Source organism: Desmodus rotundus, chromosome 7, assembly GCF_022682495.2.
Source record: "Desmodus rotundus isolate HL8 chromosome 7, HLdesRot8A.1, whole genome shotgun sequence".
Lineage (NCBI taxonomy): Eukaryota > Metazoa > Chordata > Mammalia > Chiroptera > Phyllostomidae > Desmodus > Desmodus rotundus.
This window is the reverse complement of record NC_071393.1, coordinates 45,823,690-45,895,778: the sequence shown is the minus strand read 5'-3', so window position 1 is coordinate 45,895,778 and position 72,089 is coordinate 45,823,690.

Sequence of the window (72,089 nt, the reverse complement as noted above, 5' to 3'; positions counted from 1 at the left end):
TAACTTCTGCAACTCTTACCTTAAAGTGGCAGGGATTCACTATTAACCGACAACTTCTCTAATCTTTGTCCCTGATTCCAATTTAAGACCAACCAGAGAAAGCCAAATATGTCTCCCGAGTCAATCATTTAGGATGTCCACTGCTAGTTAGCTTGCCCACAGCTTCCCCATGCCAGTTGCCTCCAGTCAGGACACACCTGAAGCTTTCTCTTTATTCCACTATAAATCTTTCTCACTCCTCTGCCTAATTTTGAATCTGTACCAAATGCAAGTGATATGGCTGAGTCTCTTGCTATAGCAAGCTCTGAATAAAAATAGCCTTTCCTTGTTCTAATTTGGTTGGCCTTTGTTAATTTCCACAGATAGTGGAAGACCCACTGTGATCCACCCAGTCTTTACGGCTCATTGCCCCAGACCGCAGCCTTTGACCAGATGCAGTACCCACAGAGGCAAGGGGCTGCTTGCAGACTGCATAGTCTGTGAAGATGTGGTCAGTTAACTGGACATCTGAACTCCGCTCTCTTTACCTTGAGTTCCTGAGCCTTTCTTTGGTTCCTGGGTTTTGTTATTAATTCTCATTTACTCAGCATCTTTATCCTTGGTAGAATCAAGCTATTCTTTTTCATTGTCCCTTGCTATCATTTCTGTTATAAGCAAAATACATTTACTGTAATAAAAAAGATGAAAAGCATTTATTCGAGCAGAAGGAATTGAAGCCCAGGAGACACAGTTACAGGCAGCAACCTAAATTGTGTTCTGCTGAGACAAAGGGGAAGCTGCCTTTTATAGCAAAATATTCCTGCTCAGGTTCCCAATTAGGTCTGTTTTATGTAAATGAGGTATCCAAATTTATACACATTTGATTGACCCGAATAGCACAGCCTTGATTGGTTGGCATTTTGCATTCTGTTTGGTCATTATGGAGCAGTTCCGACTGAATGAGGCAGGCCTTAGTCCATTGGCAGGAAAACGAAAACAGTGACTCCTTATAATCATTGACTCAGACAGTATAAACAAGCAGGGCATGGTGTAGGAAGCCAACAATTCAGTCTGAGGTTCTTCTAGTATGCAGACTATCAGAAGCCATGTCAGTCCTTGGTCTCTTATTATTTATAAAATTTGGACCATCTGTTTGACCATGGGGAATACATCTCTGTAGTTAACTTCCTTCTCCAGATTCACATCACATGAGTCTTCTTGGGGTCCACAGTATTAACTGTTTTGCCTTCTGCTTTCTAAATGTGTGGTTTGTTCCTAAGAAGGAGAATCACACTGTAGAACATATGTATAAGTTTTATATTCTTGTTTTTTAAGCCAGCCTCCCAGACAAGTGAGTTTGGTTTTTGTTTCCACAAATGCAAATTAATTCTGTTCTGGTTCAAGAAAGAATCCATTAACACTCATGTGTAATAAGTCAATTTTGCATTTCTGATTGCCTATAAATGTGTCTGTTCTGTGATTTCTCCTTTGAATCATTTTGTAAAACTTCTTATTGATTTTCTCAATAATTGGGTAGAATAAATTATTGATATATGCTTGTTTATATATGTTTGAGTCATGAATTTATTCTAAACTTATTTGGCACTGCATATAAATCATATGAATTAAAATTTATATAAAAGTATATATTTCTTAATTGTCTTTACTTATGTATACATTTTATGTTTGAACATATACATAGTGAGAAGTTTCATAAAGCTTTGAGTTCCTCTGAAAAAAACGAAGTGCCAGGGTCTTCTACTTGAAAAAAAAAACCACTAAGGAACAAAAAACAAAACTGCCTACTAAAACTATTTTACTTTACATTTGAACATATGCCTTTCAATGATTAATGAATTATGTATGAGAATGACAAGGTATATGTTTAATATGTTTAATATGCTGGATAATTTAATTCAGTTTGAAAAAATTTCATAAGACATAATGCTAATTTTCAAATGGATTTTCCTGGCATCATGTCCTTATTTGATCCACTTAAGTTGTTGGTTTAATATCTAATTGTTTCGTGCTTGATGGGAACATACCGACTACTTTCAGATGTTAATTCTTAGAAGTGCAGATGACTGACTTCATTATGGCAAATCACATTTTTCACAAACTCAGGAAATGCACACACATCCATACGCACACAATCTGATAGCATGAAGCAGGTAGACATTTGTTCCTTCTGTGTAGTCTGGCAAAGGCTAAGCAGGTCTTGTGTGGTTCTCTTTAGAGAAGTATGGAAATCAGAGCCTGTCTGTATAATCTCAAAACAAATTGTTGAAGACATAAAACTGAAGAGGTACACTAGGTATTTTCTCAATCACTTATTTTAAATGTATATTTTATATTTAATATTCTTATTATCATAGGTGCAAAGCTCAGTTCCTAAAAGAAAAGGAATATTACATGCTTCCTGGTAAAAGAGAAATATCATAGAATGGTAATAATTTGTTCTTCATAATAGGAAACATGACTATAGGTTGGATAATGAGGATAAATGAAGAAGAAGATTTTATCAGAAATTGATATGAGAAAATGTATTATGAGGTTGTCAATAGATTCGAGCAGAACTCAGGGCAGAAATTGTGGCACAGAAAGTCAAGTACTTGATGTGCAGGCCCAGTGCGAATCTGTGGCTGATGGAGGACATTGAAAAAAGGTGGATAAAAATCACAATGGAAGGCTGCCTATGGCCCCTAGGTATCGTTTACAAATTCTATTCTACAAATAATTTGTTGTTGTTCACTGAACTGTTTCAGCCTGTGAATAGCCCACACATTCTGTTCACTCCAAAACCAAAATGACAACCGAAGGCCTTTTGTCCATGTGCACATTTGGGGAATAGAGTACATTTCCCAGTGTTTGGACATTTTCTTTTTTTTACAAAAGACTTTGAAATGTATAAATAGTTTAAGCTTATGATGTCCTTGCTGTCTTTGCACTGTGCAATTTTGATTTTCTGTTCCATAATATGCTGGTTATGAGTTTAACTTGGCTCCTACTACTAGGATGCTATCATATATATTTTTCTTTGTTTTCTATCCCTGTGATATAATGATTTTTAAGTCCCTAGTGGTCAACATATGTTGTCAAACTCAAGAAATTATTAAAAACAATTTTAAATATTTTAATATAAAGAAAAATGAATAAAATAATAAAGAAAAGTACATCTTGGATCTGTTTAAAAAAACAAAAATTCAATCAAGTGAATTTGAAGATCTAATTGATTTCATTGAGTGATTCACAAATCAGGCAGTATCACAGCTAATAAATGGAAAGGTGCTCTGAAAAGTTGTATAAAATAGGAGATTTTTATAGGCAGAAACTGAGCAGGACAAGAAAGCTATTAGCAAAAGAAGAGAAAGGAATTGTAATAACTATGTATGTGTCAGAAGGGCACTAAACTTATTGGGGTGAGTACTTCAAAAATTAAATAAATGTTTTATCACTATTTTGTACAACTGAAACTAACATATTGTATGCCAACTGTAATAGGAAAAAATATTAGCAGGTAAAAAAAAAAAAGAGGAGAAAGGATTGCTTCAGGCAAGAGTACCTTTCTTTGGGGGAAGGGCAACAAGGGTCTTACCAGGCAGATTACTTCACTAGTATTGATCAGAAAATTACGGACTCATTGGTTTAAGAGTATATTCCTGGGAGAGGCTGAAACTGCAGTTACGTCAGACATTAAGCCTAGGTTTGGAGCTATGGGCTTTAGCACAAGTGACTCCATTTTAGGCCTGTGGTTTTCTCTTTAACAGAAGCTTCTTCAAACACCAACATTGTAAAGTCATGTGATTTTCTCCACTTAATCTTAGGTGAATGTTTTAAACTTTTTGAAATTAATATAGGAGAGGGACAGGAGAACTATATAAAGTAACTAAATTCAAATCAAGCTAAGTCCGGACCTGCTTTGTGTTGCCCGACACACAATTGAGCTGACATGAGCTAGAAGCAGACAGTGAGGAACCTCTGGAACAAAGACAATTCCTGCAAAGATTGATTAATAGCTACTCATCCATACCTTATTGTTTACCCATACATAAAAGGGAAGCACAAGGCCATAAAATATACCTTATAAAGGTTAAAGTTAATCCCAACTTTTTTTCCCCCTCTGTTTCCCCATACCAGCAATCTTCCATAGAAACTACAAGATAGTAACTCAACCTCTGGTTTTGGTTGGGGGGCTCTCTTACTTCTCTTGTGAGAAGAGTCTGCTAGTTTTGATAGGGGACCCAAGAGTTGGAAAATTTTAGTTTAAGGTAAAAAGTTGTAAGCCTAGCAAGTAATGTATATGTTAAAGCTTTTTGTTTCTGAAAAGGCCCCTCCTGGCTCCTGGGAAAACAGCTGACTTTCCTGGGGAACTGCTAAAGATTACCACCTGGGGACAAGTGGAGGCATCTGGGCCTTTGTGTTCCAGGAAGAGACAGATGCCAGAAGCCCCTGGAAACAGCTAACTGCCCAGGACAGGCATGTTGCAGCTTCTTTCACCTACTCCGCCCTGAATCTCAAAGCCCTCACTGCACCTTGTTTATTCCCTGGTATAAAAACTTTGGCCTGGAAAGAGAAGACAAGATGGTCTGTTAGGACATGAACCCACCATCTTCTCAGATCGCCGGCCATCTGAATAAAGCGCCCATAAAAATTCCGTCACTGTCATTGCTTATTGGGTTTGGTAGTGACAGGCAGCCCAAACACCGGTGTCTTTTCCAGTTTCAGTTTTTCTGTAGGAGTGGCTTTTATTGCTTGTCCCCTCTGCTCCATAAAACCAGCTTTCCCACTTTAATCTCCCTCTGGCTTGCGTCTTGAATTTTTTTTTCTTCAAAAAGCCAAGAACCATCTTGGCTTAGGTCTCGAGTTCCCACTAGGAGCTCACTCCTTCAGCATCAAAATTATAATATATTTGCACTATTTATTACTTTTCTTTTCCTAATATTATGATAATTAGTTATATTTTGGTATAATTTTCATAAAACTAATTTTAATGTCAATATTACATATTTTTAATAGACTCTGGAATATGAAAACTATTTCTCCCACAGGAACTTTACATTGGTTGTTTTTAACTTTCATCGTTAATACAGTTGAGCATGTATATGCATATTTTTTTGTCTATAATTTCGATTTAGGTGAAATTATCAAAGTTATTATACTTCTACTACTGATAAGGCACAGGGTTAGCCATCAGAAATAGGCAGATTGTTAGAGGAGGCAATAGTTAGATACTGTTAGCAAAAGAGGAACAGTCACAAGGGGAGTAACCAGCATCATGCTGCCAGATGAACAGGGAGAGGGATCAAATAAATAGCGAGGGGGGAATTGCTTTCACTGAGGCATGCTCAGTAGAAACCAAATAATGAAGCAGAACTATGGAGCACGCTCAATAGGAGCCAGAAAGGCAACTGTAAAAGGGGGGAAATAGGAGCCTGGGAAAGTCTGGGGAAAAGATTGGATAAGGTAAGGGCAAAAGCCCCTTGAACACCTAGGTAAGAGATTGAATAGTCTGAAACAAAACCTGCTCTTTCCTAAACCCAAAGAAACACATGGAAGCTTCGCAGGGCCCGCAAGGCAGCTGCTACCTGATAGCTTCCCTGCTCTCTGCTCTCAGAAAGTATTCTGGCACTTTTTGACCTAGTACATCTTGCCACTATCACTTAAAACTCCTCCTATGTGAGTGTCCCTGACATTATTTTCCCATGACACTGCTAAAGAACCTATCTCCTCTGGTAACAAGATGATTGATAATTGGCTCTCTTCCCAACAAGCTTATGCTCTATAGAGAGACTATTAAAATATATATGCACACAGGAAAAAATAGTGTCTGTTCTTAGTCCCACAATGTACAAAAACACCAAGATTAAGGATCTTAAAATGCGGAGAAAAAGAGATTAAAAAGCTAATGAAAATAATTTGGTATAATTTTATGTTATAAAACACCAAATAAAGTTGGTAATTACAAGGCCCATTAGGTAGTATTAATATATTAATTACTATCTATACCTGCAGCATTTGGCAGGAGTATGTCTCACAGGAAGTTCTCCCCTCCCAGGCATGGGTCCCTGAGCTGCTTGACTCAGCCAGCACTGTGGGAAGGTGAAGATTTTCCCTTAGGACGACTCCTCCAAGCATGTCCACCTCACAGCCTTCCTGGGCTACAAGGCTGGCACAGCCCATATCATGTGGCAGGTTGATAGTCTAGGGTACAAGGTGAGCAAGGATCCCTGCACAGCTCCCTCAGCTCTCTCCTTATACCCTTTCCTCCTGCACTGATGCTACTTCACTACAGTCCACATGCCTGCTGCCTTACTACACCAAGCCACAAGGTGAATCCTCAGGGGAGCGGACGTAGCTCCTCCCTCACTACAGGCAGCATGGATGAATCTCTCCTGGCTCACGCCTCCTTCCTCATAGCTACCTCCTCATTGTCCTCCTGGCTGACCTTCATGGCTGCCTCCTGCTACAGCCCACAGGGCTCTTATCTCACCACAGACCTCAGGGCCGACCAAAACCCCTTCTCTTTCAGACTGCCCTTATTTTAAATGCTGCCTCAGAACTTCCTACATGACCTCATATCCTGCCCCTCCTACAATGGGCTACTTTTGCCAGATGCCCCATATCTTTACCTTCATTTGGCTGCCATCTTTAGTCAGGGCAAGAGAGACTCAGAATGCAAGGGCCTCTGCCTTTCCTGGCTATGTCAAGAGTCAGGGTACATTCTGAAAGTCATAAACACCTTTTGCCCATGGCAATAGCACAGCTGTTATCTTGCCTTTTGTTTCGCAAAATATCTTAACCATCCTATCATCTCCTTCCCCCACCCCCCAATCATGGACTATGGGGACTCTGGGGATCCCTCACTCTGTACCCCATTAAGGACCACTTAAGAAAGACCAAAGGACTAAATTGCAAAGGAAGAAGGAGCCTCCTAATGTCAGGAACAGATTGTGTATATATATATACATATATATATTATATATATATGTATATATATACATATATATAATATATATATTTCTAGTTACAATATCTTGCTATTTTAAAATTAAAAGTTGCTTGCAAAACGTTTCTTCTTTTTTGCATTGAGATTATTTTTTTTAGATTCAAAAACTCTGTCCTATTATTCAAACTAATATTTAAACAAATCTTTGTCTACCAGAGAAGTTCTTAAGCCACGTTTTCAATTCAATTATTAATAATCAAATTAACAGAGACAGATTAACAGGAGAAAATGTCCAATGTTTATTATATGAACGTGCATTCCATGTTTCTGTAATGAGACCCAGAGAAGCATTAGGAAGTTGAGGTTTATACAGCATTCTGGAGCTAAGAAGAGGGACAGGGATCTGGGGTTTAGAAGGGGAAATAGACAATTCACAAGTAGCTGAGGAAAAGAGAAACACATGGCAAAAAGAATTCCTGTTGGGCAACCCAAAAATACAGGGACAGAGGGAGAATGTAGTAGAATGGTTTTATTTTACATGGATCCTTCCTTTCTGCTATACTTAATTCTAATTATGATAGGGGACCCAAGAGTTGGAAAATTTTAGTTTAAGGTAAAAAGTTATAAGCCTAGCAAGTAATGTATATGTTAAAGCTTTTGTTTCAGGAACTATAGATAAGGCCTGTCCTGGCTCCTGGGCAAACAGCCGACCTCCTAGGGCACTGATAAAGATTACCCCTTGGGGACCAGTGGAGGCATCCTGGCCTTTGTGTTCCAGGGAGACACAGATACCACCTGCCCCTGGGAAGAGCTAACTGCTCAGGACAGGAATGTTGCAGCTTCTTTCACCTAGTCCTCCCTGAATCTCAAAGCCCTCACTGTACCTTGTCTATATCCTGTTATAAAAAGTCTGACCGGGAAAGAGAAGAGAAGATGGTCTGTTAGGGTATGAACCCACCATCACAGGTGGGTTCATTTCTGGCCATCTGAACAAAGAGCCCATAAAGATTCAGTCTCTGTCATTGCTTATTGGGATTGGTAGTGATAGGCAGCCTGAGTGCTGGGGTGTTTTCCAGTTTCAATTCGGCTAAGATGAAAATCCTAAAGTGAATACGCTTAGGTGATTATGCCAAAGTTATCTTCCTGAAGCAGGATCTTCTATCGTAATTCCTTTGATCAGGAAAAAGGAAGGTCAAAGGTTTTTTCTTAGTCTTACTTCTTAATTACCAGCTTAAAATTAATATTTCAAAAGGCACATTTTCGGGTGGAAAAATTTGGCTCTCCTTCAATATACAATTTAATCTTAACTCCACCCATGACAATTTTATGCAATAACTTAATCTATTCAAAGAGGGTAAATCATTTTATCTTCACTTCTTTAGTGTCTCGCAGGTTTTAGCGCAGCTCCTTTATGAGAATTCTTCAAATAATTCGGGGGGTTGATTTTTCTCATCTGCTTTTTGTCTCTATTTCTGTTCCTGATTTGTCATCTAAGCTTTATGTCCTTTGATGTTCCAAAGTTCTAGATTTTTTCCCCCAATTATCTCCAACTTGAATTATTGGAAACAAAACCGTATATAGTCTCAAAGTCCATTGACGATGAAACATTAAAAGTCAAGTTAGGGACAATCAGTTGAGAAATTTAACATATTTCAGCCTAAGCAATAGGCATGGAATGACACTTAAAAGCTGAAAGAACTTGATACCATTAGAAAGCTGTAGGAATAGAAGCCTGCATTTTCGTTCATTGATTTAACATTGTGTGTACAAAAAAAAAGGCCTAAATATTTTACATTATTTTTATTTACTATTTCTTCTTATGCTATGGAATGAGTCAAATTAAATCTATTCAATATGCTATGGAATGAATCCAACCAATGGGTTACCAGCCTACTTAAACATTGCTATTGGCCACAGCAAAATACACTCAGGACAGTGAAACAAGGAAGGGATTAGCATAAAAGAAGCAACAGGAGAGTGTAGGCTGGACTGCTTTGGCTCACTGGCAAGTCAGAGGAAAGGGGGGGCCTTGGAGAGCGGTTCAGGCGGTTAGCCCAGGATGAGCTGCTGCTGTCCATTGTTCCCCTGGTTGCAAGTTGTACTGGGTCCCTTTGAGTTTAGGAGATGTGTGGCTGTGGGGAAAGAGAGAGGGAAAGGAATGGCACAGGCATGCTCCCCAGAGGGAGATTGTGCACTGGGTCCTATGCCTTGAGAGCTTTTACCTCTCCTTGTAGGCAGGATTCTTAGGGGAGGTCTCGTGCGAGGGTCTCATTGGAACAGTCATCAGTTTCCCAGGTGTGTTTTTTCAGGGTTGTGGTCTTTACTGATGGACTGGTGTCAGAGCAGAAGCTCATTAGTCACTGCAGTTGGTCCTGATGTCAGCCATGGTGTCACTTGTCTGATTTTGCTGCTTTTCTGGTCCTGGAGCTGAAATACAACTGAGGCCTACATGTTATTTTTAGAGAGGAAAGGTTAGGATGTCTAAACTGCACAATAAGCAGTATGCTAGGGGAGGAAAGGTTACCCTGGGGGTAAGATCCTTGTTTTCCCCGTTCTACCCATTGCTAGGGCCCTGGGGCTTTCAGTCCTGCTGACTTTCTGTACCTGGCCAGGGTGCTGGGTCAGGGCACTGGATGATGCCAGCTCAAGTCAAAAGGAAAGAAAGGAGAAAATATCGTATTAAAGAAATGAAGTTTCTGCACAGTTACACTAGCTTATTTACTTTGTCAAAGCAAAAATATGCACTATACAAAGTTATATAGGCAATGACAACTTTATTCAAGGTTGTGTCAATAGACAACAGAGACTTCAACTCAACTCTGCTAAATAAAAAATTTCTGGAGGATTTCTTAGCACTGGGATGAGCTAATGAAAAAGTACAGACATGTGCAACTCAATGACAGGGACACATTTTGAGAAGTGCATTGTTAGGCAATTTTGTCAGTGTACTAACATCACAGAGTATCCTTACACAAACCTAGAAGGTGTAGCCCACTACAGACCTGGGCTCTATGGTATAGCCTATTGCTCGTAGGCTACAAGCATGTACAGGTTCTTATAAAATGACACAAGATTAAATGAAGCACAAGAGAAAAATGATACAATCAAGAGATGTGATAAGCAGGGGATGTATGAGGCTGCTGCTTGATTAACACAGTACACCGTTTGACAGCTTTATAAGTAGAAAACGTACACGCTAAAATAACAATAAAAAGTATAGTATGCTAAATGCATAATCCCATAACACGATTGCTTGTTTTGGTTACCAAGTATCGAGTACTGCAGGTAATTACATATGTGCGATGCTTTGATATGACTGGCAGTGCAGTGTGTTTACACCAGCTTCACCACCAACACAAGAGTGGTAAGTTCTGCTTCCATGTTGCAATGGTTATGATGTCACTAGTGATAGATGTTTCTTAGCTCCATTATAATTTTATGGAACTGCCATCGTATATGGGGTCTGCCATTGACTGAAACATCATTATGCTGTAAATTACTGTAAGGAGGAGGACATTGCTGAGAAAGCGAATCAATGGGATATCACTTGGGAGTTAATGGGAGTTATTCCTGAATATATTTTTTTCTCTGTGATTAGGCCATTTGTATCGCTAATTGGTGTCCATTGGCTTCTATCCTCCAACAGAGACTGGGACACTGGGGTACTACATACTCTGATGTTTGCATTTCAAAGAGATAATCCTGAAGCCCTAGAGAAAGATATTCCCTGGGTCCTAAAACAGGCAAGAGCCTTCTAAGGAGGTTTATATGCATTTCAAAGAGGCAGATAATGAGTTTTTAGTTACATATTTTCTAAAGTAAATGCTCTGCTAAAAGGAACTCAGAGCTATGGCTGAGAAGAAACCTTCTTAAAGTTTAGTTCAGCTGAGAGAAACTTTAAGATCATCTCTCGGTCACTGCCTTGAGTTTCCTTGCCACGGAATAGGGATGGAGAAGCCACGCCTATGCCTAACAATGTTGAACTCTGTCTGATCCTTAATAAGGCGAGTGGGAAAATACAACAATCCAATCCAGACAGGACTACTAGTGGCCCAGATCAGTCGGGAATGAGCGTTTGGTTCACCTCCTAAGGTTAAGACCCACAAGCAACTGAGATGTTTGCTGATGGCAAAGGAAATACCAACTGAGAAGAAGGTAGTTAGAAAAGCCAAAAAAACAGTTACAAAAATGGGTGTAATCGTCATGAATATTTCTTCTTTCTTATTTTGTAGTGAATGTGTTTGTGCATGTGTATGTCAAATATCTTCATTTTCTTCTCTCCCTAATTCACTTATTATGTAACATAACATGTACTGACTTTATATCATAGTATTTAAGTGTTGTTAATTTTGATAGTATTTGTTATAGGATATCAAAGAGAAGAGTAAATATCATGCCAAGTCTGTACCTCCTTTTCTGGGGAAGGGGTTAGTAAGTTTTTGGTTATATGCAGAATAGATATTTCATTGGGCAGAATTATGACTTTGTGATTGTCTCTATTTGAAGACTAAGTATGGTTTAATGAGATGTGTGTGTGTGCAAAGTTACGGAGATGTGGACTTGTGCTGGCCAATTTTGTCAACTTGACTGAGCCATGGGCTGCCCAGATATTTGGTTCAATGTTATTTTGGGTGTGTCCATGAAGTTGTTTGATTTGAATCAGCAGACTGAGTAAAACAGATTGCCCTCTCCAAGGAGAGTGGGCCTCATCCAATCCATCGAAAGCCCAAATAGATAAAAAGAGTAATAGAGAATTCTCTCTTCAAGCTAGGATATCAGTTTTCTGCTTGGGGACTCAGACTTGGACTATAACTCATACCATCAGCTGTCCTTGTTATCAGGTCTTTGAACTTGAACTGGAACTGTATTATTAGCTCTTCTAAGACTCTAGTTTTCCAACTTCAGATCTGGGGACTTCTCAGCCTCTATAAACGCATGAACCAAATTCTTATAACAGATTATAAATATAATCTTTTGATTCTGTTTCTCTAAAGAACCCTAATACATGTAGTCATTTATTTAAAAATAAAATAAGCCATGCTCAAATTTAGAAAAAGAATATTTAAATATAACTGATATCAAAAGTTTAAAAGAAAGCCTCAATATATGAATATACTGTGGTATTTCATGGAAAAGTAATTGTAAAGTATTTAACAATACTTAGCTATGTTAGACTGTTAGATTATTTATGATAGTGCTAACAACATAAAACTATTCTATTTGGATAAAATCTATACAGTCTGCTTATGTCATGTCTGAGTTAATTATATCAATGGTTTTTAAATACGTAGAAGGAAAAACACAACTATTTGAAAATCAGCTAGTAAATGTTTGTGTCCAAGTATTTACCAGATAATGGAAGTAGACAAAGTTATGTACAAACAAGTCCAGTTAGCTTATTTTACAATAGGAAATTTAGACACTGAGTTTTATACACACACACAGACTTCTCCAGAAGAACAGAAACAAAAGGAGATATATAGATATATATGAGGAGATTTTCATAGGAGTAGGCTCATGTTATGGAAGCTGAGGAGTCCCGTGATTGTTAATGCAACAGTAAACTAAAGAATTAGCAAATCTGGTGTAATTTAGTCTGAGCCCAAAGGCCTGAAAATCTAAGTGTTGATGGTGTCAGTCCCTCTCTGAGGCTGAAACCCCAAAAGCCACAAGTGTCAATGTCTGAGGTCAGGAGAAGATGATGTCTCAGCTCTCTGGGCTACTCAAGTTAACACATGAAGTTAACCATCTCATGCATATATTATGAAATGCTTTGGAAAATTTAAAATCTCTTTAGCTAAAGAGTTTGGTGGAATGCCTCATGTAATATATGAGTTCTGTCTGGAAAAAATCCAGCCATTGTTAACATAATGAGAGCGGTTCGCATGACATTGTTATAACATGGCAACCAAGGCGAGTGAATTGGAATGCACTGTGCTAGTCAGTGGGGGCAGTAGACACTGTTGAGTGAGCTTGTGTACTGCGTGGCCGTCACATTCACAATAAATGAGTGAGTAGAGCAATGAATCTGCATCAAATTTTGCGTTAAGCTTGAATATTCCTCAGTGGAAACTACTCAGATGTTTCAGAAGGCTGCAGCTATGGGCAACTGGTGACTGGCACCTTCATCGTGACAACGTGCCCGCTCACGCATCATGTGTCATGCACAGTTTTTTTGAGAAACATCAAATCATACAGGTGACTCAGCCCCACCACAACCCAGATTTGGTGCTCCCAGGGCACCAAATCTGGGCTTCTCCCAAAACTAAAATCACATTTGAAAGGGAAGAGATTTCAGACCATCTATGAGATTCACAAAAAATATGACTGGGCAGCTGATGGTGATTGTGAGAATTATGTGAGGTTTCAAGGTGCCTGCTTTGAAGGAGACTGACGTACAATGTACATCATTGTACATCCTATGTACAATGCTTCTTATATCTTCTTCAATAAATATCTCTATTTGCCATAGTACAAGGCTGGATACTTGGACAGACCTTGTATACTTATGTTTTTATAAAATGGGTCTACTCAAAATAGAGATTAGAAAGAAATACAATAACACTGACATTAATTATGTCCAGATATTGAAACAATGGGCTAATATTTTGTTTCCTTGTTTCTCATATTATTCAACTATTTAAAAAATTAGCACACTATAAAATTTAAGTTCTGGTCTGAGTCCGAGTCTAAAGGCAGGAAAAGACCCATGTTCTAGCTTTGAGATAGTCAGGCAGAGGAAGTAAATTTTTTCTTACTCAGTCTTTTTGATTTATTCAGGCATTCAATGGATTACATGAGGCCTACCCATATAGGATAATCTGCTTTACTCAGACTACTGATTCAAATGTTAACCTCTTCTGGAAACACCCTCACAGATACACCCAGAATGATATTTAACTAAATATCTGAGCAACCCTTGGCCTAGTCAAAGTCACACATAAAATTAGCTATCATATTATATCATCTTTTATCGTTTCTTCTGAATGATTTATTACAGAAAAAAATTGTATTTTATTTAATTTAGTAAATTTTTATTTTACATGCTTTTGGAATGTTTAAAAATTTTATTATAATTCACAGGTTTAATTAAAAAAATTCTCTTTATCAGCTAGAGTGTAATCACTGTAAACTCCGAGAATTTAGCTGTAAGTTTATTTCCTAGGGCTTAATACTTATATGATGAATTTAATCTTCTGAAGTATAATCAAAAGTCAGTTTTTATTCAGTGTGCACATCTGAAGTAAAGACATCCATGAAGAAGTATATTTTCATATTGTAGGAGGAGGCACTGAGGGGAGGCTATTCACGGCAAGGTTATCTTCAAAAACGAATGGAAGAAGTCTTAAAAATGACTAAGTATTGGAGATAACTTTTCTTTAATGGAAATAGTTGTTGAAAATTCATTTTAGTTATGAGAAATGAAAACTAGTATTTTTAGTTGAATAGTCTGATGTTAATTGTGACTCTAAATTTGCTCCATGGTGACAGAAATTAAATGAAGTTTTTCTGAGTAACTAAAAATATGCAAAAGCCAGTTATACCACTAAGAGAAGCATGAGATGGAAACCAGTTGGAAGTTTAGGATGTAATATAAATTTAGATTGGCTAACTATTAAAAAGCTCACGTAAATGTTCTTTTTTTCTTTCCTGAAGAAAAACTGATGGGTAAATTATGTCCTTTTATTTTGTTTTTATTGCCTAAAATATTTCCTTTCGTGGAAATCCTATGTCTTAGTAATTATTCCTGCTTTGCCAGGAGATTGCTATGCAATCTTATTCCTTCCCGAAGTGGTGACTCGTACATCTTGGAGACTACCTGGACCTCTCTGTCACAAGAAAGGGAGTGGGCTGAGGCCAAGTCTGTTTTGGGCCAGCTGGTAGTATGTGGGTCCTTGACTCTGTGCAGGGAAGATTTCACAACATGAGTCCAGGTGGTTTTGAGGGTGGGTTTATTAAAGCTCTGGGCAGTGACACAAAGGAAGGGCTTAGGATAGAAGAAGCAACAGGAGAGAACCTATGTGGTGCTGTGCTTTGGCTCTCTAGAAATGTTATATGCAAATAGAGAGCCATGGCAGGGCTGCTTTAGCTCACTGAGAAGTCAGAGAAAAGAGGGCCTTGGAAACACATTCAGGGCATTAGCCGGAGTCCAGCTGCCACTGCCTGTTTCTCCCCTAGTTGCAAGTCTCGTGGGGACCCTTAGAGTTTAGGAGAGGAAAGTAAAGATGCACTCCTGAGAGGGAAGAAAGGAGTGGGCATGCTCTAGAGAGAGTTCACTTTGGGTCCTTGTCTTGAGGGTGCTTATCTGTTTTCTAAAGGTGGGAATTTAGGTGAGGTCTTAGGGGAGGATATGAATTTAATATTCAACAGCTTTATGCTGATGCTCCAAAATGAGATTTATTCCCCTGACTTTATCTGTCCCTGGGTGTGGTTGGCAAAAGTGGCACTAATAGGATTTGTTTCCTAGCTCCCTGGGTTGGGTCATTTAAGCTATTTACCCCTTGGTTGGGGAGGATAAGTATAAACCTCTGAAGTATATTTGGTTAGGGAAGATAGGGTTTTTCTGTTTACTAGATGGCTATAAATTGCTTAGACACTTAACTATCTGTCTTAGTTTCCCTATTCCACTTGTCCTGGCTTACTAACCTGTTTTTAGTAGGAGGTTCTAAATCAAGGTCACCTATAATTAGGTACTCCTGTGCCCTCCAGAAAATTCAAGATGTGGAAAGATAACAAGGAGTGTTTCCTATATTTATCATGATAGTGTCCCCCACCCCCATAAAATCTCCCTTACCATGCTTTAACAAGTGTCAGTGAATTTTTTTCTTTAACAATACATAATAAACAGAATTAATTTTTCAAAAAAGACTTTGTATGAAAGAATAAGTTGATATGTACTCTTTGAAAAGAAAAGTAAAAAGATAGGAAACTTCTGTTTAATTTTTAGTTATGGCCTTTAAGTACTAATGGGAAAGTAAAATTTAAATGGAAAATTAGAAATATGTGTGAGACAGCAGGAAGACTCAACAGTTCAAAGTTTTTCAGAGCACGAGAGGTCTGCCTAGGAGCTAGCCGATAATAAGCAGGGACTTGTGTTTTCTATTACAATGACTTCTGTTTCTCAGGAAAGCAGAGGAGATGGTGTGGTGGGTGCTGAAAATGGAGGAGGAAGGCTTAAAATCTGGGAGTTGTGAAAAATTTTTAAATTAACCATTGAAGTGTTAATCAAGAAAGAGGTTTAAGGTAAACAGAAATAAAAACCATTTATTTGGGGTCAGAGACAGCAACTGGGAGACACAGACTCAGGTAATAACTTAATTGTACTCCAGGGAGGGCAGAGAAAGGAAGGGCTCAGAAAGGCTCTGGCTGCAGGCACTGTAACCAGGTTGGTCCTCTTTACGTAAATGAAGTATTCTTCGAGGTGAAAAGGGATTGGTTTAATTCAATATGCAAACAAAGGATGCGGGCTGGTAAAAGGGAATGGCTCTTTTTAAAATAAGACACACAGATGGTCTGGTTGTCATGGTGAGGAAGGGATTAAAGTTCAGGCACAACTGAAAGGTTCAAAAGTTCATGAAGAAACATGCTGGTTGGAACCTGTGTGAGACGTGGCTTCCCGGCTGTATTTTAGTTCCCTCGATATAAATAACTCTGTCTTGGCAATCTTCATTCACAGAAATGACTTGAAGAGAAAGTTAGTTATGATATGTGATGAGTTGAGACAAAACAGAATTAGAATGTCTCCTGAATTGAAATACAAACAATATTACAATTCCCCTCAGATAGATATTAAGCTTAAATATCAACAAAAGGGCATGTATTAGAAGATAATGATATATCTTTTGTTTAATGTATATGATGCGGCGCTGAAGGGGTAAAAATGCAGTACCACTGATGTCTTGCATAAAGGGGTATTCCAAGATGCAGGTAATGCTCATATTCGCTTTACTCAAATAAAAGAAACAAAATCTATTTAACTATCTAGAAGAATCTTAAAAAATTATCTTTGACTAGTTTAAAGAGAAAGCATAAGAACTTGAAAGTCAAAGACCAAGATAATTCCAAGTCCTGCTTTCTATTCTAGAAGAATATTTGAGTCATTTAGTTAATAGGAATATCTCGTTACTAAATTCAGGCTGATGTACTTATATCAATTTATACTCTCATAAGTGTGGTATGAGAGTGCCTGTGCCACTTAATTCTTGCTAATCATATTAATATTTTTTAAGTTTTTGAAAGGTGATAAATAATACAAACAGAAAAATTGAGTTGTGTTCATTTGTTTTACTTCTTTGAATTTATATATTCTTTTGCTGTGTGCTTATCATGTTCTGAACATGTGTACACTATACATCCCATTTGTCTACTGAGATTTGGTTATCTTTCAATTGGTTTTCATGAGCTTTAATTATACTAAAGTGCTTCTCTTTTGTCAACACAAATAGACTGGTTAGTAGTATTGCTTTTTAACCATGATCCTAAAGAAGTTTGGGACAATTAGCACCAATATATTAGCATTGTTCTTTCTTTTAATCTTTTTTTAATTGCTATTCTATTACAGTAGTCCCAATTTTTCCTCCTCTGCCCTCCTCTGCCCATCTCATCCCCCATTCCCACAATCAATTCCCACAGTGTTGTCCATGTCTGTGGGTTATCCATACATGTTCTTGGTCTAGTCCCTTCCCCTTCTTTCCACCATTTTCCCCTCCCCCCTCCCCTCTGGTCACTTTCAGTCTGTTCCATGTTTCCATGCCTATGGGTCGATTTTGTTTGTTAGTTTATTTTGTTCATTAGATTCATCTTATAGGTGAGATCATATGGTATTTGTATTTCATTGGTTTGCTTATTTCACTTAGCATAATGCTCTCCAGTTCCATCCATGCTGTCACAAAAGGTAGGCATTCCTTCTTTCTTTCTGCTGTGTAGTATTCTATTATGTAAATGTACCATAGTTTTTTTATCCACTAATTTACTGAGTGGATGAGGGTTTGATCTCCAAAATATATAAAGCATTGCTTATTTATAACTGTGAAATTCATGAGCTTCATCTGGTTCTTATAAGGCCCCAGAGGACGTTGTTTTGGGAGCTGGTTACATGAAAACCATTTGCCTAGGTAACCAGCAGGGCATAAGCGATCCTATCCTGGTTCCAGCATGTCCTGTGCCCGTGTCAGTGGTTCCTGATGTGAGAGAAAAGAACATCTGGTACAGCGATTAGAGAATTGGGAATCAATCACACCAGCTCTGTTCAGACTCCTTGCTGTGAGTCAGCCCTTGACTGTGATTCATGGCCTTCCAATAATGCTGCTGCTATGGTGTATTTTTTTTCTCCAATAAACTGTGGGTTTGTAAACAATGTTATCTTGGGTTCTGTGAATCTTGATTGGCAGTTGAACCCTGTGTAACTGTCATAATTAGTGCAGGTTAATTTAAGAATTCAATTCTTTTATGTCAGAATGATTTATATTTTCGTTTGTGATTTCCTCCCTAGACATTAACCTGAGATCATTGGAAGAGCAACTCACTGTTACCATACACATACATTTAAAGTGTGAAGGCATTGACTGTGCTTAAGGATTATACATTGCTATTTTCAGGTGACTAATGCTGAGAAAATAGTACCTCTTCTAGGAATTTATTTAGCTGAAGGTACCTTATTTTGATTTCTTTGAACAGAAGTATAAAAATATGCCTTTGAGTAGATAAAATTTTAGGTATTAAAAATTAGATATTTCTAAAAGAGAGCTTATTTTTTTCTAAATTATGTCATAACCTGAGAGCTGGAAGGTAAGGCACAATACATTGAAATGTTTTCTCCAACTGCACAGAGTCAGAAACAAGGAATATGGAGCAGGTACATTTTTTTAATGGAAAATAATAACACTAACCTATGTATTCTGAGCTCACCTTGTCTGGACACTACACATGAACCATCTCAACTGGTACTTGCAGCTCACCAGCTCAGGTAGACAACCTGATTCCAGAAGCCTAACTTTTAAGTATTCCCTATTTAATATGTGCTTACTATGTTCTAAGTATTTGTCTAATGTCAGTGTAATTATTACATTGCAATGATTAGAAAAATCACTAATAGAATTTTCATAATAATCCTTTGAGGAAGGTGGCATTGTTATCCCATTTTATAGATAAGGTAACTTCACACTTTCAGAAAGTATATGAATTGGGTATTCAAATCTAGACTGCTCCAGAGTCTCACCTCTTGTTTTTTTATTTTTTAAAGATTTTAATTATTTTAAAAAAGAGAGGGGAAGGGAGGGAAAAAGAAAGGGAGAGAAATATCAATGCGTGAGAAAAACATTAATCGGTTGCCTCTTGCATGCCCCCAAGGGGAGGCCTGGGGACCTGGCCTACAACCCAGGCATGTGCCCTGACCAGGAGGGAAACTGGTGACTTTCCGTTCACAGGCCAGTGCTCTGTCCACTAAGAGCCACACCTGCCAGGGCTAGAGTCTCCCCTCTTACATACTGAGCTACGCTGCCTCCCATTGGCTCTACTGACCAGGAAATAATAATTCACCTTATTGAATTAAATACTTTATTGAATACTATACCAGGCACAATGTAAAAACTTTTATATCATATATTGAGAATGGTTAAAAAATTACTCTTTTTATTGATGGATTTTAAGGGAGGATACAGAAACAAAACTACAGTTAATGCTCATATATAATAATGTGTATTCCCTAATATTTTCCTACAACTGTTGTTATCTTCATGATTTGTTATGCTGAATGAAACAGAAATTTATAAGCATAATTATACTACATGCAAGAACATGATAAATGCTCAAAGATACTTAGGGAGGACAAAGGGAAAAATGATTAATTCAGTTTGTGAAGGGTAGGGAGCGAAAGTGCTACATAAACACTTCTCAGCTGGCCCTTGAAACAGAAGCAAGAGTTATCTTCGTATTGCCTGTGAGCAGGTGTCTTGATCCAAGGCATAGAGATCTGAAATTATAGCTAATGATGAGCAAGCTAGTGCAGTTGAACTTGTTCTGTTGAGCATTAATGTGTGAGAAGAAGGGGCAAGGATATAATAATAAGTTAAAGCAAAGAAACAAACATTTTAATAATTTGTCAGACTTGTAGGTGCTTTAAATAGTCTATCCAATTTATTTTGACAACTCTGTGAGGTAGGTGTTATGATTTGAACTTCACAGATGAAGAAACTGAACCGGACAGCAGTTACATTTTCTGCCCAACGTGACACATTTTTAAAGGACAGATTTAGGTTTCAAAGATAAGCCTGTCTGTTTCCAAAGCACATACACTTTTAACTTCAAAATAAAGCCCACTCTGATTATACAGAGCAGTTAAATAGTTTGAACCTCTGTGTGTGTATGTATGTGTGTGTATATATATATATATACACACACAGAGACCATACAGTTATTTGTATGGAAAATAATATAATAATTAATGATAATAGAAGGATAAACTGTGTTTTGCAGACTCATAACTGTAAACCTACTTTTGCCCCACCTTGTATATATATGAAGCAAGACATGATTTAAGACAGGAGTTTCTCATTTAATCATTAAGGAAAGAAAATAAATTGTTTCAAATTTTTAAGTAAAAAAATGAAACAATGGATAACTTTAAACAAATCATTGAAAACATTTATAGCGTGATCCATGTATGGCAACACCCTTCAAGTACAAATTCATGGTAGCAAGCAGTTTCATGAAAAATATAACATTTTCTAAATGCATGGACAAAAGCGTTCTCCTCAATTGGTGTTGTATAGTTACATTATGTTTCAATTTAACTATTCAACTGGTTACCATCTCGGGGCTTCTTTTTAACCAATGACAAACTTTCATGATGCTTGTTCACTGACAGAACAGCTCTTGGGAATAAGCATGTACCCACAAATAAAATAGAAGGCAACTTATATTTTACACTTTAAAGTCCTTTCTTTTTTGTAAAAGAAAAATTAGTGATTAAGTATCATCAGAGATAAAATTTTGTGTTCACATGGATGCATTTCAAAAGAAATACGAACAAATGTAAAGAATTTTTTTGTTACCTTTCTTTGGTCGGAAGCAGGAGAAAGGATAATGACAATTTTATTGTTTGGTTGACACTGTATTGCCTCCGCTTCCATTTGAATTTGATTTCTTTCCCTTTTCAATAACCAGTACTCATATCATATTGATCCATGTGGTTTTGAGTGGCGTCCACTCCACCTTTCTGGACCCTGAGGTGGGGGCATGGCGTAGACTTTCTCAGAGCCTCCCTTCAGCCTTGCTCTAGGATGTAAGTGCTCTATTTTTCTCTAATGAGACCTCTCCAGGACTTTTTTCTGCTGTCAACTGGAGAGACATATTCTGTCCATTTGAAATTCAGGTCATGACAGAACAATAGAGCTGTAGGCATATTTCTTAATGACTGTGTAGAAATGAAGTCAACATAGAGAAGGTCACCACCAAGAAAAAGGAAAAAAGACCTGAAACCATAGCTCTCCTAGAAAAAACCAAGGGGAAAACTCTTTGATATTGGTTCTGGCAATAATTTCTGGGTACGACACCAAAAGCACAAGGAACAAAAGCAAAGATACAAGTGGGACCCCATCTAACGTAAAAAGCTTCTGCACAGTGAAACCATCAATAAAGTGATAAGGCAACCTATGGAATGGGAGAAAATATTTGTAAACCATTATATCTGATAGGGAGTAATGTCCTAAATACATGAGGAACTCATACACCTTAACAGCAAAGTAAAGGTTTGATTAAAACATGGGCATAGGACTGAAAAAGACATGTTTCCAGAGAAGATATAAAAATGGCAAAATAAGTATATGAGAATATATTCAACATGACTAACCCTCAGAGAAATATAAATCAAAACCATAATGAGACATTATTGTGTTCCTGTAGAATGGCTGTCATCAAAAAGGCAAAAGGTAACAAACATTGGCAAAGATTTGTAGAAAAGGGAAGCCTGGTTCACAGTAGCTGGGCACGCGAACTGGTACAGCCACTACGGAAAACAGTACAGAGGTTTCTCATAGATAGGTAGGTAAACAGACCCAGATAATAAAGAGAATGTGATAGAGCATATTCAGAAGATAATGACTGGGAATTCACTGATGAATACCAATAAATAATTTAAAGGCAATTCACACTTTCATATGTAGTAGGAAATTGGAAAGACACTAAAATGGAAGGAAAAATCTGCCATAAATGGGGCCAGAAAAAAAAAATAAAGTTTTCCTATAAGTGAAACAAGGGTGAAAACTGACAAGTCATTAGCAAATTGATAGCCAGGTGAGATTGACAACATAAAAAAATATTAGGAATTGGCTTCTGAATACCTCTGATGTAATAAAATGACTCGATTGAAAATGTGCTAGATTTCTCTCAGTAAGTTTTGCTCTGTTGCTATTTCATTATTTATTCATTATTTATTTATTTATTTTTGCACTTTATTTTTTATTGTATTTTTTTACCTTTACCATCCGGTCCCCTTATATCCCCCTTCCCCTGCAATCACCAACCTGTTTGTTGTGCACGTCCATGAGTTGTTCTTTTTGCTCAATCCCTCCCCCCCACACCCCGCAATTAGCTGACATCTGCTCTCCATCCATGAGTCTGTTTCTATTTTGCTTCTTAGGTCAGTATGTTCATTGCATTACACATATGAGTGTAATCATATGGTATTTGTCTTCCTCTGGCTGGCTTATTTCACTTAGAATAATGTTCTCCAGGTCCATCCATACTGTCACAAAGGGTAAAATTTTCTTCTTTTTTATGGCCAAGTAGTATTGCATTGTGTAAACATACCATAGTTGTTGTACCCACTCATGGGTACTACTGATGGACACTTGGGCTACTTCCATATTATTATTTATTTTCTTAACAATCAGATTCTCTGTTATTTAATTATTGCAAAACTCTTTTGTTAGGAAGTAATAATCATGCACTATTTAAAAAAAACAAACCTATTGATTTTCTTTTGTTTATATCATATTAGTGCTAATAAATAACATGTCAAAATATTGTGTCAAACACTTTTTAGAGTGTGATCTTTTTGCTCAGAATGTGCTGATTGACTATATAATGTTAAAAATACTTTCATTTAACTGTTACTACTCCTGCATCCGTGTCTTAGCAAGTGGCTGTTAGAGGCTGTAGTAGTGATAGCTTTGTCCACAAATGTGGAAACAAAGAGCTTTTTGTTGAAGAAATATATTTAAGAATAATAATTAGTCCAGTGGAGTCTTAACCGGTGTGAAACACAGTACTTTTTAGTATCTGTAATACTTTGAACAAAAGCGTGCATTATGCAATAATGTGTAAAACAAGAGTGGGTTACAATTCTCTTGAAAATGTCCTAAAATGGACATTGTCATTTTTGTTCTTGATATGAGAATGTGGTTTCATAAAACCTCTCCTAAGTCAAAGATTTCTTCTAGAGTACACAGATACATTAATGTGTTTTTCTCCTAAATCATTATCGCCTAGAACTAGTTCATGTAATCTTTGTTATCGTTATGGAAAGACAAATGCTTTGCCTCTTTGGTTCTAAAGTAGTTGTGTCTGTTCACTTTTAATGAAACCCAAAGGGTTCACACCTTTGACTGAGAAAATTCTGGTAACTCTAGAAATTCCTTAAGAAGTCTAATAGTATTGTTAACTTTTTATCAATAATTTAAGCATCGAGCTCTATTTCCTTGACATTATCAGATCTATATTAAAAAACAAAATTTTCATTACCGCTATTTAACTCTTTTCATAATTTTAATTGATCATGACATCAACAGTTTGCTAAATGTTATTATATATTATGAACTTAAATGGTAACATTTTAAATATATACTTCTTTTTTCATGTATTATTTTGTAGTCTGTGAAGTGATGAGAATTATGCACCAAAGCTTATTAAAAACAGATTTTGAAATGGATTTTATTAAGCCTATTGGATAATCTTATTTTTCTTTTAATTTCTCAAGTGATCTATATACTCTATTAAATAATTCCACTTCTGATTAAATAGAGTGTGCAGAACCATTTCTCCCACTACTATTAGGTAACTGTTTTTTTTTGTGATGGGAAAAAAAAATAAAACAAAGACAAGTAAGCAGGAAAACATTAAAATTTAGACAAGAATAAATATAAAAGAATGTAGAAAATAATAGAAGGAAGAGGAAAATAGAGACTAAAGAAAAAGGACAAAAGGCATGTAAACAAGGTAATCATTGTTATAGTGGTTAAACTTAGAAAGCAAATGAGGCTAAGAAAGTTTAAGAGCAGGTAGGCTTGATGGGTGAGGAAACAATGGTGCAGAGTTGACCGAAGAACCATAGGCCAATCGAAACACAAAAATATGACAGTAACTGCAGGCGTGGGAAGTCAGGTGTAACTGAGGGAGAGAAAAACACGCTTGTAGAACTTGTATGGGCAGTTGTAGAGTTAGGAGTTCTGATGTTCTACACTCACAAACATAATGAGAGGAATCTGATTTTAGAAAGGGAGTTGGTTAATAATTTGTTTACAATTATCCTTTGGGTGAGCGCAGCAATTAACTATCATGCTAATACAGGAATTCAGAGACCTGCATTTGACTACATCAAATGCCAGGATTACCTAAACTTCCAAAATAAAGTCCCAGATTTATATTAGTGTCTATGTGTTAATGTAGGCACTCTGTGTAGAGTAATAAATAATCAGCATAAAAACTGAGCCTGCTGCCTCTACTCAGTGAATTTACTGTTCCTGTTACAAAAGTTTTCATTACAAAAATACAATCTATGACACATCTACATATGTAGCATTATTAGCAAAGTTGCCATTCCCATTTTCTCTGATTTCTAAAAGGACTGCAAACTGAATAATACACTGTAATATTTTACACTGAATGAATTCTTCTAATATCCCCAAAGGGCATTTTTAATGCCTTTTTTATTAATCAATTAATAACTCATTCTTCCATCCACCTTCATAATATTTTTTAAGCATCAACTGTGCATTAAGCATTGTGATAAATCCTGCTGGAACAGAAATGAACAGAATTGAGAAGGATTTCTTATAATTAATTTAGTTGTGGTTAGAAAGCTGAATTAAGAACTATGCCCACTAGCTCTGACTGGTGTGGGCCAGTTGGTTAGCATGTCATTCCATAAACCAAAGGTCAAGGGTTTGACTCTCAGTCTGGGTGCATGCTCGGCTGCAGGTTCAGTCCCTGGTCAGGGTGCTTAGGAGAATCAACAGATCAATGTTTCTCACATTGACATTTCTCTCCTCTCTCTCCCTCCCTTCCTCTCTCTCTCTAAAAGCAATAAGCATGTCCTTGGGTGAGGATAAAACAAAATGAAAAACAATGGCAACAAAAATAACTATGCCCACTAGAAGGACATTTTCTAAATTAACTGGTTCACATTAAAGTTCATTTTTCTTGAGTAATTCCCTTTGGTTAGGGAAGTATTTTTTTTTTGTCCTGTATGAATACAAACTGAGGGTTTATGGACATGAGATGTGAAGAGATCATAAAATATTTAGCTAAGTTGTCTACCAAAAAGTCAACAAGCATCTCAGGATATAACAGATCAAAAATGAGAAAAAATGGTGATACATGTGTGGGAAGAGGAGAGAAGGCAGAATGATACGGTTGGAGTCTGGTGTCTGAGGAAACAAGGCTAAATACCTTTTTTAGATCTTCAGCTGGGCATTTGGGTGTCAGATGAAAACTGTCTTCTATAGAAGGTGTCATTTAGCGTCTCCTGTAGTTATATTTGAATCTCTAGCTCACGATACTCCCTTTCGGTAGTAGCGTTTGCGACATAGGAAAGAGGAAACAGGGGATTGCATGTATCCAAATTGGGTCAGCATTAGGCCACCGCACAGAAATGGAATATGATAATTCGGCAAAAGCTGCGAATCACAGTCAGATGTGAATAGTGACTAGCAATCAAAAAATAATTCTTAGTTTCACAAAGGACTTGTGACAGGATTTGAACCCACCTTTTCTTGAAATTAAGGTGTAATTGTCATGCGGCTACACTGGGCACATTAGTATATTTGTTTTAATTCCAACTTTCATGTCTACGATAAACATTTGATAAAGTCACTGGTGAATACTTTATCACTCTTCTTCTAGAAATAATCATTTTATTTCCTAATTCTTCCTATTTTCCTTCCCTTCTATCTATTCAGAGGTTCCAATTATTTTGCAGTCTTTTTCCTGTGTCAGTGGGCAATGATGAAGATCTTTCAGAATCAGGCTGAAAAGTTCTGCTCTACAATGTTGACCTTCCATTTCCCTAGTGCAGTGACCTTTAACCTTTTTCATTTCATAGCACTCATAAATAATTACTAAAGTTCTGTGGCACACCAAAACTATATATTTTTTGCCAATCTGACAAAAATACAGGTACAGTTTTAATCCATTCACACCAAATGACTATTGTTATGTTGGCTGTTGTCATTATTTTTTGACAATCTGAGGGAAAATAGGTCACTGTCCCAGCTAAGTAGTCAGGTATTGCATATTTTAGAAACTCTTGCAGCACATTGGTTGAGAATCACTGCCTTCGAATAACTTTTAACCAGCAATAAGGAGTGACATTCTTCTTGGCTTCCAGCTGTCTGTTCAATGGTGCCCGAGCGCAGTCAGAACAGGCATGGACCCATCCAGGAGATGACGCTTTTACTGGGTTTATGACAGTCCTCCGCTGCGTTGCACTTTCGAATCACTTTCCATCGATATTTCTCCACCCCCGCCTCCACTCTAGTTCACATCAAGAGTGTCTCTTTCCTTGGTTGGAGGATCTCTAATCAAATCCATACCTCATGCTACAGTCAGAGGGACCTTGATAAACAACAAATCTGATAATAGCAGTTCCTTACTAAATGGTAGTCAAAGACTCTCATTATCCTTAAATGAATTTCAAAACTTAACGTTTACAAAGTGCTGCAAGGTCTTTCACAAGTTCATCTCTCCGGCCTTAGGTCTCATGCATTTCAGTCATTACTGACCTTCAATCCTCTCTTCCCTCTTACATTTGCTGTCCACACATACTGTTTCTATACTTGAATGATTCTGCACTCCTCATCCCCATTCTGTCTCAATATTTGTCAGGCTAATGCCTATCCACCCTTCACTATTATTCCTTCAGAAAAAAGCTTTATTTCTTTGTTATATACTAGGTTAGGAATTTACCTGTATATTTCTGTAATTCTTTCACGGTTCTTAATTGTAATTGTTTGCTCAAACGAGTAAGTCTGTTTACTTGCTCATTATTCTTGCTATTAAATATTTTAAATTTAAATTTTAATTAGATTTAACATTTTTTAAGATTTTATTTATTTATTTTTAGAGAGAGGGGAATGGAGGGAGAAAGAGGGGGAGAGAAACATTGACGTGTGAGAGAAACATGAATTGGTTGCCTCTCGCAGGCCCCCAACCAGGGACCTGGCCCGCAACCCAGGCATGTGTCCCGACTGGCAATTGAACTGGTGACCTTTTGATTTGTAGGATGACACTCAATCCCCTGAGCCACACCAGCCAGGGAAGATCTAATATTTTTAATTTGAATTAATTTTATTTCAACTTAATTTTGATACTATACTTTATGTACTTAATGTTTAACTTTTGCCTTTTTTTTTTTTGTGAAGGGACTTTGCCTCAGGACCAGAAGGTACAGTATTAGAGAGTGAACAATTCCAGGGGTTTTTACACCCTTTGTGTATTCCTTCCCATTGATGGATTGGTGAGACATGGAGAGCCTGGCAGGCTAGCTTAACCCCATAAAGCCAAATTAACCACTCGATACAGTTACTATATTAAAAAATATAAGGTATGTTTGTCTACTATTTTTTCATAATTCTCTTTAAAGCATTATTCTATTACTCATAAAACAGGCCTCACTATTCTTTGATGTAGCTCGCTGGGATAGTTCTAAATCATATCCTCTAAAACAGCATTCAAAAAGACATTTCTTAATATAAATTGTTGTTTGTTACATAAATAGAAGTAAATAAAGCAAATGCTATGCCTTGATTTTTATTTAACATCACATATTTGTGGGGGAAGAACCGAAAGTCTATCATAGGGAATAGTCTTCACTACTCTATAATCAAAAGTGGCAATTGGCACTTAAAAGAGAATCCTCCTGGTTGCCAGTGTCAGTCTTATTTGATGACCAATCACAGTCTAATAACCTTTTTATGACAGGATAGTTTTAGATTTACAGAAATGTTGCAAAGGTAATACAGAGAATTCCCATAAAATCCTCACATAATTTTCCCTTTTTCTAACATCATACATTATATGGTATACTTGTGACAACTAATAAAACAATATTGATAACATTGTTATTAACTGATAAACCATGTTTTATTTAGATTTTTATTTATATATATTAAATATATATTAGATAAAACTATAAAAGTATATCTACTTATTTAGATTTTTAGTTTTTATCTAATATACATATGTTAGATAAAAAGTACATGTGTACATATACATAAAGTTTTCATTTTCAAGAAGTTAATAACATAGCTGTGAGATTTTATGTTTACCCTAAAAATAATCCTTATTTGAGGTAGTTTGAAAGGTCTGTTTCTTGCACTTAAATATGGCTGATTAAATTATTCAAGGAATGATACAATTTAGATATTTTTTATTATATGAAAATATTTTTGTATTTTTTCCACTACCATTTAGTCCCCTTATGCCCTCTTCCCCCCGGCAATCACCACACTGTTGTCCAGTTCCATGAGTCCTTTTCCCTTTTTTGCTCAACCCTTCCATCCCTCACCTCAACCCCCCACTAGCTGTCACCCTGCTCCCCATCTCTGAGTCTGTCCCCATTTTTCTTGTTAGTCCTGTTTGTTCGTTAGATGCCACATGTGAGTGAAATCATATAGTATTTGTGTTTTCTGACTTGCTTATTTCACTTAGCATAATGTCTCCAAGTCCATCCATGCTGTCACAAAGGCTAAAACTTTCTTCGTTTTTATGGCTGAGTGGTCTTCCATTGTGTAAATATCCCATAGTTGTTTTACCCACTGATCTACTGATGGACACTTGGGCTGCTTCCATTTCTTGGTGGTTGTAAATAAAGCTGCAATGAACACAGAGGTGGATATAGTCTTTCAAATTAGTTTTTTGGGTTCCTTTGGATATATTCCCAGAAGTGGGATCACTGGGTCAAAGAAGATCCATTTTAAATTTGAGGCATTTCTCTACTGCTTTCCACAGTGGCCTCACCAATCTGCATTCCCACCAACAGTGTAAAAGGGTTTCCCTTTCTCCACATCCTTGCCAGGACTTGTTTGTTGATTTTTTGATGATAGCCATTCTGACAAATGTGAGATATCTCACTGTGGTTTTAATTTGCATCTCTCTGATGACTAGTGATGTTGAGCATCTTTTCACGTGTCTATTGGCCATCTGTATGTCCTCTTTGAAGAAGTGTTTATTCAGATCTTTTAGCCATTTTTTAATTGGATTGTTTGTGTTTTTGGTGTTGAGTTTAGTAAGTTCTTTATAAATTTTGGATATTAACCCCTTATCAAATGTATCAGCAAATATGTTTTCTTATTGTGTGGGGGGTTATCTTTTTATTTTGTTGATTATTTGCTTTGCTGTTCAAAAACATTTTAGGTTGATGTGGTCCCATTTGTTTATTCTTTTTCTTTTGTTTCCTTTGCCTTGGGAGATATATCTGATATATAATTTCTAAGAGCAATGCCTGCAATGTTGGTGCCTGTGTTTTCTTCTAAGATTTTTATGATTTCAGGTCTAACATTTAGATCTTTGATCCATTTTAAATTTTTTCTTGTGTGTGGTGTGTGAAGGTGGTATACTTCCATTTTGGGGCTTTCTATTCTGTTCCATTGATCTATGTGTCTTTTTTTGTGTGTGTGCCAGTACCATGTTGTTTTGATTACTATCACTTTATAGTATATTTTGATATTAGTTAGCATGATTTCTCCAACTTAGTTCTTCTTTCTCAGGATCACTGTTGCTATCTGGGCCTTTTGTGGTTTCACAGAAATTTTTGAAATATTTGTTCCAGTTCTGTGAAATATGTGATTAGAATGTTGATGTTGATAGGAATTGCATTAAATATATAAGTTGCTTTCAGAGTATGGACATTTTAATGTTAATTCTTCCCATCCATGAATATGGCATGTGCTTCCAATTATTTATATCTTTTTCAATTTCTTACTTCAGTGTCTTATAATTTTTCAAGTGTAGGTCTTTTACATCCTTGATTAGCTCTATTCCTAGGTATTTTATTCTTTTGTAGTAATTGTGAATGGGATTGTTTTCTTAACTTTCCTTTCTGTTAGTTCTTTATTGGCACATAAAAATGTAACTCATTTCTATATTGTGTTTGTATCCTGCTACTTTGCTGAATTCATTTATGAGTTCTAGTAGTTTCTTGGTGGAATCTGGGGTTCTCTAAGTGCAGTACCATGTCATCTGCAAATAAAGACAGTTTTACTTCTTCCTTCCCTATTTGGATGTCATTTATTTCTTCTTGTCTGATTGCTGTGGTTAGGACTTCCATTACTATGTTGAATAAGAGAGGTGAAAGAGGACATCCTTATCTTATTCTCAATCTTAAGGGGAATGCTTGTGGGTTTTGCCAATTGAGTATGATGCTGGAAGTGAGTTTGTCATATATGGACTTTAGTATGTTTAGGCATGTTCTCTCTATCCCCACTTTGCTAAGAGTTTTTATAATTAATGGGTCCTGGGTATTATCAAAAGTTTGCCCACATCTATTGATATTATCATGGGTTTTTATCCTTCATTTTGATTATGTGGTGAATCACATTTATTGATTTGCACATATTGTACCAACCTTGCATTTCCAGAATAAATCCCACTTGATCATAGTGTATAATCATTTTGGTACATTGCTATATACAGTTTGCTAATGTTTTTTTTGAGGATTTTAGCATCTATCCTCATCAGGGATATTGGTCTATAATTTTTTTTTTTCTTTGTAGTACCTTTATCTGATTTTGGAATTAGGATAACGCTGATTAAAATGAGTTTGGGAGCTTTCTCTCTTCTTGAATTTTATGAAATAGTTTGAAAAGGAGAGGTGTTAGTACTTCATGGAATGTTTGGTAAAATTAACCTGTGAAGCCATTTAGTCCAGGTCTTTTTTTTTGTTGGGAATTTTTTGATTACTGCTTCCATTTGATTAGGAATAATCTGTCTATTTAAATTCTCTCATTCTTCCTGATTTAATTTTGGAAGGTTGTATGTTTCTAGAAATTTATCTGTTTCATCCAGGTTGTCCATTTTGTGGGCATACAGTTGTTCATATAGTTGTTCATAATATTTTCTCACAATGCTTTTTTTGTATTTCTTTGGTGTCTGTTGTTATATTTCTCCTCTTTCACTTCTGATTTTATTTATTTGTGTCCTTTCTCTTTTTTTTTTCTTGATGAGTCTAGTTAAATGTTTGTCAATTTTGTTTATGTTTTCAAAGAACTATATCTTGGATTCATTGATTTTTTTAATCAGTTTTTTAAAACTTTATTACATTTATTTCTGCTATGACTTTTATTATTTCCTTCCTTCTAATCACTTTGGGCTTTGTTGTTCTTTTTCAAGTTCATTTAAGTATGAAGTTAGATTTTTATTTGAGCTATTTGAGCTTTTCTTCCTCTCTTCCTTCCCTCTCCCTTTTTAAATTTTTTTGAGATATGCCTATAATGCTATGAATTTCTCTCTTGGATTGCTTTCTCACTTGGAAAGGATTGCTTTCCCAGTGTCCCACAGATTTGGGATTGTTGTGTCCTCATTTAAATTTATTTCAAGGTATCATTTGATTTCTTTCTTGGTCTCATTGTTGACTCATTCAGTGTTTAATTACATGTCTTTAGCTTCCATATCTTTGTGTGTTTTTCAAAGGTTTTTTTGTTATTGATTTTTAATTTCATAGCATTGTGATGAGAGAAGATGCTTGATATGATTTCAATCTTCTTAAATTTATTGAGACTTGTTTTGTGTTCTAACATTTGGTTTCTCCTAGAAAATGTTCCATGTGCACCTGAAAATTATGTATATTCTGTTGCTTTGGGATGAAATGCTCTGAAGATACCAATTAAATCCACTTGGCCTAGTGTACTGTTTAAGGTCACTGTCTCCTTGTTGATTTTCAGTCTAGAAGATCTAGCCATTGAAGTCAATGGGGTGTTAAAATCCCCAACCATGACTGTATTTCTGTTGATCTCTCCCTTTAAGTCCATCATGATTCGCTTCACATTTTTAGGTGCCCCTATGTTAGTGTGGGATTGTTGAGTAGGGTTATAACTTTGTGTTGGTTTGCTCCCTCTATCATTATGTTTTGTCCTTCTTTGTCTTTTACTGTAGCCTTTGTTTTAAAGTTTATTTTGTCAGTTTTAAGTACTACAACCCTAGTTTTTTTTCTTTTCCATTGCATGAAATATCTTTTTCTATTCTTTTATTTTTAGTCTGTGTATCTTTCAATCTGAGATTGGTCTTTTGGAGGCAGCATTTATTTGGGTCTTCTTTACTTAGCCATGCAGCTACTCTGTCTTTTGGTTGGAGTACTTAAGCTATTTACATTTAAGGAGATTATTGATAGATACATATTTAGTGCCATTTTACTGTTGGATTATTTTCCTCTGATTTTTCTTTCTCTTTTTCTTCTTCTTAAATCAAGCTAATTGAGTACTGGTTTGGTGTTTAACGTTTATTGCAGTACTGGTTAAACCAATAAACTGGTTTAACATTGATTGCAGTACTGGTTTGGTGTTAGAAAACTCCTTTAGCTACCTTCCCCCACCCCCTCCTGGGAAGCTCCTTATTTCTCCTTCAGTTTTAAATGATAGCCATGCTGGATAATGTAGCCTTGTTTATAGGTCCTTGCTTTTCATCACCTTGAATATTTCACACCACTCTATTCTGGCCTGAAATGTTTCTGTTGAGAAATCAGATGCCAGTCTAATTGATGCTCCCTTGTAGGACACTACCTGCTTTTCTCTTGCAAGTTTTAGGATTCTCTCCTTGTCTTTAAGCCTTTTCATTTGCATTATGATGTGTCTCAGTGTAGGCCTCTTTGGGTTTAAATTGTCTGGAACTCCGAGCTTCCTAGACTTGTGTGTCTTTTTCCTTCACCAGATTAGGGAGATTTTCAGTCATTATTCCTTCTAATGGGTTTTAAATCCCTTGCTCACTCTTCTCCTTCTGGTATTCCCATGATATGCTGATGTTGTTATGCTTCATGTTGTCCAAAATGTTTCTTAAGCTCTATTAATTTATTTTATTCATTTTTCTTTTTGCTTTTATGCCTGGGTTTTTTTTCCTACCTTGTCTTCCAAATTACTGATTCAGTCTTCCACTTTATCTAACCTACTGTTTATTCCTTCTGGTGTATTATTTATTTCAGATATTGCATTCTTTATTTCTAATTGGTCCTTTTTTATGGTTTCTGCATCTTTTTTCATGCTGTTGAGTATCCTTATAATCATTACTCTAAACTCTCTATCTGTTACATTGCTTGTTTCCATTTCATCTGGTTCTTCCAGAGAATTCTCTTGTTCTTTCATTTGTGGTCTGTTTCTTTGTCTTCCCATATTGGCTGCTTCTTTGTATGTTCTTCCTCATTTGTTAAACTGATTGGTGATGTAGCCTCAAGCTGTAACTAGCAGCCCAGCTTAAGCGCCACAGGTTGCAGCAGAGAAATTCTTGTGGGCAGGGCTACTGGTTCCCCTCAGGCAGATACCACTTGGATAGGAGAGCTCTTAGAGAAATGGCTTGTAGTATGGGGAATGACTCAGCACAGGGATCTTCATGGCTGTTCCTTCAGTTCTCTGCCCAGAGCCACCAACCTCAGACCCTCCTCAAGAGTCTCTTGTCCACTCTGCCCTCACTCTGTTGGAGTCTATGGTAAGTGGCTACAAACAAAATTTTGTGTGTTGGCCATTTAAGAGGCTCTCTGTCTATAGGTATCTCTCCCTGTCAGACATACACCCTGCTGCTTTTCACAGCTGGATGTTATATGGGTTCATTTCTGGCTCTGGTGCTATAGACTGGGGAGCTCAGCTTGGGATTTAGACCCAACACTTCTCAGGGGGAGCCCCGTGCTGCTGAAATAGCCCTCCAGAACTTCAGCTGTGGCTCATGGGAGCCCAGCCAGCCCTCTCATGCCTCCTCCGCACTCTCTACCAGTCTTGTTGTGGTGAAGTGGTTTCTTCTGTCTGTCCCTGGTTATAAGATTTCTCTCCAGCTAGGGTTTAGTTGGTAATTCAGGGTGATTTCTCTACCACTTAGTTGTAATACCATATTGGTTCTGGAAGGAGGTTAGTGTAGCTTCCACTTACTCCTCCACCATCTTGGATCTCTGCAGGCATTTTAACTTGTGTTTAAATCTCAGGCTCAGTGCTAGGCCTCTCTCATTTAATTTAAAAGTACGATGGTACTAGTTGGGATTTTTGTTCAACTGTACTTTTTTTTTTGAGCACTGTTGCTGGAATTCTTAAAACTGTTGGTGAATTTTGGGAGCCTTTATTATGTTTGTAATATGAATAAAGATATAAAGTAAATCTGATAAAGATTCTAACCAGAACAGCTGAATTCTGAAGTAAACTTAGACAGAATAACATTATTTCCTAGGAGTTCAAGTCAGGAAATGGAAAGGCCAAATGAGTTTAATTATGGAAGTTGTGCTGGAAGAAAATATTAAGTTAGCCACATAATGAATTCAGGAAAGTGGAAAGTATCTTAGTTGTGATATCAGGGAGAATTAAACTGAAGGAAAGAACTTCATTGCATAAGCTGTGATTTTAGTGAGCTCCAAGATAAGCCCAAATGTTGCACAGAAGACCTGGTTCAGTAAGAGATCTGTGTAAATTCTTTAGATTATAAACATTTGAAACTGATTTCCAAAGGAAGGAATTATTCTGACTATTTGAGACACTTTGCCTTGCCCCTTGTTACTTCTTATTGTGATTTAAATCACACACCATAATAGTCACTTTTAAAGTAGAAATTACAGTTATGTTTAGTATTTCACAAAGTTGTATACCCATCACCAATATCTAATTTCTGAATACTTTCATGACCCTAGAATAAATCTCGTACTCATTAACAAGTCACTCCCCATTCATCCTTTTTCTCCAGCCCTTGGCAACTACTAATCTATTGGTCTGTATTTCATACAGGTAGAATCGTTTAACATTTGTCTTTTCGTGTCTAGCTTATTCTACTCCATGTTACATTATGTATCAGCACATTGTTTCCTTTTTGTGGTTGAATGTATTTCATTGTGTGGTATATTTGTTTCCTAAGATGGCCATTACCAAGTGCCACACTGAGTTACTTAAAACAACAGAAATGTATTCCCTCACAGTTCTGGAGGCTAGAAGTATCAAATCAGGGTATCAGCAATGCCACGTTTCCTTTGAGGTCCTGGGTAAAAATCTTCCCTTGCCTTTTCCTAGCTTCCTTAGATCCTTGATTTCCCGTGGCTTACAGCTGTCTAAGTCTAACCTCTGCCTCTTCAACAGATGGCCATCTCCCTGTGCATCTCTGTTTTTATACAGTGTTCCTTCCTCATAAGGACACCAGTCTTATAGCATTAGGACCTCGTAATGACCTAATTTTTACTTGATAAAATCTGCAAAGATGCTATTTGAAAATAAAGTCATATTCATAGCTAACTTGGGTCAGGATTTCAACATATCCTTATGGAGATACAATTCAACATATAACGTACTTTTCCATATTTTGTTAAACTGTCCACTTGATGGACATGAGTTTAAACCCTTTGGCCATTATGAATAATGCTTCTATGAACATTCACATACACGTTTTTGTATGGGCATATGTTAATTTGGCATATAACTAATGTAACTACGTTGAAGTGAAATTGGTGGGTCATATGGTAACAATGTTATGCTTTTGAGTAACTTCCAAACTGTTTTCCAAAGTGGCTATAAAAGTTTTACATTTCCACCAGTAATATACTAGGGTTCCTGTTTCTCTACATTGTCACCTTCACTAGTTTTTGTCTGGTTTTTTAATTACAGGCATCAAATGGGTGTGAAATGGCATCCTATTGAACTTTAATTTGTATTTCTCTAATCATATGATCTTAAGCATCTTTTCACATGGTTACTGACCACTGTTGTTTGAAGAAATGTCTATTCAAATTCTCTCTCCATTTTAAAACTGATTACTTGTCTTTGCTCACCCTTTAATTTACTCACCAGGACGAGTGAGTTGTTTCGTTGGTGAGTGAGTGAAAACAAAGAGCTGCAGAGGTCTCACTACTAAGCTTCACTAGTACATGTTTCTCTTCATGTGTACCTTTGAAATTGTTAGTGAAGCTTTCTAGTGAGTCACATACTTAATATGAGAAGGAAGGACTTGGGGAAATATCCATATCTTCCCAAGTCCTTCCTTCTCACATTAGAGAACCAAGGTTCTCTAATAGATATGCTCTCTAATGATGTCGTTAATCTCTCACAAAGAAGAAGGGACATTTAGGTAATGGCACATTTCATATCATATTCTAGAAGATCACTTATGGTATACTGTATTTTCCAAGGATTTACTTCCATAAATCCATAGGTAGTAGATTAATTTAACATAAGCAATCCTGAATTAGAGATTACTTATTAAGATAATTCCTTTGATATGGACTTCCCTTTAATTCTAATAATCATTTGTCTATTTTCCAGGAAGAGCCCATTTTCAGCATGTTTGCAGGGAAATTAGACTAGGTTACCTGTTTCTTTATTTTTAGAGGACAGTTTCTGTCCCTTAGCCCAGAAAATTGGGAAACAATTGAATCTTAAGGTAGCAATTTTAGCTCCTTCCTCCCCAATGATTAATAGTCATTGGTCCACCGTACTTGGATGAGTAGGTATAACCATTCAATCTTAAAATTGTGTGTAAACAGGGGTTGGCAAAGGGAAGTTTACAGTTGTGAGTACATGAGAGTTTATTCTTGTATTATTATTTATTATTATATTATTTATTTGTATTCTTATTACTATCTTTATTATTATTTTATATCCTTATTTATGATTTATCTTTTAAGTAATGATGTCTGATAATTTAACCAAGCAACCTGTGTATCTTTCTCCATGCAAACAAATATAAACCTACTTTGGCCCACACCTGTGTGTGCATGTACTTGTGCCTGTGCACACATGCACATGTGTGCATCTGTATGTGTAGGAATGGCTGCAGCATGAGAAGTAGATCTTTTCTTTCTTTCCCCCCCAACACTAGTATGAATACCGTACCTAATTATGTTTGCCCTGCCTGTTATATTTCCTAAAGTGCGTCGAACATGGTCTAGACCAGAGTTTCTCAGAGGGTGTTCTCCAGAGCAACTGTGTCAGCATCACCTAGACCAGTGTTTCTCAGAAGGTGTTCTCCAGAGCAACTGTGTCAGCATCACCTAGACCAGAGTTTCTCAGAGGGTGTTCTCCAGAGCAACTGTGTCAGCATCACCTAGACCAGTGTTTCTCAGAGGGTGTTCTCCAGAGCAACTGTGTCAGCATCACCTAGACCAGTGTTTCTCAGAGGGTGTTCTCCAGAGCAACTGTGTCAGCATCACCTAGACCAGAGTTTCTCAGAGGGTGTTCTCCAGAGCAACTGTGTCAGCATCACCTAGGAATTTGTTGGAAATGGAAATTCTCAGGCCCCATTCCAGTCCTACTGGATCAGAAACTGTACAGTTGAGCACAAGCGTTCGTGTGTTACACGCCTCCCATGTGTTCCAATGCATGCTCTGCTTCGAGAAACTTAGACTGTGAGGCGAGTATTGGCGGTCTCACGATTTAAGTCATCAGCATAGTTGGTCCCAGGTTCTAATTTTAAATGACTCCTTTGGCTTTTAGTAATTTTGAGGGTAAAACGTCTCCAGCCATTTCAGATTTTTAAAATATTTTCAATTTAAAAGAAAAACAATTGTTATATGTCAAAAATAAATCTGTATTTTTACTCTTTTTGGTTACTGGGCTTTCATTTTAGGCCTTACCTTGATACTTAAGTTAGCTGCCTTTTCTGAGAATATTTTTACTCAATCTTAAATCTAGGAAGGAACAACTTTTATTTCAGTACCATGAAGATACCAGTACCAGGTCTCCTTCAATATTTGCATAAGTCTAGTCAATATGTGTGGTGATTTTACCTCTACTGTATCAATTTCCTAGTATCACTATGATTATCTAGTGGTTTCTAGGAGAATAGGAAATCCTCCTTTTATCTCTATATTATTTTCAATAATAAATCTTGTGTTTTAAGGCATCCTCCTCAACCTCCCACCTTTGAATGCTCAAAACAATTCAAGCTTGTGTTATTTGTCTATTTGACAACACTGGCTTTCTTTCCCTTGAAACAGAAAAAAAATCTAAAATATTTTAAATTTAAATGCAGGAGGAATACAATATTAAGTTTATATTGAGTTTATACCAATACTTTAAAATGTCTGGAGGAGTTTGATTGAGTCAGACACATAAATATATGTGCTTATTTGGCAGATTTTACTATATTTTGCTTGCAAAAGAAAAAGAAACCTTACCTACAATAACTGAATATTTATAGATAGATAAACCAGGTGTAAAGATTACTGATTTTTACTAATCAGCATTCTCCAGAGAAGTGGAACCAACAGATGGTAGACAGATACATAGATAGATACCAAAAATATTGGCTCATACAGTTATGGAAGCTGAGAAGTCCCATAATCTGTCTTCTGCAAACTGAAAACCTGGAGTTTGATCCTTAAGATCTGAGAACTAGGAACACAGAGAGCAGGAAAATGGCCATGTCAAGCATTCAGGCAGAATAAAAAAGCGGTTAATTTCTTTTTTCCTTTCCTTTTTTTTTTTTTTTTTTTTCTGTTCAGGTCCTCAGCAGATTGGATGATAGTCACCCACACAGGGGAAGGCAATCTGCTTTACTGAGTACACAAATTCAGATACTAATCTCAACTGGAAACAAACACACCCAGACACACAGACACACCCAGAAATAATGTTTACTCTGAGCACCCGGGGCTAGTCTGGTTGACATATAAAATTAAATAGACTTGCAGGAAGTCCAGGAAGCTCAGAGAATCCTAAAGAAATTGGACCCAAGGAAGCACACACCAAGGCCCATCATAATTATATTACCCAAGATTAAGGATAAGGAGAGAATCTTAAAAGCTGCAAGGGGGAAAGGAGACAGTTACCTACAAAGGAGTGCCCATAAGATTGTCAGCTGATTTCTCAGAAGGAAGCTTACAGGCACGAAGGGGCTGGAAAGAAGAATTCAAAGTCATGAAAGGCAAGGACCTACATCCAAAATTACTCTATCCAGCAAAACTTTTATTTAGAATGTAAGGGCAGATAAAGTGCTTCCCAGATAAGGTCAAGTTGAAGGAGTTCATTATACCAAACCTTTATTATATGAAGTATTAAAGGGACTTATCTAAGAAATAGAAGAAGATCAAAACTATAAACAGTAAAATGACAGCAAACTCACAACTATCAACAACTGAACCTAAAAAACAAAACCAAAAACAAACTAACGAAACAGCTAAAACAGGACCAGAATCACAGAAATGGAGATCACACGGAGGGTTATCAGCAGGGAGGGGGAGGGAAGAGAATGGGGAGAAAGGTACAGGGAATAAGAAGCATAATTGATAAGTACAAAATAGACAGGGGGAGGTTAAGAATAGTATAGGAAATGGAAAAGCCAAAGGACTGTTGTGTATGACCCATAGACATGAACTAAGGTGGGGGTATGCTAGTGTGAGGCAGGTATAGGGCAGAGGGGGAGAAAAATGAGACAGGTGTAATAGAATAATCAATCAAGTATACTTAAAATTAACTATCAACATTGCTGTATAAAATTATGTATATGTAGTTTCATTAAAAATGTATTTTAATTAAATCTGATACATTTGTTAAAGTGTCCATTCTACATTTATAAAAATAATAAAATTTTAAAAATCCAGTTTACAGAGCAATAAAGGATAGAAAAGTAGAGTAGTAAAATATTGATTAGAAAACAAGGTCTTAAATATTGAATTTACGCTGCTCATAGCAACTCACTCTGAGAACTTTGTACCATGTACATTAGACATGCTAATTTGAATTTAATAAAGAAGCATTATATTGTATACCAAAAATTTTAAGAAATTTCTTTTTTTTTGATATTTACTAAAGTATTTTGTCTTTTTTCCTTCTCTAAATTTGCAAGTTCCCTTTTGAAATAAACATTTAAATTGTATTTAGTTTTTTTAATGCCTCTATTAAATAATATCATCTCAAATTAAAGTCAAAGATGAAAGATAAGTTACTGCTTTATGCCAAGTTCAACAAATTTATAAAATATTAGGTATAAAGCTCTGATGCTCACATTTAGTTTTAGGTTGAAAACCTATAGACTTTGGATACTTGTACTTAATCATTGTATTTATCCAACTAGAATAATAAATGTGAGGAACACTTTAAATCCTATTATTGAATTTTTTTCTTATTTTCCTACTTATCATTACACTTATTTTTTAAAGTCAGGGTTAATTTGTATTCTGTGTTAGTATCACAGCAAAATCTACATGGATACAATAAGTCCTTGATTTTTACCAAAACAAGGATTAGTGCCTGTTATTTCCTTGTGCTCACCCTCATTCTTCCATATGACAGCTTCAGTCCATTTAATGCTGGGGTTTTTTTCAATCCAAATAAGATCCTTTCATTCAATTTAGCACTTTAGCCTCTAAAGTCACTTTGCTTAATGGGTCTGGTTTTGACTTTTGAGTCATTTTATTCACAAATGTACCAATATTCATCATTGTATGAGTCTTATGATGAATTCAACCACAGATCACTGAAAATAAGGCACAGAGTCCGATAGCAGGCCACCTTATTAGCAGTTTTTTCCAGACCAATAATCACGTTACTATTTGAAATTTAGCAAATTGCTGTCATATCGTCTACTTTCAGCCCATTTTTTAATGCCCTTGTCAGATTATTTTGCTGCTGGGTTGAAGCCAACCATGATAATGCTGCTAAATGTGAATTTCGGAAGACAATGTTCTTGCTTCACATTATTGCAAAGAGTAGTTCCCCACCAGAGTGCAACGCAGTGCTCTCTACGTTTCTCAATTTTAAATTTTATTTGAAGATAGGGGTTCCTTACCTGGTTTCTTCCTTTAGATAGCAGCCTAGTCTACATAATGATGGTATACGTACACGACATGTGTCCAGAAGGCATCCAGCCATGTAATATGAAAAATGGAGATATTTACTGAAGAAGATATAAGACACAAGAAACATTGTACACAGGACAATGATGCCTCAGTCCCCTTCAAAGTAGGTACCTCGGGACCTTACGTAGTTCTCCTAATTGCCATCAGCTGCCCTGTCATATTTTCCTGGATCTCATCAAAGGTCTGAAATCTCTTTCCTCTCAAAGGTGATTTTAGTTTTAGGAAAAACCAGAAGTTGCAGGGTGCCAAATCTGGGCTGCAGGGAGGCTGAGTCACCTGGGTGATTTGATGTTGCACCAAAAAACTTTGCACAGAACATGATGCATGAGTTGGCATGTTGTTGTGATGAAACTGCCAGTCACCAGTTGCCCACAGCTTCAGACTTCTGAACCATCTGAATAGTGTCCATGAAGGAATGTTCAAGCTTAATGCAAAATTTGGTGCAGATTTGTTACTCTACTTGCTCAGTCATTATGAATGAGACAGCCACACAGTACACATGCTCACTCAACTGTGTCTACCGCCCCCACTGACTAGTAAGCGAAGTCATCATTGTTCACACATGTGCATTCCAATCCACTCTCCTTGGCTGCCATGTTACATCAATTCCATGTTACACACAAACCATTCTCATGATTTTTAACAATGGTTGGATTTTTTTCGGACATACCTGATATTGTGTTTGAAGGCTTACTGTCTTTTTCTTTTTTTAACATTTTCACTCATATTTTTAACCCTGAGTGCATCTATGTCAAAAATTTAGTTTGTTCAAGAAATTAAAATATATGCATATGAAAGAGAGGACATAAATCTACTATAAAGGACATAATCTACTATAAAAATGAAATTAGTTTCCTTGTATATTTGAAGATTATTAAAAGGTGAGAGTTGAGATATTATTTCTTGTATTCAGATACAAGATAACTTTGCATTATCTTTTGAAAAATATTTTATTTATTTATTTTTAGAGAGAGGGGTAGGGAGGGAGAAAGAGAGGGGGAGAAACATCAATGTGTGGGTGCCTCTCATGTGCCCCCTACTGGGGAAATGGCCCACCAGCCAGGCATGTGCCCAGACTGGGAGTTGTACCAGTGATCCTTTGGTTCACAGGCTGGCGCTCAGTTCACTGGGCCACACCAACCAGGGCAAACTTTGGGTTATCTTGAGCTTCAATAGTATAGATGGTAAATTTATATAGAGAAATACATTATTTTATACAAAAACAGGTCTAATATTTGTTTATTAGCAATTCAAATTAACTACAAAATTGATCAATTACTAAATATCTAAAATTTCAACTCCATAGGAAAAGTTTTTAATTCTTAAGGTCTGCTTATTGACTCAGAGCACAATCAGTATACTTAGCACCTAGAGCACTTACGTAATCTATAAAATATAGTTTTAATATTTACCAACTAGTTAATGTTTACTGTGTACCTAGCATTTTCCCCGGAGCATTAAGTACAGAGTTTCTATTACTGGGCATAGAAATGGTATGAGGTAAATATCACTGTCATTTAAAAAGTAGTGTAACAGCCGAGGTTGAGTTCTTGCTGTGTGTTAGGAACATGAAATATTATCTTTTAAAATCACCACATGTACATTCAGACTATAATAGCTAGATGGCAAGTTGGTTATGATGAAGTCAGGATGAAACTTAACCTCACTCCCCAAATTGTATTCAAAATGCTTCCTCTTGATAGGTTTTCAAATACTTGATGTCTGATTCATATTCAAATTGAAAATAATATTCAGACATTTCTTCAAATTGATAATAAACATGGAAGACATTTGGTATATTGTGAGTTTTTTGAAATTTTTATTCCCTTAGCACATTGCTTTATTATTTTGAATATGTATTATATTTTATTATTTTGCTTAACAAAATTTACATTGTCTTATATTCCTCTCAGAAAATTTCTGGTGACAAAGTACTCTTGACTCTGCCAATACAAGTTTTTTTCCCTTAGAATGGAGCAACTAAGAGATTGTTTTCTTTAGATGAAGTAGTGATACTAAGCTCTTTAGAGTTACCCGAAACAGAGTCATATGCGTCACCTCAGTTACAGTGTGCTTTCTCTAAGATTATCTGGAGACATAAGAAAGAAATAAACACCCAACCACATCTCTTCCTAACAGACGCTTGTTTAGGTCACAATAATAATTCTGATAGTCCAATAGCAATTCTAGTGGATCACCTAAGGAATCTAGTGGAATCCAAGTTATTTGACTACGTCTTTCAGAAGTAGTCAAATAACATTCCTGAATGATAACCCAGCTTCTGATTCTATACCTATAGCTCCTAATTTATTTTTTTCCATGTCTTAAAGAATGAGATATCTCTGAAAGGTAGTGGGATTGGTTCCTCAAATACAACTGCTTGTCTTAAACAGTGATCTTTCACATAGCATTGCAGGATGCCTTCAGTAAGACACCCATTCCTTCTTCAATAAACTGAGACCAGAGTGACGGGATCTCGAATTGACTAATGCCCAGAAATTAATTCAGGAATCAATGTGGCCATAGCAATAATGAAGCAGTTTTCTAGACATGAATGGAGTTGCTTGTAGGCATTCCACTTGTATATACTGTACATCATTGCTGGCTGTTGGGAACTACCCTGCCTGGTTTCAGATGCTGTAACCCCCCATGGCTAAGGCTCAGTAAAAAGACCTCGGGACCATAAGCCACTAAGGAGACAAAGCTTATCCTCTTGGCAGGGGTGCAGCCTCTGCCCCCTTTATTTCACCCTGCTTGGCCCCTTGGTGGCTGGGTAGTCAGTGATGGGTAAGATTCCTCAAGGAAGGAACAACCTAAGACAGGCACAGTCACAAAGGGGCCATCAGGGAAGGACTTAGGGGATTGTGAAGGAGGGACAAAAGACCCTCACCCCTCAGCTTTGTCATAGCCTGAGTCCTCATTCTATCTGTAAAAAGTCTCCTAATCTCTTGGCTGCCCACATCCCCCACCTGATTGAGGCCTGAAACAATGCAGAAGTGGGGTGCAGCCCTGAGCTGGAACGGGTGGTTCCCAGTGGGGTGGGGAGGTGCTCAGGCCCAAGAAAGAATGCATAAAATCCTTTGAAACCTGCTTTGCTAAGAATGCCCTCAATTTAAATGTTAAGGGTCCAAGCATAAAATGAGTTTGTTTCCCTTTGGCCTTTTGGTGTCATTCTATCTATCTGACCCTTATAGTTCTTTAATGTTATCTATTCCTTGATCATTACTGCCTGACAATGATTGATGAGCTTTACATATATGCCCTGTATTCCTATGCAAACTAAACTCAGTAAAAGCCCATTGAAGAAGAGGCTCAAGGCTCTTCTCCTCTAAGAGATTGTCAGCCTTTTCTCCCCAAGCAGATCTTGTCTTGGTAGATTAATTTTTATCCGAGGCAGCTGGGAGGGCTCTGTGGGATGGCGCTCCCCCACAGCTGTCATTGTAGCGTTTGAGTGCATTTGGATCTTATTAGGGTTTACTATCCAATCACTGAGTTTGAGAGGTAACTAAAATCGTTAGAGCAACACCAAGTTATTTGATGGATTCAACATCTTTAACTAGCCTATATTCACATTGTGAGTACAGTGCAAATGTTAAAAATCATCTCCACATAGGTTGATTTTCCCCTCTAATTTTCCTACGTGGCCTCTGTATTTCAACATAAGTATGATAAACAAGTTAGAAATTAATGTGTGGCTGTTTTGTGCATTTTGTGACAACACCTGATGTAAAGTCTCCAACATTGTCAATGGCATGCATTTCTAGGCAATGGGTGGGTCTGGAGGGAAGGAGCAGGAAGCCCTTTGCAGGGTGAGTTCTATAGGGTTTGATACCATAATCTCTGGGATTTGATCTCCAAGTCCAGTGGGGCAAGTGTCAATATCCATTGTCTTATATTAATTAATTAAGAATTCAAAGAGTCATACTTTCTATTGCTGATAAATAGGACAGTGGGAAAATATAAAACATTAAAAATTAAGGAACTTTGTGATTGTCCTATGTAAGTCAAACTATGAAAATGTTTTCTGATGAAGTCCCTAAAATTACTTGCTTGGCCCCATTAGCCATATGTAGCTTTTTTTTATTGGCAAAGGATGTCAACTGTTATTAATCCAGATAATGTTAAGTAATGTATACTAAACATAATCCAACTTTTATGGGCGATACTGGCAAAAACTTGAGGCTAAAACAAAAGGGGTACTGTCCCTCCTGAAGAAAACCTAGAGAGTCTCCAAGCTCTGATTTACACTGACGGCAAACTCAAATCCTTTGTAGTGAAGAATCCAGGACATTGATTTGAAAACCCTCTGTGGGACAGCTCAGCCTGTGAGCATTCTCTAATTGCTCCCTGTTCTCCGCATTTACAAAGTGACTCGTGATAACAACGTCACTCCAGCTTTAAGAGAGAGAGATTTTATAAGCAAATTTTAAGATTTTCTGTGAAGGGCTACTGTGTCAAAGTGACTTCTAACATCCAACAAGTTTACCTGAGTAACTGATTTCTAGCCTCTGGCTGTCTTCTCTCCTCCCAGACTAAAGGCTGCCACTCTATACACAGGGTTTTGCAGAGCCACTCTAACTCAGAGGAGACCTATACGTTATTAGAGGAAACTTGCATAAGCTCACTATATTAATTACATTACTTTTTAAGTCATCAGGTTTTAGGAGTAACTCAATAGAATGAAAGAGAAAAAAACAAGGTAAACAAACAATATTGATATGAAAAATAGCCTGCTATTCCGGAGAGAAAAGAAGTAGAAAAAATAATCAGAGAGAGGGAGGGAGGGAAGAAAGGGAAAGAAGGAAAGTGAACAGGTAGAAATGGGGTGGGGGGAGATGATGGGAAAAAGAAATAAAGTAAGACATGGTAGAAAGTTACACTTTTGCGAGTATGCCTTTTTCTACAGTTATGCTTTTTAGAATCAGGTTAACATTACATATTTAAAATAAAAGAAAAACAATTAAAAACGATTGGCTTGTTTTAGTTTGTTACTATTAGGTTGGGTAGACCTGTATCAGTTTATTAGGACTACCATCAAAAAGTGCCACAGACTGGGTGATTTAAACAACAGAAATTTATTTTCTCACAATTTTGGAGGCTATAGAATTTCAAGATCAAGGTGTAGGTATGTTTGTTTTCTCCAGAGGCCTCTGTCCTTGGCTTGCAGATGGCCATCTTCTCACTGTGTCCTCACCTGGCCCTTTCTCTGCGTGCACACATCCCCCACGTGTCTCTACCTGTTCAAATTTCTGCTTCTTATAAGGAGTGAGATTGCTTAGGGCTCATGCCAACAGCCTCATCTTATCTTAATCGCTTCCTTAAAGACCCTATCTCCAAACAGGGATCTGTGGTAACAGAGGTCAGCACTTCAACATATGAAGGGGAACATGATTTGGAGGGGACACAGTTCAGCCTGAAGCAACACCCACTTGCAGTACAAACAGCAATAAGTGAATCACATAATCACAATGAAGGGGCTGGGGAAGAAAAGCACTAAAACTTTGGGGAAAACAGTATTTTTGGTTATATACTCTAAGGCTAAAAGCAATAAAAAGTACTGTACACAAATATTAGACTCCAGTTCATAATTTGTTTTTTATGGAGGTACGTGTTAGAAATTCCAAAATTATTTCACACAATTTCAAAGTTTAAGCAAATAAGCAAATATGTAAGGGTAATGAGAGCCAAGTTTCTTTTCTTTTCTTTTTTTCCCACATTTTTTATTGTTGTTCACGTATAGTTGTCTCCATTTTCCCAACACCACTCCCCCCACCCCAGCCACCCCCACCTCCCACCCTGAATGCTACCCCTCTTTGGCAATGTCCATGTGTCCTTTACACATGTTCCTGACAACCCTTCCCTCTTTTCCCCCTATTATCCTCTCCCACCTCCCCTCTGGTTACTGTCAGTTTGTTCTTAATTTCAATGTCTCTGGTTATATTTTTCTTGGTTGTTTGTTTTGTTGATTAGGTTCCATTTATAGTTGAGATCATATGGTATTTGTCTTTCGCCACCTGGCTTTGAGAGCCAAGTTTCTTGCTTTCAGAAAAAGGAGTTACAAATGAACAGAGAATGCTAGAATCAATTCTGCAGAGTTGGATTGTAATTTGAAGTACCATTTTAAACTTGTGGAGAGAGATTGATATAGAAATAGATAAATATGTGTTTCATGTATAAATGCATATATTTCAACTCTAGCATGAAGTTACTCATGTGCATAGAAGATAAGAAAAATTTTATGTTTTGGGAAGTAAAGGTATTCACCATCAAAGGAAAGAGAATGAGCCAAAACTGAGCAAGAAAGTGGCTAGTTCACCTTTAAAAAGAATGAATAGTGTAGGATTATAGAAAGGAATGCCTGGGAATTTATTTTGAAATGAATTTTAGAAGCCATAAATATCAATCTAATAGGTTTGAAGTCTCTATGGTAGATAGCCCTCTAAAAAAATATACTTTGTAAATAGAAAAATAATAAGAGAAAAGCTGTCTTAATTCTTAAAATGGATTTTTATTGTGAAAATTAACTTCATTAATCCAATTTAATTTTTAAAAGCAGGGAACATATAGTGGTTACAAAATGACGTTTACTAATTGGTGTTGATTTAAAAGGAATATAAACCTCAGTTTGGAAATGTGGATATGCTAGCCATGAAGCCTCTTTCCCATTAGCCAAAATTAAATTTCAACACATTTGAAAACTTATTTCAATACGTTTTACATCCGACTTCTCTTTCTATTTGGTGATACCTATGTTTTATGGAGCTTATGCATTGTTAAATTTTCTAAGCTTAGGGGAAGGTTGGGCCACTGGTGTTCAGGTTTCGGTGCACCAAGTTTAATTCAATATAGTTCCTTATGCTTTTAATGCTTTAGGAAGTCCAAAGCAAGTTCCTACCCATAGTCCAATTATTAAAGTCACAAAAGCTCAAAATGCAGACTGGAATACATAGTTTCAGAGCCCTTGGGACACATTATGGCCACTTGTCATAGCAAATATACTATCAGCGAGCAATCACACAGACTACAGCTCTGCAAGCTCCCCAAATTCTCAATTCCTCTCCTCATTTCCCATCAGATATCATGCTTGTGTGAACTACCAGCTATTTTTCAGGGGCTGGATTTGTGTGGCCATTTACCCATTAAGAGGACAGAATTGGTGATTTTGCAGGGTTAGCAGCCAAATCAGGGAGAAATCACTTGATAAAAAAATGAGCCTGTGAAGCTAGAAGAGTAAACTACCAGAAAATTTTTTTTTTCTAAGAGTCAATACCCAAACTTTGAAAAAGAGGGTTGGGATAAATAGAAGATTTTTGAGGAGCTTAAATGGGTACTGAGCTACAGATAAGAGTCAATGGTTCTATCCTGGGAACATGAGAAGGAAATAATCTGGATAAAAAGAAAACGAGGTGTATCAGAAAAGTGTATTTTTTAAATCCTCATCTGAGGGTATGGGATATGTTTATTGATTTTAGAGAGGAGACTCCTTTCTAAATTTTAGATTTAGTAACTCCTTTCCTGTCTGTGTAAATTCAATAAACATATATAGATATATATGTTTATCAATTAACATACATGTTTATTGATAAACATATATATGTATATCTACATATATACATATAAGGAGAGAGATTGGTCAATATGGGAGAGAAACATTGATCAGTTGCCTCCCTTTGTGCTCTGACTGGGGACAGAACCTGCGACCCAGGTATGTGCCCTGACCAGGGATCACACACAAAAATTTGGTACATTGGATGACTTTCCAACCAACTGAGCCACCAAGCCAGGGCAGAAGGATATTTTAATCCAGACCACTGACAGAGGTGTACTGGATGGGTACCTTCCATCATTTTTTTTATCACTGCTGACCTTTTGATGATGATGCCGTGTCATTCCCACATGTTTTTCCTACTCATCTTATCCTTCTATATAAAGGCTGATCTGTTTGTATCGTCGCTATGGAAATTCAGACTAGAGACATTTTTCATTTCCCTTTGTTAATATGCATGAATTTTAAAATAGCTGTTGTTTAACTGATGGTGATAATGTGAACTGACATTAATCAATAGAGGTTCTGGCTTTTATGTCTGGATGTTAAGCAGCCTGACACTTGGGAGTTATCTGGTGCGAAGCAATTATTTTCTCAGAGGATCTTATCATTGCTGATCAAGTACGGACTCTGCCCAAGGTAAACACACCCCAGTGTTCTTTATTTCTTCCAGCTGATGTTCTGGCTTTTAACATAATTAGAAAAAATAGAACTACATATAACTTTGTTACATTTTTTTTTACTTTTTTGAAATTTTTTTCTTTACCACCTTTAGTTTTCTTAAATGCTTACTAATAGAAATTTCATTTCTCTACATGAGCTGCGAAACCCAGCATGTGTTCACATCTCACTGATGAATACCTAACGAACTCCAGCATCTGCAAAAGTGATTTGCCAAGTTGCCTCTTTATTTTTCCCCAGTTAGCACTTTCCTTAGCTTCTGCATTGTTTCAGTTTGTAGAAATGTATCTAATACCTAAACTTTATGGTCCATGCACCAAAATGCTTTGTTTTTCTCATTCAGTCTTTTAAAAATATGGGTTATTAAATAAACTGATGGTTCAACGAAAACAGTAAGTCAGAGATTTCTGTGTGTAAGCCTCTCAAAATGAGCCATAAGCATTTTTGAGTCGAAACACAACTTGCGTAATGTGCTTTGATAAGAGACATAGTGATGCCCTAAAAATTAACGCAGCTTTCTAGGGAGCCAGATTTGTGCCAAGGGAGCATTTTATGCACAAGAAGAGTCTGACTCAGCAATCTTGTATATAAGGTCAATAGACTGAGCCGTCCTGGAAGTTGAGAAAGAAAAACAAACAAACAAAAAAAGTCACACAGGTTGATGAAGTCACGCTTTCTGATTCTTAAGTGTTTAAACTGGGAACAAGCGACAAAAGCGCACTGCAGGTTGAGAACTGCTGACAGAGAGACTATATTTCATCATTAAAACAAAGGTTAAACAAAGATTAAACTCAGAGCAGCAGCAGGAGCCCGGGAGACTTTGGGCAGGCACAATGCCCAGATATTCTTCCTTAGTGGCAGCCTGGCACACGACCAGAGGGGAAGAAGGTGAAGTGGGTAGGTGGCTGATTGTAGAGAAGATGATGGCGTGGTCACACATGAATCTTGCGCAGTCTGAAAATAGAGCTGCTACTGCCAGCTCGTTAATTCATGATTTCTTCTACATAATTAGAGTCTTTTTTGAAATTTATTCTTTCTTAGACTCATCTGATCCCAATATGCTCCCTTATACCATAATTTCAGTTATATTTAAAGAAAAACAATGTGATTTTCAAAAAATAAATCAGTTAAAAAAGTCAGTCATATGATTTCATATATGTACATATGTGGTAATATGGATACTATTGTATTTTACCAGGACAATAATCTAAGAATATAATAAATAATAACTGTCCTGAATGATCTTCTTTTGATTAAGAAAGCAAGAATGCAAAGACATTTTTTTATGAACAGTTTTTATTGTCCCACTTATAAGATTACCATCAGCATAAAGATAAATTAGTGATTCAGACAGGTCTGTTTTCAGGCTTTTTCCCATTTCCTGATTATTTTGGATTCATTACTAATCAGGGGATGAATCATGGTAGAGTAGGAAATAATATAGGTTCTTTATTATAAATGAATGCAATGTTTTATAGTCTTTGGTTAAATCACTCTCAAAAATAATTATAAACTTTATTGACAAACAAATGGGTAATTAGTACTACTTAACTTTTTAGGGGATCTCCAAATTTATGAGAAATTCCTTCAAAATTTTGTGTCAACTCAACTCTCCAGAAAAATAAAAGTTACAAATTCCAACATTATTTAAGAGTTTCTGGAACAACACACAAAAATATTATTCAAACTTATCATAGGCTTTACCAAAGATACTAGCTACTATTTCCTCAATTATACATTTTTGTGTGTGTTACTTTTCCACACATAGTTAGTTGCTCCTAAGGAGTTGATCTGGGTGACAATATTTGAATGGGTGACCTTGCCTCTTTATCTACCTTTGAAATGAATATTAAACAAGTTGATTTAGTCAAATGTTCTTTTTTGAAAACTTGAAATTGGGACACTTAAAAAATGTGTCTGTTAGCTGCAAGAAGCCTGGTCAAGTTATGTGTTATAAGGGTATTAAATGGAGCCATGGCAATTTCAAAACTAAGCTCAGGATGAAGCTAAATAGTAGTGGAAACTAAAAGCTGGTCCACACATTACATAAGAGCAAATTGGCAGAGATGCTGATAACAGCAGCCATGACAGAGGAAACATACACATACAATACACACAGTGAATAAGGAGAGAGAGAGAGAGAGTTTGAACCTAGAGAAACATAGGTCATAGAAAATGAGAGGTAGGAACTGAGATGGCAGTTTTAAAAACAGATGACTCTGGAATGTAAGAGAGCAAAGAGAGGTAAAAAGAGAGAAAGAGGAAATATATGATTAATATTATTTCCATTTCTCTGAAAAACAACTGAAGTGGCTTCAACCATATGTGATGGTAGTCCTGGTACTCCTCCTTCCAAATACTTCCATCTAAGTATCCACCTCCTAACCATCCCTCAAACTTCCAGACTTCTGATGTCCCTCTTCCCCTGAGCAGTAAAACACGCTACCTCATTTAGTGCAGTAAGCAAAAGCTTCTAGACATGTGCTGAGGAAACACTGAAAATTTCAAAGGTTTGGTGGATGGAAAAAAGGGACCACATACTAAATCTGACAAGTTCAGGGAGGGGCTGCGTGGTGACCTTACAAACTCACATGAAAAGTAACCACATAGGATGGTCTGAAATTATGTATTTTGCTGTGTAATGTATACTTTTGGTCCCAACTTTCAGGAAGAAAAATCTTTCATTTTAATTTTTTAATTCAATCTTTAATATATTTATATTTAGGTATTTAGATTTAGATTTAGATACTTATAAATATACTTATATTTGGTTTTTATACTACAAAGGAATTTTAGCATTTATTTTTGAACATAGTATGGTACCAGAAATTTTATGTAAGAAATAATTACAAAACACAGTAACAGATACAAGGTTTTTCAGGCACTACCTGTGTATAATGCTCATCCTTATTTTTCCCTCAGAAATGTGGGCAAAAAAGTGCACATTATAATGGCAAAGTACGATAAATCTTCCTAACCAAAAGCGAGTTACAGGCAGGTAGTCATGTCCTACGCTGGTACCTTCCCTGAAAAAGTTAAATCTTTAATTTTACTGAAACTGTCTATTGTCTTTTAGATCTACAGTAACACCGCTGGAGTGTTAAGAAAGTTCCTTTTTCCAGACCACTCAGGGATGATCTCCCACCAGAGCAGGAGACACAAAACCCTTTTACTGTTATTATTACCATGTTCATTGTTAACTATTAACTACCCTATACCTACCAATGTAAAAGAAGTGTGTCTATTTGTTTTACTTTTTATCCAACCCAGAGATCTTCCCACTCTGCTTTCTCCTGCCTCCCTAATCTATCGTCAGTGGTTTTCATGTGACCCCCCTTCTCTTCTACCTTCGATTATAATGTATGAAAAGGGGTGCAAAACTGCCATTCTCTGGAACATCTTCTCAATCCTTTGAGATTTGTCTGCCCAGCAACTGTTGTCAGTTTGTCTCAAACTCATAAAAATTTTCTACAAGTTTGAATGTTGTTATGTTGACAGTTTCAAGAGCTTAAAGAGGTTACATTTTTTTCTCACGTGCTTTTGTTCCATTCCTGATGATTTTTAAAAATTTCATCTAACTGCTGGTTTCTTCAACTTCTTTTTTCAACACATTTTGCTGCAAGCATGAAAGGCAGCTTCTTTTTCTTCAATCTCACCAAAGTAATCTAACAAAAGACAGTACCATTTAGCATCAATTTTTGACATTTAGAGAAAATAATTGGGAGATTATGGCGTAAACCAACGTAGGTTATATTTTATGATTAACTATTAGAAATCTCGGTTTTAAAACAAACAAATAAACAAATGCCGTGACCATTTCTCCAGAGTCATTTTTACTGTCTGAATTTTCTCTTTAACAACTACATCTCCAAACTTAGCACCAAAAAGTCCTTTTTCTTTCAACTAAGCCTACAGGGTGCTTCTCCATCATTTTTTTTTTTTCTAGTCTATGACCTCTCATTCACTGAGCTACTCCCAGAAAACTACGGATTTCCCCATTTTATTTTGCAAAACAAGAAATCTGATAAACTGATACCTAATACAACTGAAACTTTCATTACTGATATGCTCCTGAGGACAATTTTCTCAGTACCTATTATTTCTTTTTTTCTGACCCTTAATTCCTCCAGAGTTTTAATCTCTTTGCTCTGAGTGCTGTCAGTCCCAAATCCCCCTTCAAAGATTTTCCCAAGAAGCCTAGAAGCAAAATGTAATTATAACTTCAGCTAGCCAGTGTTGAGACCTCAAAATTCCTAAGGAAGAGACATGAATGTTACTTTTGCTAGAGTTGCAAAAATAATAATTTGGGAGAATACAGCACTTTCTCTTTCTCTCTCTCTCACCTATTTTCTATCTATCTGAGATGGGTAGCAACATAATAATAGAAATGTGCATATATTTTCCCTCACAAATACTTGGAAAAATAAAATTGGCTTATTTGAGGATATTTCTGTTAATGACTATGTAGTGAAACAAGAGACAGCGGTTCCTAATTAGGTGCTGCCCAGTATTGCCAGTGAGAATGAGCATTGACATAAAGCTGTCAATCTCGCTCTGATTTAGTTACGTTTACACATTAGTTAATGCCATTTGTGCTATATTATCTTGTCACCACAAGTAGATTTCATATGATTATCTCATAATTACCTTTTAATTGTATATGTTAGAATTTCTAGGAAAACTATGTTTCTAACTACTGAGATACTTCAGAAAATGCTTAGTTTAAAATTGCATGTTTTATGCAACAATAAGAGGTGTCTCATCTTTCATAGTAAATTGGTGTACTTAGGCTTTTAAAAAGACATTGGTGTAGAGAGTGGTGTAGATATATTTTTAAATGTTGTTATTCTGGAGAGTTTACCAGTATTTTTTTTGGAAAACTCTATTTGAAGTGACACATTTTTGCACACATAGTTATACCTTAGTATCAAGGAAACTAAGTATATGTAGCTTAGATGCAGCCCTGTGGAGTTGGAGAGGTGCGTCACTCATTGAATTAAAATCCTTTGAGTCATCTCTCTGTGGTGCCAAGAATGTTGTTCATGGTATCTTGAGAGAGGGGATGGTTCCCTTTTTGCCCTCCTTCTAACTTACACTTGGCAATATCCAACACATAAATCTACAGGCAAAAATGTTAGTCTTGGCAGAGTATGCCATTTAAAATTTTTATGTGAACTCAAAAAACTGGTTTTAAAATCAATACTAATTGCTGACAGTAATGCCACATTCTCATGTTCAGCCAGCACTTTGATCTTTATGTTAGGTAGCAGCTAGGCACAAGCAGCCAGAGAGGAGATAAAAGCAGGGCCCTGCCATTACAATCTAACAAAAAACTTAATACTGGAGGCTAGAAGAAAAAGGAAGTCTCGTCTTGCCAATTAACTCAGCAGTCCTGAGCCAGGTTTGATAAGGTTGCCAGGTGTCTAGAGCATTGCAAGCAAAATAGTGCTGGAGAAGGGGAGTCCTTGAGACTGTGCTGAGAAACGGGGCTTCTGTAACAATCTCATTAAGATTGCAGGTGTTCTGAACATCACAACAGGAAATGCATAGGAGAGACGGGGGCCTGTGCTGGGAAATGGGGCGTCTGTAACAATTACACTAAGACAAAGAACTTTTACGAACTCAGAAAGAAAGGCTTTGTAGCTGTATTTTATTCCCAAGATTTAGAAAGGAAGACGGAGGGGTACCTCTAGAAGCCAGCTGAGGTATATAATTCCCAACCCCAATAGTCACGGCACTCGGATTAGCCAAGTGCCTGCTTGTAGCTTTTGCTCAAGTGCACACATTACCTCATTTCCACTATACGTGCTGGTCTCTTGCAGAGAGGCAAGAACCAAGGTGTGGAAGGAAGACCTCCTGACTTGAGTCTTTCTCTCCCCATCTGTAACATTTATACTTTCAGGTAACACTATTTTATAGTTTTAATTAATGATTTTTAATTTGCTCACAGCTCCTCAGATTAAACACAAATTATCATAGTAAGTGTGCCATATAAATCCTTTAAATGCAGAGATGGATGATATCAAATCAGAATCTCGATTTTCATGCTTTGCCCTTCATTTAAATCTGATATATATATTTTATGACCCTACTATTCATTATTGATTTTTATTCTAGTTGCTGAGAGTTGGATTGATCTTAGCTAGCTGGATTGCTTACTTATTCATTTATTTATCTTGCCTTTCCTTAACTACTTCTTATGTTCTCCTCATCTAATATCCCCGGTGCTGAGCAGTCCACAGGTTTTTAGATCTCTCTCCACTCCTCAACCTACTGAACTCCCTCAGTTAACGTTCTTTTGATTAGCATATGTTGACCCTATGGACATTTCCCCAAACCACAAATACCTCAGATCACATATTTATAATTTTCCCCTCTAAACAATAAAATATAACATATACTTAGTAGGTATATAAATAAAAATTAAGATAAAATTTTAAAAGATTGAAGGATTCTAAATATAACCAACAGTTGGCATTGTAAAATACCTTTAGTAATACTAACCAGAAAATGTTGTATCTAAAAATCTGAAAACACGATAAAAATGTGGAACAATTAATTATTTGAATGAGTGGTATAATGCAACTTGCCAACCATAGAACCCAGGGGATGATTTATGCATACCATAGGTTCTTTCTTAGAAAAACAAGACTGGTAGCTGTCTTGCACAAATACAATAGTCTTTACAAATTACCAAGTAGTGATCCAAGGCCAATATTATTTCAAGCATGTTTCACTTGATTAATAGATTGTAACTGATGAAAATGTCATTTGCCATATTAAATCCCGACATTCCCCTCCCCTCCTGTCTTAATATATGTTCAGAGAGTCATTAAATCCCATAAGGCTATTTTCATTGATTTCAATATTTACTCCAGCTGATTACCCTTTATGCCAATGGGCGTGGTGTGCTTAGATCTGTTGGAAATAATTTTGTTATATGTAGTCAGTTAACACCATCTCTCTTATAGTTTGAGTAGATTGAAAACAAATATCTTTCTTAACATACTTAAATGGATATTTATTCAAAATAATGTTTACTTCAGTGGCCTTATCTCTGCCAGGAAATTCATGGAAATGTGCATCTTAGGTTTTGTTTTGTTTGCAAATCACATATTTTTTCAAATATCCGTGTGCATATACTCTTATTACATGATTAATACTTTTTCAATTTTTACTAAAGTTTCATCTGTTACTCTGACTAATTTACATATTTGATCGGTCCCTTCATAATTTTTATTATTTAAAAATAATAATGTATGTTCTACTTACTATGTCATCATTGTGAAATAGCTTTAGATACATTATGGATATTCTGTCTTTAATGTATATAAAAATATTATCTGGCTAAGAACCAATATTTTCTTAGTAATCTTTCTTCTTCTTATATTTGATAGGTAATTTTTTAAACTTTACCTCTTGGAGTATTTGCCAGAGAAAAACACCATTTTTATCAATTTATAAAAGACTCTATTCTGTGGTAACATATAAAGAATAACACAACTATGTTGGGATGTGAATGATGAGCTCTAAAATAGGTTTATTTTTAAGGAGAATACTGAGGCCCATTTCCCAACCGTGCATTCTTGCTGTGTGCGCTATTGGTCTTGTAGCTAAAAACAATTTATTTTTTGAAATTACACCATGCATCTATGCTTTTTTTGAATAATGAAGTAAAGGCAAAATACATGTTATATTTCTAGCAATTACTTAGCATGTGATTTCTAATTTTATATATGAACACACACACACTCAGAAACAACAAAATCATACGTTAAGATGCAATTTCTACCCTGGCTGGTCTAGCTCAGTGGACTGAGCGCTGGCCTGCGAACCAAAGGGTCGTTGGTTCGATTTTCAGTCAGGGCACATGCCTGGGTTGCGTTCCAGGTCAGGCTCCCAGTAGGGGGCGCTCAATAGGCAATGACACATTGATGTTTCTCTTCCTCTCTTTCTCCTTCCCTTCCCCTCCCTCTAAAAATAAATAAATAAAAATTAAAAAAGATACGATTTCCTGACTTATAATTTATTCCAACAAAATTAACTTTTTAATCTCATTTTAAAAATTGGGGTGACTTCTGAGAATCATAGATTTTATCAGAACCATCCTTAATATCTTAGTCATGTATGCTTCATATATTAAATATTCATTATTTTAGCTAGTATGATTCATTAGTAATTTCTGTTGAATTTTTTACTTTAAAATGATTCTCAAATTATCTCTATTTTCAGTGTGAGCTCCATAACCTTATTTGATATTAACTTTTACCCATTTTTATTTTTGTAAAAGTCAGGTTCATGCTGTTTGTATTATGTCCAAGTTAAGTTTTCAAAGAAATTTTAATATACAGTTTGCAATATGGTAAGATTTGTCTATTTTCTCTGAACATAATATTGATAAAATTTCTTAAGCTACATATTAAATAGTCCATTATATTTAAAAATGTTTTTACTGTTATTTATTAATTTTTAAAAAGAGTGATCTGAGCTAATACTATGTTATAAACAGTGAATAAAAATCTTAAAAATTTCAGACACAGGTTTTTTAAGATTCCCTGCTGATAGTGGAGCAATGTGCTTGTAATTGGGAAAATGTCGATGGGATGGGAAAGTGAAGCAAACTCTAAATCTGTACAGCAGTCATGCTTTTGCTGGCATATCTACGGACAGCATTGATTTGATTCTCAAGGACTATTGCAAAATCACTTATATTTCTCCATAGTGTAAGACTAATTGGCTGAAGAACTCTTCCTACAGAAAGAAAAGATAAAAACTGAAAGAAGTCAATATGAAAACCTTTTTTTTAAATCAGGAAAGTGTGCACTCTTTAGAATGCAAGAACTCAATACATCAAGTAGAATGTAAAAGTAAATATTGAACTCCCTAATGAGAGAACCCTCCAGAACACTCCAATACTAGCTAAATTAAAGAAAAAAATCTGCTCTAATTGCCCGAAGTCTTTTTTCTTTTGTTATAACACAGGCTCCACAGTCTCCTCTTGCTAGCAAACCTTCTATCGAGAGGAGGTCTCCAGGTTTTTACTACTTCTTCCTCTAAAATAGTTTTTAGATGTCCAACATAGAACATAAACAGACAAAGCTTTTTCACAAAACACAGTAGAAAGTTTTCAATACTGGCATCTCTAGTTCATGCTGTATCTATTCCTCTTTTAATGACCTTTTCCTCTATTTTTCTTTTTCCATTTTTAAATCATTTTTATTTTTTAATTATAGTAGACATTACTACAGCCATACCTTATTGTATTAGTTTTAGGTGTACACCCCAGTGATTAGACATTATGTAACTTACTAGGTGGTCATCCCCTCAGTAAATCTCACACCCATGTGACATCGTATGTAGTTATTAGAATATTATTGATTACATTCTCTATGCTGTACTTTATATACCCATTACTATTCTGTACCAACCACTTAGTACTTCTTTTTTTTGACATAATTTCTTTTTCATTTTTTCCTTTTTTTATTGTTGTGCAATGACAGTTGTCCCCACTTCCCCCTCATTACTCTCCCCCACCCTTCCCACCCCCACCTCCCACATTCAATCCTCCCCCTTCCCCATTGTCCTTGTCCATGGGTCCTTTATACATGTTCCTTGATGACCTTTCCTCTTCTTTGCTCCATTATCCCCCTCTCCCCTCCTCTCTGGTTACTGTCAATTTGTTCTTTATTTCCATGTCTCTGGTTCTATTTTGATTGATTGTTTGTTTTGTTGATTAGTTTCCACATAGGTGAGATCATATGGTATTTGACTTTGGCCACCTGGTTTATTTCACTTAGCATAATGATCTCCAGTTCCATCCATGCTGTTGTGAAGGGTAGGAATTCCTTCTTTCTTTCTACTGCATAATATTCCACTGTGTAAATGTACTAGAGTTTTTTCATCTACTCATTTACTGATGGGCACATAGGCAGTTTACAGCACTTGGCTATTGTACTTAATCTCTTCACTTTTGCACCCTTCCTCTCAAACCCCTCCTCTCTGGCAACTGTCAAAATGTTCTCTATATCTGAGTCTGTTTCTGTTCTATTTATTCATTTATTTTGTTTTTTAGAGTCAATCATTGCTATCAATGATTGTATTTATTGTAACTTACTATGTATTTATTATTTTGCTCATATTTTTATCTTTTTATTTTTATTAAAGAAAACCTTTTAACATTTCATAATATTGGCTTGGTGGTGATGAACTCCATTACCTTCTTGTCTGGGAAGCTCTTTATCTGTCCTTTGAACCTAAATGATTGCTTTGCTGCCTACAGTAATCTTGGTTGTAGGTCCTTGCTTTTTATCACTTTGAATATTTCTTGCCAATCACTTCTGGTTTGCAAGGTTTTTGTTGAGAAATCAGCTGACATTCTTATGGGAGCTCCTTATTAAGTAACTAACTGCTTTTATTTTGCTGCTTTTTAGATTCTCTCCTTGTCTTTAACTTTTTGCATTTTAATTATGATGTGTCTTTGTGTGAACCTCTTTGGGTTCATCTTGTTTGGAAATCTCTCTACTTCCTGGACTTCTATATTTCCTTCACCAAAATAGGGAAGGTTTCTGACATTATTTTTTCAAATAGGTTTTCAATTCCTTGCTCTCTCTTCTCCTTCTGGCACCTCCATGATGCAAATGTCGCTATGCTTGAAGTTCCTTATATTATCCTCAGTTTTGGGATTCTTTTTTCTTTTTTCTGTTCTGATTGATTGTTTTTTTGTTTCCTTATAGTCCAAGTCAATGACTTGATTCTTGGCTTCATCTAACCTACTACTCTTGATTCCCTGTAAATTATTATTCACTTTAGTCAGTCCTTCATTTCTGTTTTTGTTTTCTTTTTATGCTGTTAAAGTTCTCACTAAGTTCTCTGAGCATCCTTATAACAATTGTTGTGAACTCTGCATGTAGTAGCTTGCTTGTCTCCATTTTGTTTAGTTTCTTTCTGAAGTTTTGTTCTGTTCTTTCATTTGGGATGTGTTTATTTGTCTCATCATTTTGGCAGCCTCCCTCTGTTTGTTTCTGTGTATTAGGTACAGCTGCTATGTCTCCTATGCTTGGTGGTGTGTCTTAATGTAGTAGGTGTTCTATAGCATCCAGTGGCCCAGACTCCTTGATCACCCAAGCAGGCACTCAAGGTGCATCCCCTGTGTGTGCTATGCCTACTGTCCTTTTGTAACTGAGCCTTGATTGCTGTTGGCATGTCAATGGGAGGGATTTATTCCCAGGCTAATCAGCAGAAAGAACTGGCCACTCACCACCAACCTCTGAGCACCATGAAAGCTCAGTTGCTCAAGGGCCTGCCCCACAGAGCAGGACTTACTTCAGCATGGCTCAGATGTCTGCTGAGTCCACCCCTGGAGTGTGTCACTTGTAGAGGTGGTTGGGTGGTGATACTTTGATGTTGTCTGAAGCTGTCCCTGGGTGCACTGGCTCTGGGGTCTCCTGGAAGGTGCAGGCCAAGGTCAACCACCACCTGTGTTCTGCTTGAGGACATCGGGCATGGGCTACAGAGCAATCTACAGATGGCTACTGTGTGTATTGGGCTTGGAGGTGCCCAGGTGAGGCCAAGCTAGGAACCAAGGCTTGTTGCTGCTAATGCCAGTGCTGGAGCTACTTAGTGAGAGGTATGGAGCATGCTGAGGTCAGGTGCTGCTTTTTTTAAGAGATTAGGAAAATCTGAAGCATGTGCCAAGACAGGCCATTTATATGAAAAAGCCCCTGGAAATAGGTTGGGTAGTCCTGAATGTTGGGTGCTGCCAGGGCCTCATGGAATCACAGGGGCAGGGCAGACAGTGTGAGCCAGGTAGATGGAGTCTCAGATATGGCACTTGCCTACTGGTTCTGTGTGGGGAGGGCTCATCAAAGGGACCATGGTCTCTGCCAGCATTTCTTTCTGGGAGAAAGCTATCCCCAGCTCTAACACTGATGCTGTGCAATACAGTTCCTCCCTGTGTGTCCCTGGTGCCTCTCAAGCTGCTTCCCCATGCTGGAGCTCAAAGGGAGTGAGTCTGAGTCAATCCACAGGCCCTTTCAGAGGAACAGCTTGGGACTCCATTTCTCCCTCAGCCTCAATCCCTGCTGGTTTTTGCAGCTACAATTTATGGGGACTTCTCTTCCTGGCATTGGAACCTTAGGATGGAGGACCTGGTATGGGGCCAGGACCTCTTGTTAGATATCCCTTACTAGATATCCCACCCTATTTTTACCCACAACATGAGGGTGTGAAGCCAGCCCATTCTTTGTCTCTGCCCCTCCTGCCAGTCTTGATGTGTCTTCTTCTTTAATCTTTTAGTTCTAGGACTTACATTCAGCCAGATTTCAGGTGGTTCTGAATGATGGTTGTCCTGTTGTTTAGTTGTAATTTTGATATGGTTGTGGGAGCGGGCAAATACTGTGTTTCTATATTGCCATCTTTCTTGGGAGTCTGAAATGACCATCTCCTTTTTCCAAAAGTCTCTTCTATTTAATGCTCAGGAAGACTCTATTTCCCTGTAGAAAAGTAACACATGATACATAAAAACACTAATAACATACTAAAAATTAGAGTAATCATGTGGCTCATTTAATAACTACTTTGGCAGGGAAAAATCACAGTTGAAGTTTTAAAGAATTTAAAGTTGATGCAAAAAATAAAACTGAGATAAAGACATTTTCTATACATAGTCATAATTATAGAGGAATTCACCATTTGTCACCTTGAGGTGACTCTGGAGGGTCAAGATGTTGCTTTGATTCTCTAACATGCCTGAATGACAGTACATGTCTATGTTGCTTTTCTAAAAGAATTTTACCTTCCATTTAAAAACAAAAGGTAATATGATCTGAATATTATTTTTATTAATGCTTCATATATATATTTATAAATCACTCAAGGTTATTTGAAATTTTATCTTCATCTTCAGATTTTGCTTTTACATCTTTTGATAGTACAGTCCTTAAGGCAAAAGTTATATTAATTACTCCCATCAGCCACCCACTCCTAGTTTTTCAACCAAAAGAAATAATATACATCTATGTAAAAACATGCACAGAAATATTAGCAGCTTCATTTGTAACAATCCAACGCAGAAGCAACTGAAATTCATCAAGGGATGAGAGATACACCACAAATCAAATCTATAGAAGTCCATGGGTAACGTGTTAGCATTATCACCTATTGTATTTTCTTTATGGCATTCATTTATCACTCTCTGAAGTTAACTTATTTTGTATTTTGAGTTTCCTGGGAGAATATCAGCTCCGTAGAATTATACCTTGTTGCATTTTTATCAATGCCCAGAAAGGTACTTGGCACACGGTAGTTTTATAAAATTATTGTGTGAGTGCATATACAAGTGCTTTATAGCTATAATTTTGTTTAATGATTATTTTCTTGTTTTTCCTATAACAAAGTAGAATTATGTTCTAAGCTGCTATATTTCCTGGAAAGGATATTTTCTCAATAACTAACACCATATTTTCAAGTTAGTTAAATTAATCTCAAGATAGATTCATTTCCTTAACAAAGCTACATTACCAGATTTGCTAAAAGTTGGCTCTTCTAAGCATTATCTTCATTAACTTTCTCTTCTCATTTCCCACCCATTACTGTAATAGTAACTGCCGGGAGCTGAGGTTTTTCAAGAGAACATGTGCTGTTAAAGGCTGAATATACAATAAAGAAAACATAACATTTAGCAAATTACATGTCAAAAAATCTGTTTCTTAACAGAAATTAGTTATAGCTTTAAACATATGTTTTTGATCACTATGTATATTAAAGTCACAGAATTTTTGTAAATACAATCATCTTTATATGAAGGGGTTATAGAAATGATTCTATATTTTGTGACTAACTTTACATGAAATTAAAAAAAATAAAATTATTTTATTATAAAATGTCAATTGATAAGATTTTGAGTTCAAAGCAAGTATGAAAGTTGTTATAATTTAGTTTTAATTAGCATACTGTCTATAAGGTAATGAATAGGTCAATACCATATCTTTCTTAGGAAAATACATTCTTATTTAAACCCTTAGTGGTTTATAGAATTTTATTTGCAATTCCATTTTAATCTTTTGTTAGCAGTACCTGTAAACATGTGTAGTTTATGATAGGAACTAATATGTGTTTTTAAAGTTATTTAAATAAGAAATAAATATGCCCTAAAAGCATTTATGCCAACATTATGTTTTACTGTGGCCTTTACACTACTTCATGAATAATTCACAACAGGAGATAATTTGATATCTACATTGCCACCTTGGACAAACTCTTTTACATGAATTTAAAATGATGTTTTAGTAATTCTCTCACATTTTTTATAAAGTACTCAGATTTTCACAAGTTAAAATAAAAGAATTAAAAATGCTATTTTTATATTTTGTTTTCAAATCTCTTTTTCTTTTTGTATATTCTTCTTTTAGAATTTGAATGACTACATCATTGCTATTTGTTTAAAGATGTGTCCAACAGATTCTTGGAAAACTATTCACTTTCTAATAGGCTGTTTTTTCCTATTTTCTAGCAGAGTAAGTGATCTCATATTTTTTTAATAAATGCAGGGCAATGGTCTCATATAATAACTGGTAAGGGAGAAAACAACAATGTTTAATGTTTTACTAAAGATTATTTGTTTAAGAAATTCTTGTCACTATAAAAGTATAGCTTAAAAATCCATTTTTTTAGTTATTAATAAGTTATAAAATTATTGTCAATTCAATATGTCCTCTCAAAATCCAAGTCTTACAGCTTAGCTGACTTTTATCAGTCAGTTAAAAACCCAATTTTTCCATAGTCTACAAAAGTTATTTTCCTTTACCAAAGTCAATTTCTCTTTTCTGTAATTCTGTTCTAGGTACAGACAGTATTTTCACAATTTTGCATGAACTGAACTCCCTAATAAATGCTTAGATTTAAGCTTTTCAAAATATATTTGTGGAATCAATGCATAACTTTGTTTTTCAAGTGTGATTTAGCATCACCTCAGGGGCTTTTGAAAAACACTGATTCTGAGGCACTTTCCCAGATCAATCAAATTAAAATCTGGCAGTGTGTCCCAGGCATTGGTAGTTTTTAAGTCCCTCAGGTGATTCTAATGTGATCCCAGTCTTGAGAATCACTGACAGAACAGTACAAACCAACCGTAACATGCATGGGGAAATCAAAGCTGTCTTGATAAAATCAGATTTGATCCAGTAGTCTAGGGCTGAGTGGGAGATTTTGCATTTTCTAACCGGTTGCCAGGTGATGCTGTTGCTGCTGGTCCATGAACCATACTTTTGTAACAAGGAAATAGAACAGAGAAGGTTGCTGAGAAGGAAGAATAGCTTCTGATCTTCATGTAATTAGGAAAAAGAAAAATAAGAAAAGGAAGGAAGGAACAAGCAAGAAAAAGGGAGTGGAAGCTATTAGAGACAGGAATTATCTTTAAAGAAAAGTGGTTATTGTCAGTTTTTGTATTTACTGACTTTATTTAATGAATATCTATTATATGTGGAGATTAATTGTTATTCTAATTAGCTTTTGCTATATTTTTGTATATAGTAAAGCTCCTGAAGAATAGGTTCTATTCTAAAGGACTTTTACTTATATCCAATGCATACATTTCTTTCTTACTAGTAAGAGTGAATAAAGTAAAATAGCAAAGAAGTCTTTGTTTACCTTTACACTAATTTACCTGGTTATCCACACTTGCTGCTTTCTCAGCCCAGCTTCTCTCTGGTGTCAGAAGAGAGCGCTCTCCAGCCGGGCAGCTGGTGAGTGCTGCTGGTACAGCTCCCAGGAGAATGAAGCAGGTGAGGAGGCTGAATAATGAATGGTTAGCTGGCAGAAGGAACAGGCAGTTCTTGGCTCAGATTCAAAAATTATTTGAATGTAGGCACTTCTACCATCAATATGCTTTGGTGTAAACGGTTGCCACCTGCCCCTATTCCCAGGGGCTAATTTTCCTGCTGTCCAGCCAGTTTATAGTTCAAGAGGCTATTAATGCCTACAATACTAACAGCCTGGAGGCATGCCCTTGCTGCCCAGATGGTGGCTGTGACATCAGGTACAGTACATTTAGACTGGCAGAGTCCCGTGCTTAGCAGTCAGGGCTCCATACACTTTTGCTGTTGATACTGTTTGGTGACAGGTGCCCAAGACATAATGAGATCAGCACATCCCATAAACAACTGAAAAGGTTTCTGCATAGACATGTCAACTTGGATTTACTTTTAAATAGAAGAACACATTTCTGTTCAGAAAAAATACAACCATTTCCTATGATTAAAAACTGGAATTGATAAATGTGTGAAGACAAAATGTCAAAATTACAATAATAAAATGTTATGCAACTTATTTTCCTTACTTTATGTTATTGTTTTACATATACCTTGTACATACACATATAGTTACATAAATGAGTGCATATAATTTTATAGACATAGTTATAAAGTTATATTTGAATTTGTTAATATATACAAACTCTCTCCAGAACATATCCAGCCATGTACTATGAAAAATAGAGATTTTTTTGAAGAATATACAAGATACAAGAAACATTATACACAGGACAATGATGCCTGAGTCCCCTTCAAAGTGGTCACCATTGCACCTCACACGGTTCCAGTTGCCATCAGACACCCCATCATATTTTCCTGAATCTCATTAATGTCTGAAATCTTTTCCCTTCCAAAGGTGATTTTAGTTTTGGGAAAAGCCAGAAGTCACATGGTGCCAAATCTGGGCTGTAGGGGGAGCTGGGTGATTTGATGTTTCACCAAAAAAACTCTGCATGAGAGGAGATGCGTGAGTGGGCATGTAGTCATGAAGAAGCTGCCAATCGCCAGTTGCCCATAGCTGTGGCCTTTTGAACTATCAGCCAAATAGTTTCTGCATAGGAAAGTTCACGCTTAAAACACAAAATCTGATGTAGATTTGTTGCTCTACTCGGTCGTTTTGAATGTAATGGCCACACAGTACACACACTCACTCAATGGTATCTACCACCCCCACTGACCAGTGAGTGTACTGAAGTTGTCATTGTTCACGCATGCACATTCCAGTCCACTCTCCTTGGCTGTCAGGTTACATCAGTGTGGCACAAACTATCCTCCTTATATTAACAATGGCTGGACCTTTTCCAGACAGACATTATATTTATATATTCATAAAACATAACACATATGTTATGTCATTGTTTTAGAACATCTACCCTAAATGGCACAAATTTTCTATTATGATTTTACAAACATTAATTGTATTGAAATTATGAATAAATAATCCATCTGTTTCATGTATACATGAGACAGAATACAACTTTTGAAGAGGAGGAGGTATGTAGATCAAGGAAACAAATTAGTTAGTACAAATATATACAAATCTATGTGACAGATGATTAGGACCTTAACAAGTCTTGGTTGTGAGGTAAAGAAGAATGATCAGTTGTAGATTTTATAACAAAAACAAACATTGAAATGCGTGGGTCCATAAATATAAATATTCCCAAGAAAGAGGCTTTGATCCAGAAATTTCTGGTCATAATTACCCAGCACCCTCTTCTACTCTCTGGCCCCAATGTGTTCCTTCGGACCTGGTAGAATATTTCTGAAGTAGCAGGAGGCAAAATTAAGGTTTTCAGCAGGACTCACTGATGTGTAAGCTTCTCTATTGTGTGAGTGCCTCTGGGCGCTCAGGTCCGACATGTGTACACAGAGGGCAAGGGCTTGTCATGAACTGTCCTGAAGTCGGGACAGAGTACAGAGAACAAACACTGAGGAACCGAAGACTTTGCCAGCAACCACTGACACCAACGATGTGCTTAACAAATAAAAACCCAAAACAACTTTTTTAGTATCACTCCAAAACATCCATTACAACAGTAGGAACAAACAACTACAGTGAGGCCAAGCTCGCCACACATAATGTGATTTCTACTAGCACTAAAACGGGGTCACTGTAGCTGCTGCCGTTCCTGTCCAGCTGCTCCGAGCTAAAGAGAGCTGATTAAATAGTTCAGTAACACAACACAGTTATATAACTGGGAGAACTTTAGGATTATAAATGATAACTTAAAAGGAGGAGAGTAGGAAAAGAGAAGAAGAAAAGCAAAGAGGTACAACAAAATGTAAATTAAAACTGAATGTACAGGAAAATGCTTAAGAGAAAAGAGAACTTTTTCTCCAATTTATTTCCGAAATGCTTCATGAGGTTGAGAAACATTATCTGTGTTACTTGGCTGCACTTAAAGTTATACTTGGAAACTTTCAGATGTTCTGGTCTGATAGTTTTCTTATCAGTGATTAGACTACAAGAAAATTCATAGGAAATCCACGTTTAGACCAGACATGTGAGAAGATACGGACATTTGCGACCTTGGTGCTTAGTATGGAGCGAAACGTTGGCACAGCCCGATAATAACAGAGATGAGTAACTTTCATAAGTTTGCTGTCACTGTACACACTGTACTTTTCCCTTCAAAACAGAATTAGGCAAAAACATACAATAAAATGAATATATTTAACATGCAAAAATGAAATATATTACTAAATATTTACAGAATGATTTACTGGTTTGGTTGTTCCAAATTTATTGTTATATGGAAACTATGTGAAATGTTAGTATAGAAATGATATTTAGTTAAGAACTACATTGTATAATTTGTATGGCACTAAATATTTAAAAGCACTTGTGATTTTAACTATCTTCTTTTTTAATTTTCTTTTTTATTATTTTTAATATATTTTATTGGTTATGCTATTACAGTTGTCCCGTTTTCCCCCCTTTATTCCCTTCCACCTTGCACACCCCCTCCCATCTGCATTCCCTGCCTTTAGTTCATGTCCATGGGTCATACATATAAGTTCTCCGCTTCTACATTTCCTACACTATTCTTAACCTACCCCCTGTCTATTTTCTACCTTTCATTTATTCTACTTATTCTCTGTACCTTTTCTCCCTCTCTCTCCCTCACACTCCCCTATTGCTAACCCTTCATTTGATCTCCATTTCTGGGATTCTCTTCCTGTTCTAGTTGTTTGCTTAGTTTGTTTGGGGTTTTTTTTTGTTTATTTTTTTTGTTTTTTAGGTTTGGTTGTTAATAGCTGTGAGTTTGTTGTCATTTTACTGTTCATGGTTTTGATATTCTTTTTCTTAGATAAGTCCCTTTAACATTTCATATGATAAGGGCTTGGTGATGATGAACTCCTTTAACTTGACCTAATCTGGGAAGCACTTATCTGCCCTTCTATTGTAAATGATAGCTTTGCTGGATAGAGTAATCTTAGCTGTAGGTCCTTGCCTTTCATGACTTCAAATACTTCTTTCCAGCTCCTTCTTGCCTGTAAGGTCTCTTTGGAGAAATCAGCTGACAGTCTTATGGGAACTCCTTTGTAAGTAACTGTCTCCATTTCTCTTGCTGCTTTTAAGATTCTCTCCTTATCTTTAATCTTGGATAATGTAATTATGATGTGCCTTGGTGTGTTCCTCCTTGGGTCCAACTTCTTTGGGACTCTCTGAGCTTCCTGGACTTCCTGGAAGTCTATTTCCTCTGTCAGATTGGGGAAGTTCTCCTTCATTATTTGTTCAAATAAGTTTTCCATTTCTTGCTCTTCTTCTCCTTCTGGAACCCATATGATTCGGATGTTGGAATGTTTCAAGATGTCCTGGAGGTTCCTAAGCCTCTCCTCATTTTTTGAATTCTTTTCTCTTCATTGTGTTCTGGTTGAATGTTTCTTTCTTCCTTCTGCTCCAAACCCTTGATTTGAATCCTGGTGTCCTTCCCGTCACTGTTGGTTCCATGTAGATTTTTCTTTATTTCACATAATGCAACCTTCATTGCTGCCTGGGTCTTTGTTATGCACTTGAAGTACCAAGTGAGTTCCTGGAGCATCTTCATAACCAGTGTTTTGAACTGTGCATCTGATAGGTTTGCTATCTCTTTGTCGCTTAGTTCTATTTTTTCTGGAGCTTTGATCTGTTCTTTCATTTGGTCCATTTTTGTTGTTGTTGTTGTTGTTGTTGTCTTGGCATGCCTGTTACATGTAAGGGGTGGAGCCTTAGGTGTTCACCAGGGTGGGGTAACCCACGTTACTGTGTTGTGATCCTGTATGTGGGAGAGGGGTCCGAGAGGGAACAGTGCCACTTGCTACACTCTCTTCCAGTTTTCAGTCACTTCCCCACTACCCACAAGCAAATTGGGCCCTTCTGGTGCTGCTTCCTGGTGTGTGGGCTTATGTACATTCTAGGACCCTGTGGGTCTCTCCAGTGAACACTCCTGTGAGGCTGGGAGTTTCTCCAGCAGCCGCCTCAACCCCCACAGGTGTTTTCAGTCAGAGGCTTTGAGGCTTTATTTCCCCACACTGGAGCCTTGGGTTGTGCAATCTGTCTTGCTCCCCAGTTGTTCCTCCCGGTTTATCCGCATGCAAATGTGGGACTGCCAGTCCTCCAGCTGATGCCTTGCTGCAAGTCCTCTCCACCTGGCTGCCCATCTCCGCCCCTCCTACCGGTCTGGATGAATGTTTCTTCTTTAACTCCTTGATTGTTGGACTTCCATATGGTTCAATTTTCTGTGAGTTCTGGTTGTTTTTTGTTTTTATATTTGTTGTTGTTCTTCTTTTGGTTGTGCAAGGAGGCACCGTGTGTGTACCTATGCCTCCATCTTGGCCAGAAGTCTAACTACCTTCTATATTTGTTTCCAATGTAACTTTTTCTTTGAAATTTAACATTTATCTTATAGCAGATTAAGGAATTAAAAATTATACAAACTCTCACAGCAATTATTTAAATTTTAAAACAATGTAATAGTTATTTTAAGAAGCAATATTTCTAAAAGTCCTTTGATATTTTAATTTATATGTTAACATATTCAATACATTTTAACTTACATGTTCTCCAGGTGAATGAATGTCAATCTTTTCCATAATCAAAATTAATTGCTTTGTATAACACATTGAGCAAACCAATATAAGTTCCATTTTTAGTCCATGAGAAGTTCTGGCAGAGCCACATTTTGTACCTAACCTTAAAAATTATATGCTATTGAAAATACCATTCTTCTTGGAAGGGGAAACTTTCAGAGTTGGAGAAACAGTTGAAATGGTGATGGTCAAGTTTTCAGATAAGTTTGAATGATAAGGAAGAAGAAGATGCTTAGAGTTAAACAGGAATGTGTTAAAGACAGCCATTTGAAAAATTACTTCTTAAGAGATACATTAATCAACAGTTTGAATTATTTGACTCTCCATGGATCCCCACAAAAACTAATTTTATGGTGATTAAGTTGCACACTTTATCCCTTCAAGGATTTGTATTATTTCAAGCCTAACTTTTAACTCACCTCTCATTCATTAAAGTCTTCATCTCAATCTCAATATAGTTACCTGTAAATCTGAATATTTTACAACATTTCTGTCTTCTGAAATGTTTATACTTACTTTGCCATGTATCAATTTTTTTCTAATATTTTTAATAACATTCAATTTGTAGATTTGAAATACAAAATTAGTGAAGGTTTAGAAATAAAATTGAAAAAACTCAACAATTACCCTATTCACAACCTACTAGAAAAGATAGCTAAATGTAGAGAGAGAACCTGGGTATTTTAAGAGCAGGGGTGGGAGGAAAGTATGTGAGATGACCATTGACAAGAAATTCGGTTTTGTGAGGCTGGATGGGGGAGAAATAGTAAGAGTGCAGAATGGAAACAAGTTGTAGAAAGATAGAAAACAAAATTTAAAACAAAAATAATGAGAGGATGGCAGAAGGTAAATGGGGTAAGAGAAGGGAGGGGAAAATATATAATTGAGATAAACTATATTATAAAAGTGACTCTAGTGACTTAATATGCACAGACTTGTGGGACAAGAAATGAATGTTAAAAAACTATGCAGGAAAGAAAATATTGCAAATCATGGAGAAGACCACAGTAGATTTTGTCTTGGTAGCTCTAGTATTTACCACTTTTGGATCATCTCTGGTGAGGTCAGATGTTGACCTTACCTGAATAGTTGGAGACTTCCAGGGATCTACTGTGTGTGACTGACTCCTTCAGCTGTTAATCTAATCACTCTGCACTCAACAGTCAGGTTTAAGCACTGTAGGGCAGGGCAGAATCCCTCCTGGGATTAGGGCTGTTGTTTCCCTTCAGGCTGCTGCCACTTGGAGGGCAGTGGTCTTCCTAAGCAGTTTGGATGCTGCCTATGGGTGATGACTCAGCACTGGGATCTGGGGTGGCTGCTCTCTCAGCTCTCTCCCCAAAGTTTCTGTCCCCAGTTTCTCCTCAGGTCACCAGCCCACTCTGCCACCACCTTTTCTGGAGCCCAGGGTAAGTGGCTGCAAATGAAAATTTGTGCATTGGCCCTTTGAACGGCTATTTGCATCTCCAGCCATCCATTTCTGGTAAAGATCAAGGCTGCCACTTTTCTCTGTTGGTTGTTATCTGTGTACTTTTGGGGCTCTGGTGCCCAAGGCTGGGCATCCTAGCTTAGGGTTTAGACCGCACTCTTCTCAGGGGGATCTAACTGGCTGCTTAATTATTGCTCTGGTGCTGCTGCCTGTGGATGCCCAGCCAGCCCTCTCAAGTTTCCACTATACTCTCTACCAGTCAGTTAGTGCTGAAGCTGATTCTTCTATCTAGGTTATAAGTCTTCTTTCTTGCTATTGTTCAGATGTTTGTTCCTGGTGATTTCGCCACAATTTAGTTGTAATTCCAGATTTGTCCTGGGAGGAAGTTAGTGTGA